Source organism: Mixophyes fleayi, chromosome 12, assembly GCF_038048845.1.
Source record: "Mixophyes fleayi isolate aMixFle1 chromosome 12, aMixFle1.hap1, whole genome shotgun sequence".
In the NCBI taxonomy this organism is placed as follows: Eukaryota; Metazoa; Chordata; class Amphibia; order Anura; family Limnodynastidae; genus Mixophyes; species Mixophyes fleayi.
Window position 1 is genome coordinate 80707389 of NC_134413.1, and position 70031 is coordinate 80777419.

Below are 70031 nucleotides of genomic sequence, written 5' to 3' on the forward strand. Positions count from 1 at the left end.
TTGTTGTGGAAAGATGTCTTTAGGGTGCGTGATTACAGGCCCGAGCTCAGATGAACAACAAAATGCAGCGTGTGGTTGTAGCAGAGAGCTGCAGCGAGAGGGAAAGCGTTAACCCCTGCACAGACGCAGTCACACTGCAGAGCCCCGTGGCAGTGATTGCGCTGTGCTAGAAAGGGTTAACGGAAGCAAATTATTATCCAGTATTTATAAAGCACCAGACGTATTACACAATATGGGTGAAATTACAAGCAGTGAGTTAGCAAACGCTGTTACTAGAGGTAGAGAAGTCCCTGCACAGAGAAGATGACAACTTACTTGCGGACTTTCTGCACCAGAGAAGGGGTCCAAGTGGCAAAAGCGGTGGGCTTGGTGCCGTGATTGGCGTTATAACTGCCCCAACCCCTACTGCACATTGCCACCATTCGTGTCGCGGCTCAGGGGAGGGAGAGGCCGTTATAACGCGTTTCACAGCGACTTGTGCAGTCACGTGACCCATCCCACTTCTACCGTCTCTGTCCTCGTTATAGAGGCTTAGCACGGGGGAAGCTTTCACCAGAAAGACACCTTGGCAAAACCAAGTCGCTCTTTAGGGGGGAGCAAAGATAAAATCTGCGGAAGATTTAGAGACTGGAGGTGGGCGCCACATAGCCAACTTTAAATTCCAGTGCAAGGATAATGCTGTGTACTACATGCACAAACGCAGACAGGGGTTGCAAATGCAATTTGTTTTTGCATGCAGGGAAGCATGCAAAAACAAATTGCATTTGCAACCCCTGCAAAATATTTCGTCCAGGTGCAAATTTCAGCTGGTCTTGCCTCTACCTCTAAATGGGGCCCCTATGTATGTAATCATTTGCTCAGGGGCCGACAAAATTTATAAGTCAGCTGCACGTGTGGTTCATCAATCAGATACGTCAGACCGGATAAAGTTTTGTGCAGACCCAAACATTGCGTAAGCTTGTATATGTCTCGTGGGAGTTATGCGTTGTGATGGCCGGGAATGTTCAGCTCTGGGGTACCGTGAAAGACGATCATTCCCACCAATAGCATCAGCCCCAATGTTCCTGGTTTCCTATATGGCAAATGCAGACGGGAACCAGTATGGCAGGAACGCAGGTTATTCAGAGAACAACATGTATATTTGTGATTATATATAGATACGATGTTGAAATCATCCCTAAATCATCGTAAAGAATATTTTTGATTGTGACACGGAAACCAGTCCAGACTGGGAACTGTGTAGAGATCCTTTTTTTTTTCCCAGAAAAACATCTTTAAAGTTTTCCTGTTATGTCAATCCCCAAAAGCCATACAAAAGTGGGCCAACGGGGGTAAAACCGTGCCATTTTATCGCAGTCCCAACGGAAAACTCACACATTTCACTTTAGTCTGGCTCATGTTGAAATGGCCAGAAGTGTATAGATAGTGCTTTGTGTACACAGTTCTAACAATGGTTTGTCCTCACAAGTGATTGGCTGTCATCTGGGCAGGTCATAACGTGGGCAGCGACTCTCGCTCTGTGGAACAGAACTAGTAATCCCCATCGGCCCTCGCTGATTACCCTGCACACCGGAGGGAACAAGGGAACGCAGGGATTTAACAGAGGGTGCATCAGTCCGTAGGATCTGTAAGTGCCCACTCACAGCAGTAGATGCAGGGGTGCTCAGTCAGTATTAAAATACGGAATAGTCGTGGTTGTGGGGGAGAGCGTCTGTCTTTCAGTCTGAGAGAGTCTGTCCTCCAGTCTTAGAGAGTCTGTCTGTCCTCCAGTCTGAGGGAGTCTGTCTGTCCTCCAGTCTAAAAGAGTCTGTCTGTCCTCCAGTCTGAGAGAGTCTGTCTGTCCTCCAGTCTTAGAGAGTCTGTCTGTCCTCCAGTCTTAGAGAGTCTGTCTGTCCTCCAGTCTGAGAGAGTCTGTCCCCAGTCTGAGGGAGTCTGTCTGTCTTCCGGTCTGAGAGAGTCTGTCTGTCCTCCAGTCTTAGAGAGTCTGTCTGTCCTCCAGTCTGAGAGAGTCTGTCCCCAGCCTGAGGGAGTCTGTCTGTCCTTCAGTCTTAGAGAGTCTGTCTGTCCTCCAGTCTGAGAGAGTCTGTCTGTACTCCAGTCTTAGAGAGTCTGTCTGTCCTCCAGTCTGAGAGAGTCTGTCTGTACTCCAGTCTGAGAGAGTCTGAGAGAGTCTGTCCCCAGTCTGAGAGAGTCTGAGAGAGTCTGTCTGTCCTCCAGTCTGAGAGAGTCTGTCTGTCCCCCAGTCTAAGAGAGTCTGTCTGTCCTCCAGTCTGATAGAGTCTGTCTGTCCTCCAGTCTTAGAGAGTCTGTCTGTCCTCCAGTCTGAGTGAGTCTGTCTGTCCTCCAGTCTGATAGAGTCTGTCTGTCCTCCAGTCTAAGAGAGTCTGTCTGTCCTCCAGTCTGAGAGAGTCTGTCTGTACTCCAGTCTGAGAGAGTCTGAGAGAGTCTGTCTGTCCCCCAGTCTGAGAGAGTCTGTCCCCAGTCTGAGAGAGTCTGAGAGAGTCTGTCTGTCCTCCAGTCTAAGAGAGTCTGTCTGTCCTCCAGTCTGATAGAGTCTGTCTGTCCTCCAGTCTGATAGAGTCTGTCTGTCCTCCAGTCTGAGAGAGTCTGTCTGTCCTCCAGTCTGATAGAGTCTGTCTGTCCTCCAGTCTAAGAGAGTCTGTCTGTCCTCCAGTCTAAGAGAGTCTGTCTGTCCTCCAGACTGAGAGAGTTTGTCTTTCCTCCAGTCTAAGAGAGTCTGTCTGTCCTCCAGTCTAAGAGAGTCTGTCTGTCCTCCAGTCTGAGAGAGTCTATCTGTCCTCCAGTCTGAGAGAGTCTGTCTGTCCTCTAGTCTAAGACAGTCTGTCTTTCCTCCAGTCTGAGAGAGTCTGTCTGTCCTCCAGTCTGAGAGAGTCTGTCTGTCCTCCAGTCTTAGAGAGTCTGTCTGTCCTCCAGTCTGAGAGAGTCTGTTCCCAGTCTGAGGGAGTCTGTCTGTCCCCCAGTCTGAGAGAGTCTGTCTGTCCTCCAGTTTGAGAGAGTCTGTCTGTCCTCCAGTCTAAGAGAGTCTGTCTGTCCCCCAGTCTGAGAGAGTCTGTCTGTCCTCCAGTCTGAGAGAGTCTGTCTGTCCTCCAGTCTGAGAGAGTCTGTCTGTCCTCCAGTCTGAGAGAGTCTGTCTGTCCTCCAGTCTGAGAGAGTCTGTCCTCCAGTCTGAGAGAGTCTGTCCCCAGTCTGAGGGAGTCTGTCTGTCCCCCAGTCTGAGAGAGTCTGTCTGTCCCCCAATCCGAGAGAGTCTGTCTGTCCCCCAGTCTGAGAGAGTCTGTCTGTCCCCCAGTCTGAGAGAGTCTGTCTGTCCCCCAATCCGAGAGAGTCTGTCGAGGCCTCAATTTTCATTATTTATTTTTTTTACTTAACATGTATGTATCATACTTTCATACCCAAATGGGTTGGAGGGGATCATAATAAAATATTTCACGGGGCAGCCAAACAATGCGGCCGCTGTTATCAGTGCAGGCTGCTTCCTATTGGTTAAAATATCCGCCGCACTCTGCGCTTCCTGCTCAGTCTGCGGTGGGTGCTTTCTAGGCTGCGAGGAAACCGCACGCTGGGGGATAGGGGAACATAAACACTGCAGACCACCTTTACCTGTTTACAGTCAAATTCTTACCAGACCCCAAATCTCTGTCTTAAAAAGAGACCAAATCCAATAGGTGACAACGTTGCACAAGAGGCAAAAATATCAACGACAGCAGCAATAGAAGAAGTGAAGAGTTCAAAGGAAAATGTCCTAAGATCTCTATCAGGATCTGGAAATATTTACATATTAGTTCCTGCAGGCTACTGGGGGATCGTTTAAACAAGAACAAATTAAATTTCAGAAATTGTTATCATTTGCAGACATCAGGAAACTGTGAGCGTTGAGATGAAACCTTTTCAAACCACTTCCTCCAGGGACTCTGAGTATTAGGAAATACAGATGTTTGCTGAGGTGCTAAATGTTCTCCAGGAATTGAGAGAAGACTGTTTGGATAACTTCTAATCAAATAAATATCTGGGGTTTTCTTCATATCTATTCACAATAGCTGCTGAGTACATGTTTATATGTAAATATATATATATATACTGAGTTTCCAGAATTTGACATTGCAACTTGGGTACTGCAAGCTCAAACCAAGGGAAAGATAATTGTGGAGACTTAGCGCCTCCCAGAGGTAATTGTTGGTATTTATAGTGACTTTATACATTGCAAAATTTCTTAATACCCCTGACAGCACAGTATATATAGACCCTGCATATATTAAAGTCACATGATGCATTTGGTCATTGTGCACTATGTATAGTGAACCAGTGATAGATTTCGATAGGATCATTATTGTCCATGATGGAAGTTTTGCAGCGAAACGCGTGGCCATATTCGGACAATCACCTGATATTACCATGCATGTGACCAGGAGTGTGGACCCCATGACCACATTTTTTAAAGGCTCCCATGTACTGTCCAAGCATGCAAGAAGCACATTTAAAGACAGGGCTTTTACAGACCCCCTCTAGCTGTGGGTCCAAAGAACAGCTGTCCCCCTTTACTAGGGACGGAGAATGTTTCACGCACTGTTTGTACAACAATTAGAGAAAAGGAATTGGCTTTAGCACTAGCAGTCTCTGAATGTCATTTTCCTGACCGCTAGTTGTGAATCCCAACTAATTTATTAAAATGTAACTTTAATAACAATAATAAAAATAAAAATTTGAACGTTAGAAACAGCGAACTAGTAGAGTGATAATGTGTGAAAGTGATATTAAAATCTGCCGAGCGTAGTTTATAATCCCTTTATTTTTGCTGTTCCCAATAAATTGTTTTTTAAATAATCTTATCTATTGTCTCACTTTTATTATTTGAAACTGACATTTTGACTATATTTCCCAACATTTCGCAATATTATAACACTTTTGATACAGTTCTCAGTGTTGCAATAATGTGTGATAAGTATTATTCAGAGGTTGGTACAATTCTGGTGAGACTTAGGGCTAGATTTACTAAACTGCGGGTTTGAAAATTGCCTATAGCAACCAATCAGATTCTAGCTGTCATTTATTTAGTACATTCTGCAAAATGACAGCTAGAATCTGATTGGTTGCTATAGGCAACATCTCCACTTTTTTAAACCCGCAGTTTAGTAAATATACCCCTTAGTGTATAAGTTATATTCAAATTGAGACACTACTAGGGTTTGAATTGATGTCATTATATTCATATATCTTATTCTCCAGGACTAGATCAAGGAATGGCCCTGCTAATATAATTCCTAGTGAGCTGTTTTTATATTTTTATTCTTCTAATTATATGGTTAATTACGTCAAGTTTTTCCTTAACTGCTATGCAGATTTTATTTTCCACACTTCTCGTCCTTATTGCAATACTAAATATTGTCTAAGGATAGATATGATCCTTTGCCTGTGATATTGGATCAGACTTGATACGCTAATACTTTGTAAATTGTAGCACGTAGAGTGAATTGCTCACTACCTATCATTGCTCCACTAGTACTGGGGGCTAATTGGAACTGGTTCATCTATTGGTTACGTTCAATAGATGATCAGTTTCTTATTAATCTAGTTAATTTGTTAAATAAATTGACGCGTTGTATCATCCCGTATCATTGTGATAAAGGATGATACTTAACGAGAAGGGGGGGGGGATGCTGCCATTGGTAAATAGGCCCCGTAGATCCGATATTCAACAAGAGACGTTTCTCCAGATCCGCTCCTATTTGAATACGGACGTGCGTATGCTCTAATTACTTGCATTTTTTTTCTTTAAAAATGCCATTTGCGTTCGTTTGGTGTGCATTAATAAATCAGCCCATGCATGTATACCATATTGGTAGAGTGACACAAATAAAGGGATGTGGCGAAGCAAAACAGGTCTCCAGTTTGCAGAGTTGCACGCCATAACGTGTCCCCCTTTTCTTTATCTCTGGAAATATGGCAACCTTACATGAGCAACCGACAAGATGTAAATAAAGCTGGGATATTTTGCTACTACTCTTCCCAACATAATCTGTACGTTACCTGGTCTAGCTAAATAAATATTTAGTTATGTCCATTTCACGTAGTAGAATAGGATTAAGTGTGGATTACAAGGACTGTGCGGGTGGCTGCTACTTAAAACCATTAGACATTATGGACAAATCTTGTGTCTGTAATTAGAATTTAGGCCCTATTTCCAGCTATTGTTGGGGGCTCCTGACCTATTTTGAATTGAAAAGCTGATAAAGGGAGAGGTGCAGAAGGAAATTATATCTATACAAATGTGCAAACTTGTGACTGTTATAAAAAATAAAATAAATCTGTGGTATGTGAATTATGAATTTATAGCATTTCATCCCTTAAAAGAGAAACACAAAATCCCACCCCCCAAAAATATTTCACATTATCTTATCTAAGCACCTTGACCAAAACAAAGATGTCTGCCGTGGCTTCAGGCTGACAGAGCCGGGCGGAAGTACGTCACGGCGCCCGCTCAGCCCCCCTCACTGGGAGTCCCCCGGCTCGTTACTCTCTGCGACGTTGAAGCCGATGCCAGAGACCGGAAGTTCCCGGCAGGCAGTTGGTTTGGAAAGATGGCGGCGCTCAGAGTGCTGGGCAGGCTGCGGGCACCTTCAGAGGCTCTGGCCGGCGGGTGGCTGAGGGCGGCCCAGCCAGTCAGGTATTACAGGACCTGTGTGTGGGGAGAGAGGGGCTGGGGGCTCCCTGAGACTGGGAGGGGGGTGTAGGGGGTATAGAGGAGGAGGAGGGGGCTGTGCTGGGGGGGCACCTCAATAACAAGAGTACTGACAGATGTCACATCTCACCCTGCAGGTCTTATGTCACATATATATGTATCTATATCTAACCCCTCTCACTATATGTATATATATATTTTATACACACACCCCAAACAGGTCTTATGGCACAGCCTGGCACATATTTATACATCTATATCTAACCCCTCTCACAATATATATATCATACTTGCCAACTCTCCCGGAATGTCCGGGAGACTCCCGCATTTCGCGAGAGTCTCCCGGACTCCCGGGAGAGTATGGCAATCTCCCTGATCTGCCCACTTCCTAGTGAAGTGGGCAGAATTCGGTTCAAACGCCGCGATTCACCGGGAATCGCGGCGTTTGGCCCTGCCCCCGCTGTAAAATGACGCGATTTGCGTCATCACGTCACGGGGGCGGGGCTAAAATGACGCGAATTTCGAAGCCGCGCCCCCTACACGCCCACCTCCCCCTTGCATCTCCCGGACGTAAATTATAAAATGTCGGCAAGTATGATATATATATATATATATATATATATATATATATATATATATATATATATATATAGAAAACAGGGATACTCTGCACTCTCCAAACACATAATTAATGCTGTACCAAGTACTGTTCTATATGAAAAACAGGGAATGTTCCACATATTGCAATATATGTGTGTATATATATATATATATATATATATATATATATATCTGTATTATTATACATGATACCCTACTGGTCTTATGTCACAGCCTTGCACATATATCATATATATGTACATATATCTATTCTCTATATATGTCTGTATGTGTATATATTTATGTGTCCCAAGTGTTTTACAAGATACCGGTCACAGTCCCCATCCCATACACCTGACTGCTATCTGTATGTCCTGTACATAGCTGTCATTATACCACAGTCCATCACATTTTCCAGCCCGTACACTTGATTGTTTTCTGTATAGGATAAACTCAGAATTATCCTATCCTGGCTGCCTCTTGAATTTTGTACATCTAGATTAGGGGCTGCTTTGTCCCTCGGGCCCAGGTAACACTTCATCTCCAAGATGAAATCCCGTTTCTTAAGCTGGCAGAGCTTCTGCAGTCTCCTCCCATGACTGCATCACTTATAAAGATGTCCCCGATTTAAACTGCTGCGTTTATATTCCAGAAGTGCAGCACTTGTCACCTTGCCTCTTTACATCTCCTGTCACCAGTTAAGATTGTAAGCTCTTCAGGACAGGTTCTCCCCTATACTAACGCTTTCGTTTTTTTTTCCTGTTGCAGTTATTGCCATTATGGTTTTTATGTTGTAAGCTTCTGTCATGATAATAAAAACATTGTATACAGTCCGCTCTCCGCTTCTCCAGTCCATGTAAATGTTGTGTGTACTTCCCACGTGTTACTGTAGGAAGACAGGATGCTGATTATATGATAGGTCTGCCGTATTCTGTAATCTACCCTGCCTAAATGTGTATAGTGGGTAAACCCGCATAGTTGTAATTTTATAGAAATTGCTGGGGTCTTCTTAGTAACCTCAGACATTTTCTCCCCTTTCTCAACTCAGGGAAAAGCAATGGCAGCCCGACGTGGAGTTCATGGAGCAGTACAAAGGGGCCGTGATGTATCCCAACGCCACCACTGCCAAGTGGGTGCCCGCTCCCTGGCACGGTCAGTAACAGCTGGTTATTGGCATCTATTTATACTAGTATTTGTTTTTTCCGAAGATGTATCCTGCACTTTACACATCTACCCATAGAGGGAGCTGCTTGTCGGACCTCTATCATTTAGAATGTCAGGACGGATTAGTCTGCCGGACGTGGGAACATCCCATGTGCTGGCAACGCGCATGCTCACTCTGCTCCTGAAAATCTTTGTGACATCATCAAAATGCAGAAAGCCTTCCAGCTTCCTCCCATACGTCACTGGGTCTTCAGCCCATGGGACTGCCCAGACCCATGGCTAACTTACTGTGTAATATAAATAATAATAGTGTGATAGTTGCCGATTTAGTCTTATAGGGGGGGTAGGTGACTTTTTTTCCAAGATGAACAGACTGTTCTTAACCCTTCCATTCCTTTTATTAATGAGGCTACTCCCACCCTGCTTCATATCTGCTTAGTATAGTTATAAACATGACCTAGGAACTTTACCTTACATTTAGCTACATAACATTTCTTCTGTGTATTTCACCCACAACATAAGTCAGGATTATAAATCTATATTTTACTGGTTCCAGATTTGTTTCCTCCAATTCTGACATTGACCGCATTAGGAGAAAGTCCAAAACTATAAGAAATAGTGATGTATTAATTACTGAACTTAGTTTCCCTAGCACACATGGGTGGGTGCAATGTGGACCAGGTGCCTAATCTATCTTGGTGTTGTTTATGAGTAACGCCACCTCCCCTGTGTTAGGCAAGTAACATTTAATCGTTGCATCGTCTGTTGCTATACACACAATCACCTGTTTACTTCTCCGTACCCTAAACAGACAAGGACCCGCCTGCTCACAGGGATGTATCCAACCTGACCATTAATTTCGGGCCCCAGCACCCAGCAGCTCACGGCGTCCTGCGTTTGGTCATGGAGCTCAGCGGAGAGTCTGTGAAAAAGTGCGATCCCCACATTGGACTCCTTCACCGCGGCACGGAGAAGCTGATCGAGTACAAGACCTACCTGCAGGTAACCAGCTATCCCGTGTGAGAGGACGTTAACGATCTTACCACGTTGGAAAGGAAATAACTTGCACGTTAATAAAATAAGAAGTACGGATTGTAATTGGATAAAGAGAAGGGAAGCAATAAGAGTGATTCTATATATTAAATATCTAATAGCGTGAAAGATTGAATACAATGAGTATAATGACTTCAGTGGGTTAAACTCTTACAGTAATATAAGATGAATAAATAGACACCGAAAATCCCAACGATGACCTATAAATAGACGTGCAAAGTCTTGCAGTGGTAGCTTCCTCTTTTATTTTTATTTTTTTTCCACCAACGCATTTCGCCATCACTGTGGCTTCCTCAGTGGGTTCTATCCATCGGTAGGAGGAAGCGACCACGGCATGATCTCCTATTTATTTGTTCAATCTGTTTTCTTTTATCGTTATTTAATTATTGACTATACATACGCTGATTTGTGGCCAAATCGGCCTTGGCTAATCCGCTGTACAGACGGAGGTCTTGGGGAGAAGGGAAACAATGGGAACTGTATCGAATGCTGAGCTCTTGCAACAGGAATCTGTGTCTGCGTTTATACCTTTTAATATTAACATTACACAAACACAAGGGTAGCATTTAAAAAAAAAAAAAATGTAATTAAGAAACAAATGCAACAAAATATAAAGTTCATCATTAAAAAAAAATATATATAAAAAAAAATTGCCAAATGCCCCAATTTCCCTGTGAAACAATCACAATTCCACATGTACCCCCCAAATTTACTCCCGTTATTGAGATGCCATCTGTATGGAATGTGCTTGAGGTCTGAGGCCATTTTAGGGGTGGGGAAATGAGATTAAAAAAACATTTTGCAGAATGGTGAATGTTCACCGATAGAAATCTCCGAGGTTTGTGCCTGAAAACGTCCCGTTATTTCCCCAGCTAGCGGCAGCTGCAGAAGTTTGCAGTTTCCATGACGCGTTTGTCTTCTCTTCCAGGCCTTGCCCTACTTTGACCGCCTAGACTACGTCTCCATGATGTGCAACGAGCAGGCCTATTCTCTGGCTGTAGAAAAGCTGCTGAACATCCGACCCCCACTTAGAGCTCAGTGGATCAGAGGTAAGGGGTCAGCGGTCAGTTTTACGGGGTACGCGGACCACCAGCTCCCATCAAATAGGAGTTTCTAACGTCTTTCCCGAGTCGTATACTGAACCCAGAGGACACGGGGGGAACCCTGCTGTGATATATTCTGATATATATGTCATCGCTCTTCCTGCTGATGGTAGAATTCCGGAATCCCACGTTCCCTGACTGTTCTAGAACCACAGCGTCTCCTTTTAAGGTTCCAACACACAAATATTTTTCCGATCCTTCTTTTTTTTATGTTCTATTTTTGAAGCTCCGAAGACATCACAAAGATGTGGCAATATGCAACCACAGCATTTTATTTTAATTTCTCTTCCCCTTTTTTCAGTATCTGCCAGTAATCCAAAAAATAGCTTGGCACAGACGCAATGTATAGAAGCACCCGAACCAATAAGCATGTCCTTGCTGTGTTACAGTGCTGTTTGGAGAAATTACGCGTCTCCTGAACCACATCATGGCGGTGGCCTGCCACGCGCTCGATATCGGAGCCATGACGCCCTTCTTCTGGCTGTTTGAGGAGCGAGAGAAGGTATGGTGTGCACACAACACGTTACACAGAGAGTACATCGCTAAACCTATATGTTACAGCTGTACAGTGTTACATGTCTGTATGACGTCTGGGGGTGCTATGAATATTCACGAGTGTTAATGAGAGAGGGACCTTCCCATGTACTGGCAGGAGCATGCTCAGTGTGTGTCTGAGGACCAGCCTGTGACATCATCAAGCCGCCAGCTTCCAGTCCACTGTGTGCATCGTTTAAAGGTCAACCCTGTGTACGTTGACTATAGGAAATCTTGTCACGATGATGTCATCAGGGGGTTTCCATAATAGAGGAAGCCCAGACTGAAAGTATAACCTGGATCTAACCTAGGCTGACATTTGATATAGTTCCAAGTTGCACTGAACCTATAAATGTTGACAAAAACATTGTCTTTGTTTTTATTTTATTTTTTTAAAAAGGGTAAACCAATATAAAATTAAATATAAGTCCATCGTACCTTACATCAGGGCTTGACAAAATGCTCTACAAGAGATGCCACGACAGCCGATTTACAGAATAAAATATTGTTAAATGCAGATGTTCGAGTTTTACGAGAGAGTATCCGGCGCCAGGATGCACGCGGCCTACGTCCGTCCAGGAGGGGTGCACCAGGTAACGCCGTTCACTCGATTTTCGAATTAGAATTCGGAATCATGAATTGGAATTCTCTTGATTCTCTGTTGTGTTGTTTCCCTTAGGACATGCCACTGGGCCTGATGGACGACATCTACGAGTTTATAAAGAACTTCTCCATCCGGATCGATGAGCTGGAGGAGGTGAGACTCGCTCTGGATAAAGTTGACGTTTGTGTGTGTGTGTTTTCTGCGATAGACTGTAAGCTCCGCTGTCCGGAGAGTGACGTGAATGAGACCCCTGGCATAAAAACAAACAAGTCTGTATACGTGAGTTGCGGTTTACAAATGGCGGGCAAGCCCTAATCCTCTGCTCTGGTTACACGTCCTACAGATGCTGACCAACAATCGGATCTGGAAGAACAGGACCGTGGGCATCGGGGTGGTATCAGCGGAGGATGCCTTGAACTACGGATTTAGGTAGAGTCTGCATTGCGTTGCATTGTAGATTGTGTGTAACAAGTAGGTCTGGCTTATGAAGAAAATGTAGATTTCTTTAAAAACCATGTTATAATAAACAAAGATCCTTTCTAAACACATTGTGGTAAGCGTATATCAGTGTCTCCACATGAACGGCCTCCGTACTCTTTGGGTCTACATATTGTCTTACAAAGATTCAATTTCAAATATTCTCCAAAAGCACGGTAGCACAATGGTCTGCATTGTTGCCTCACAGCGCTGGGGTCATGAGTTCGATTCCTGACCATGGCCTTATCTATGTGGAGTTTGTATGTTCTCTCCGTGTTTGCGTGGGTTTCCTCCGGGTGCTCCGGTTTCCTCCCACACTCCAAAAACATACTGGTAGGTTAATTGGCTGCTGAGAAAATCATCCCGTATGTGCGCAGAAGAGAAAGACTATCCTGGATTATTACTTTTTTTTTTATTCAACTGGTTTAAAATCTCCCTGTTTGTTTGTTCCTTTTTGTGATCTGTATTTGGAGAATATAAGGCATTGTTGCAACACTGTCCCATCACAAGACAACATTGGCACCCAGACCGCACGGCGACGGATCTTGTGCAGACACTGTTGGACGCATGATGTTTATCTTGGTATAATGTTATTTAGCGGAGCACCGTTGTGGATAAATAAATCAAAGATGTTCACATGTTCCACTGCACATTTGCTGGCAGATAAGTGGATATATATTGTATTCATTATTTATTGTCTCACGTTTGTGTCCGGTGAGTATGTGCGAGTCTGGTTTACATTCCTCTGATGTGTGTCCACAGCGGGGTGATGCTCCGAGGCTCCGGCATCCAGTGGGATCTAAGGAAGTCGCAGCCGTACGACGTGTACGACCAGGTGGAATTCGATGTACCCATCGGCTCGAACGGAGATTGCTACGACAGGTGAGTGGACGTGAGCCAAGCGGATGCGACGACGGAAGAGCGTATGCGTCGTGCCGATGTGACGTCTGTCTTCCTCTCCCGCCAGGTACCTGTGCCGGGTGGAGGAGATGCGTCAGTCCTTGCGGATCGTACTCCAGGCCCTCAACAAGATGCCGGAGGGGGAGATCAAGGTCGACGACGCCAAGGTGTCCCCACCCAAGAGGTCTGAGATGAAGGTATGTGTTTAACCTCTTGTCCCCACTGTAGATTAGAACTCCTGCCCCCAGCTATACCACGTTATGGGAAGAGGTGATTCCGTGTTTTTCTGGGTTACCAACTGACTTTTTCCCTGGAGATTTTGGCTGCTAGACTGTTTTATTGACCGTTTATTTTCAGACAGAATAATTTAGGTTCCTGTTTCCGTAGTTTAGACATAAATTATTTTACACTTTATGTATTTAAATATATTGTGGGTGCCTTAGTCTCAGGATTCCTCTATAAAACTTGCATCGTACAGCATGCAAGTCGGGATGTTAGCCCAATGTTAGTTTGCCCCAATCACATGTAGAATCCCTGACTTGTCTCACTTGTTGACTGGTACTGATCATCTCTCCACAGCACTCCATGGAGTCCCTCATCCATCACTTCAAACTGTACACAGAGGGCTACCAAGTGCCACCGGGAGCCACTTATACCGCCATTGAAGCCCCCAAGGTAAGAGGATAGAGGAAGTGTCCAGTTATTGTGGTTTAATCTACTTTCTTCTATTCACATGACTTTGTGATATCTGTGGCTGGAGGCCCTCATAGCGCTCTCTCTGTGTGTGTGGCTGGAGGCCCTCATAGCGCTCTCTCTGTGTGTTTGGCTGGAGGCCCTCATAGCGCTCTCTCTGTGTGTGTGGCTGGAGGCCCTCATAGCGCTCTCTCTCTCTCTGTGTGTGTGGCTGGAGGCCCTCATAGCGCTCTCTCTCTCTGTGTGTGTGGCTGGAGGCCCTCATAGCGCTCTTTCTCTCTCTCTCTGTGTGGCTGGAGGCCCTCATAGCGCTCTCTCTGTGTGTGTGGCTGGAGGCCCTCATAGCGCTCTCTCTCTCTCTGTGTGTGGCTGGAGGCCCTCATAGCGCTCTCTGTGTGTGTGTGTGGCTGGAGGCCCTCATAGCGCTCTCTGTGTGTGTGTGTGTGGCTGGAGGCCCTCATAGCGCTCTCTGTGTGTGTGTGTGGCTGGAGGCCCTCATAGCGCTCTCTCTGTGTGTTTGGCTGGAGGCCCTCATAGCGCTCTCTCTGTGTGTGTGGCTGGAGGCCCTCATAGCGCTCTCTCTGTGTGTGTGGCTGGAGGCCCTCATAGCGCTCTCTCTGTGTGTGTGGCTGGAGGCCCTCATAGCGCTCTCTCTGTGTGTGTGGCTGGAGGCCCTCATAGCGCTCTCTCTGTGTGTGTGGCTGGAGGCCCTCATAGCGCTCTCTCTGTGTGTGTGGCTGGAGGCCCTCATAGCACTCTCTCTGTGTGTGTGGCTGGAGGCCCTCATAGCGCTCTCTCTCTCTCTGTGTGTGTGGCTGGAGGCCCTCATAGCGCTCTCTCTGTGTGTGTGCCTGGAGGCCCTCATAGCGCTCTCTCTCTCTGTGTGTGTGCCTGGAGGCCCTCATAGCGCTCTCTCTCTCTGTGTGTGTGGCTGGAGGCCCTCATAGCGCTCTCTCTCTCTGTGTGTGTGGCTGGAGGCCCTCATAGCGCTCTCTCTGTGTGTGTGGCTGGAGGCCCTCATAGCGCTCTCTCTGTGTGTGTGGCTGGAGGCCCTCATAGCGCTCTCTCTGTGTGTGTGGCTGGAGGCCCTCATAGCGCTCTCTCTGTGTGTGTGTGGCTGGAGGCCCTCATAGCGCTCTCTCTGTGTGTGTGGCTGGAGGCCCTCATAGCGCTCTCTCTGTGTGTGTGGCTGGAGGCCCTCATAGCGCTCTCTCTGTGTGTGTGTGTGTGTGTGTGTGTGTGGCTGGAGGCCCTCATAGCGCTCTCTGTGTGTGTGTGTGGCTGGAGGCCCTCATAGCGCTCTCTCTGTGTGTGTGGCTGGAGGCCCTCATAGCGCTCTCTGTGTGTGTGTGTGTGGCTGGAGGCCCTCATAGCGCTCTCTGTGTGTGTGTGGCTGGAGGCCCTCATAGCGCTCTCTGTGTGTGTGTGTGTGTGGCTGGAGGCCCTCATAGCGCTCTCTGTGTGTGTGTGTGTGGCTGGAGGCCCTCATAGCGCTCTCTCTGTGTGTGTGTGTGGCTGGAGGCCCTCATAGCGCTCTCTGTGTGTGTGTGGCTGGAGGCCCTCATAGCGCTCTCTGTGTGTGTGTGTGTGTGTGTGTGTGTGTGTGTGTGTGGCTGGAGGCCCTCATAGCGCTCTCTGTGTGTGTGTGGCTGGAGGCCCTCATAGCGCTCTCTCTGTGTGTGTGGCTGGAGGCCCTCATAGCGCTCTCTCTGTGTGTGTGGCTGGAGGCCCTCATAGCGCTTTCTCTGTGTGTGTGTGTGTGGCTGGAGGCCCTCATAGCGCGCTCTGTGTGTGTGTGGCTGGAGGCCCTCATAGCGCTCTCTGTGTGTGTGTGTGTGGCTGGAGGCCCTCATAGCGCTCTCTGTGTGTGTGTGTGGCTGGAGGCCCTCATAGCGCTCTCTGTGTGTGTGTGTGGCTGGAGGCCCTCATAGCGCTCTCTGTGTGTGTGTGTGTGGCTGGAGGCCCTCATAGCGCTCTCTCTGTGTGTGTGTGGCTGGAGGCCCTCATAGCGCTCTCTCTCTGTGTGTGTGTGGCTGGAGGCCCTCATAGCGCTCTCTCTCTGTGTGTGTGTGGCTGGAGGCCCTCATAGCGCTCTCTCTGTGTGTGTGTGTGTGTGGCTGGAGGCCCTCATAGCGCTCTCTGTGTGTGTGTGGCTGGAGGCCCTCATAGCGCTCTCTCTGTGTGTGGCTGGAGGCCCTCATAGCGCTCTCTCTGTGTGTGGCTGGAGGCCCTCATAGCGCTCTCTGTGTGTGTGTGGCTGGAGGCCCTCATAGCGCTCTCTCTGTGTGTGTGGCTGGAGGCCCTCATAGCGCTCTCTCTGTGTGTGGCTGGAGGCCCTCATAGCGCTCTGTGTGTGTGTGTGTGTGTGTGTGTGTGTGTGTGTGTGTGTGTGTGGCTGGAGGCCCTCATAGCGCTCTCTGTGTGTGTGTGGCTGGAGGCCCTCATAGCGCTCTCTGTGTGTGTGTGGCTGGAGGCCCTCATAGTGCTCTCTCTGTGTGTGTGGCTGGAGGCCCTCATAGCGCTCTCTGTGTGTGGCTGGAGGCCCTCATAGCGCTCTCTCTGTGTGTGTGGCTGGAGGCCCTCATAGCGCTCTCTCTGTGTGTGTGTGGCTGGAGGCCCTCATAGCGCTCTCTGTGTGTGTGTGGCTGGAGGCCCTCATAGCGCTCTCTGTGTGTGTGTGGCTGGAGGCCCTCATAGCGCTCTCTGTGTGTGTGTGTGGCTGGAGGCCCTCATAGCGCTCTCTCTGTGTGTGTGGCTGGAGGCCCTCATAGCGCTCTCTGTGTGTGGCTGGAGGCCCTCATAGCGCTCTCTCTGTGTGTGTGGCTGGAGGCCCTCATAGCGCTCTCTCTGTGTGTGTGGCTGGAGGCCCTCATAGCGCTCTCTCTGTGTGTGTGTGTGGCTGGAGGCCCTCATAGCGCTCTCTGTGTGTGTGTGTGTGGCTGGAGGCCCTCATAGCGCTCTCTCTGTGTGTGTGTGTGGCTGGAGGCCCTCATAGCGCTCTCTGTGTGTGTGTGTGTGGCTGGAGGCCCTCATGGCTCTCTCTGTGTGTGTGTGGCTGGAGGCCCTCATAGCGCTCTCTGTGTGTGTGGCTGGAGGCCCTCATAGCGCTCTCTCTGTGTGTGTGGCTGGAGGCCCTCATAGCGCTCTCTGTGTGTGTGTGGCTGGAGGCCCTCATAGCGCTCTCTGTGTGTGTGTGGCTGGAGGCCCTCATAGCGCTCTCTGTGTGTGTGTGGCTGGAGGCCCTCATAGCGCTCTCTGTGTGTGTGTGGCTGGAGGCCCTCATAGCGCTCTCTGTGTGTGTGTGGCTGGAGGCCCTCATAGCGCTCTCTGTGTGTGTGTGGCTGGAGGCCCTCATAGCGCTCTCTGTGTGTGTGTGGCTGGAGGCCCTCATAGCGCTCTCTGTGTGTGTGTGTGGCTGGAGGCCCTCATAGCGCTCTCTGTGTGTGTGTGTGGCTGGAGGCCCTCATAGCGCTCTCTGTGTGTGTGTGTGTGGCTGGAGGCCCTCATAGCGCTCTCTCTGTGTGTGTGTGTGTGTGTGGCTGGAGGCCCTCATAGCGCTCTCTCTGTGTGTGTGTGTGTGTGTGTGTGTGTGTGTGTGTGTGTGGCTCTCTCTCTCGAGGCCGTCGCAGCTCTCTCTCTCTCTCTGTGTAGCACAGTGATCGGATCTGTTCCCTAGATCTCGTAACCTTTAGCATCTGCAATTGCAACATCACAGTGAAACCATTTTTCTCCCTGACAGGGCGAGTTTGGCGTCTATCTTGTGTCTGATGGAACGAGCCGTCCGTACCGCTGTAAGATAAAGGCCCCTGGCTTTGCTCACCTGGTAAGAAAACGTTTTAACCCTCACATGGTTTAGTGTCGGGTGTTGTAAGGGGTTTGGTTTCATGCTAGGGCGGGCAATTTGTGACATTACTCCCCCTCTTCTCAGGCTGGCTTGGATAAGATGTCTCAGGGTCACATGCTCGCAGACGTCGTTGCTATCATTGGTAAGTGCCCTGGTATCTGTAGCCGCCTGTGTCACTCGCCGGTGTCCTTGCCCTGAACTAACCTGACCGTTTCTCCTGCAGGAACTCAGGATATTGTTTTTGGAGAAGTGGATCGGTAATCGGCTGCTCTGGCCTCACTGAAAGAAATTCACGTTCGATGTGGCCCTTCCATCCAGAACTAAGAAGCAACACGTCTCTTATTTAAACTTTTGTGCTTGTAATCCTCATGCTGAAAATAAATACTCTGGTTTCTTAACGGACAAAAGCTGCGTTATTAGCCCGAGTGTCTTTTCTGCGGCGTTTAACGGGCTCAATAATACGTTGAGCCGTCCTTACAATGCTAGCGCCGCCTAGTGGGCTGTGACTGGTATTGCACACATAAATGTAAATCGATTTTTAGTTTAAAAACTGTCCCACGTTCTAAAATCCGGTGATGCCAAATGCAAATTATTTTTGGTTCGGCCACCGCCATGCAAAAAAAAAATTTAAATTGTTCAGCTGACTTTGTGTTGTGAAACTACAAGCCCCAGCATGCTTTGCAAGTAGAAAGCCAACCGATGACTGTTTAATGTCACTAATCTTTTCTAGTCTCCTTACTCTGTCATGAATACATCCATGGGAAGAGCAAATTTAGGTCAGGAACAGTTTCTGTTCACTAGAGATGATTATCACTGTAGTGTAATAGCTGTATTACGGTTCTCGAAGCCAAATAGGGAACTCCAGTTTCCTGAAGTTCTGCTCGTCTTACTGATAGAGGGTGTAAGTTGGTGTTTTTGGCCGGGGCGGGGGAGAGAGAGAGACGTTTCCTGTGTGGGTCTGGACACAAGGTCTCGCTGTCATACTTGCAGCCCTGCACAGCTTCGAAAGGACGTCAGAGCGGAGATACTACACAGACCCTCAACCAGTGACATCGGTCACCCCAAATCAATGTGGGTAACTAGAGATATATATATATATATATATATATATATATCTCCCATTTCTCTCTTTTGAGAGAGAGAGATTATAATCATTGTTACCATCTGTTTTTATCGTCTGTTTTACTGAACTAAAAGATTGTGACGTTGGATAAGATGTGATTATTTTTAGTCTACCTCCCATAGATAATGTTACGAAATGATCGTTTTTGCTGTGTGGAAATGATGTTTGGCAGGGATACAGTCCGTTCAGAGAATTAACCTAGGAGAAAATTAATTACCTGCCTATCTTTTTATTTTTTTTTATTTTTTTGGGACGGTAGATCCCCGTTAATCTCTGCATTCTTTACACCGCTATCAAACATAAATATATTACGAGTTGGTTTTTTTTCTCTGTTGGTGACGGACTGACGTTTGTGTATATACAGACGGAGATGTCCACCGGTCACTACTTAGAATTGGTTCAGGGCTGATTACAATACTGCGCTTTAATACGCCGTCATGTTTGTTCACGGTAAAATAGTCATTGATCTAAAATTAACTTGATCGATTTTTTTTAAAATGTTATTATTATTTTTTTTTTAATGGAAATAAGTTTACTTGCTGCCGATACAAATAGGCGCTTAAGAGGTGTCCTTAATTTTATAGATCTGATTGATAAAGAGAGATGAATATAATTGTGAAAAGAGATTTGGTTTCAGGACAATAGAAGGCAGATAGATTTCAACAGCGCTGAGGCTGTATATTGTTCTTCCAATTGAATATGATTCTCTTCTGGTAACCCATGTTGTCATAGACATAATACACCTGAACGGGGTTGGGCTGCCGGTGTATTCAGAGACCTATCTAAGTTTACGAGAAGGCCACATTTTCTCCACCATGCCTGATATAGAGATAGATATATATATATATATATATATATATAAATTTTTTTTGGGGGGGGGGATATATTTGTCGTTTTTTCATTATTCTAGTATAATCCCTTTTTGCATATTTTTTTATTTTTCACCTTTTTATTTTCTTGTGTTATGGGATCAGAATGGACTTCTTGGACTTCTTACCCCTGATCAATACAATACACACTAATGTGAAATACAAAAATTAAACTACCAAAGCTTTTTATTATTTACTAAGACAAACTAATAATATCTACATACAGTTTAAACCCCTTTGCTAAGATACACACAATTAAACCCGTTGCCATCCACTCTTTATAAGTGATGGATATCGGCGTACAAATAAAGTGTTTTAATTGGTTTAAAAATAAATTTACCAAAAAGGGAAGACATCCTTCTTTAATGATGGATGGACATTAAAATGTATTGCAGAAACAGTGTTTCCCCCATACCCCCCCAAAAAAAATTAGGTAAGGAAATTTGCTTAAGTTAATCCGTTGTGCCTTTAAAATTTAATATCGCACACAAAAAGTTATTTTTGTGGCTTGAATAGACTTTAATGTGACCATATGGATAACATTGCCTTGCTAGTGCAATGACGATTGGCTTTTTCAGATCCCAACAATGCTCTCTGGTGGCTTGCAATGAGCTTAAAGATGGGAGAGTTGGTGTGCACGGGAATAAAATATTCCCCCATGCGCGGCACAGAAGACGTCGTTGAATTTAGAAGCTATTTGCGCAAATCGAACATTGACACTATTGGTACAGAATATTTTTTAGAAATTATAAATGGATGTTATTTTCTGGTCAATCCTGATAGAGAAAAAAAAAATATGGTTTACTTTGAAATTTGCGCAGTTAATGCATGTCCATTCGTTTACCTAAATGGTTAAAAAAAAATATATATCTATATATTCTTAGGTTTACAGTTTTAAAACCGGTATAAATGCAGAACAATGAGTATAGGTGATTACATTGACCGTAGAGAGGTATGACTGACACTGGAAACTTATGCATTGAGGCCCCTAGTCTTTGGTGGTCTTCTGCCGTACTAACCCAAGCAGACGCGGTTAGAGAAAGTTAATCTTTCTTTTTAAAGTTGATTTGTGGGGAGAGATTGTTCATATTGTTGCTTTTTTGTAGATCTTTTATCGAATTATTATATTTTTTTTCCCATTTAAAAGATTAAGTGTAACCCGGATCTAATAGATCAATGTCAGATCCAGGTTACCTGGGTCTGATGGAACTGCCAGGTGGCTTTTTCAGTTTCTGCCTTCAGAGATCCTTTAAATAGGTCTAACATATAGAATAATAATATTTCTATTGACCAGCAGTCCCTGTTTTGGTCGGGACTCTGCTGGTTCCTCTTGTGAGAAGAATGGGGGGGGTGTCAAAGATGTAACGCTGGTGTCCACGGGTGATGGGGGTTATCATACCCAGTTTTTTACTTTTCTTAACCTCTGGGGAGGTATGGATCGCGTACAATTAAATCATTTATCCAAAGGGTTAATTTCGCTTGAGTTTGTGATTTCATTTTATTCTGTTTCCTGGTGAAGCTGCTTCTCCTTTATTATTTTGGCACGAAACTTGCAACATTAACTTCTCGTAATGAGGAGAATAATAAAAACAGGAATAGCTGCGTCTAGCTGGCGTGACCGGTGACGTCATGTGCCAACCACGGTGCGGACGGACCAGCCAGCCGGCATCATGACCGATAGAAAGCCGAGCCAAGGATATCGGAATCTTGGGGAACGGGAAACCTGACTGGTCAATGATCTAAATCCGTATATAGCGGCATTGGTTAATGGGGTATCGGTGTCCTTTGCAGGCTACAATCTGCGCAGTTGATTTTACTCATAATTGGCCCCAAATCCTAGCGTCTGTGGAACCCAAAAGACCACCTATGTATAGTGTGGTCTGATCGCGTTAATGGTGCCTTGTTGGATCCGGACCATAGTAGATCACTCTCCAATGATAGTATATTTGGCAGATCAGGGGTTAACACTCCTCCTGTAACAGGTCTGTGTAGTACTGACCAGTCCAGTGACTTCTCTCCAGCAATTGTCCTTTCAGATAACCAATTATTATTGGTGGTTATCTGGTTGACCTACTGCCCAATGTGTCTTCATGGCAACTGGGAACATTTCGGAAAACGCTGAACGCAGCTTTCTTTTCCTCCGGGAGACAGGGTGTGGGGTTGGTACCCAGTGGTCCCAATCCTACAAACAGTAGCATAACAACAGCCAAGTGGCTGCAGATTAGGTCTGATAAAGATCAAAAAGCTGAGACTGCAGTCGTTTAAGTGGCTGTGACATCGCCGAGCCCAGTACGTGTATATATGAAACACTAATCCGCACAGTATTTCTGCAAAGCAAGTTTGCCAAGCTGTCAGTCACTCTGTCTGCTCTGTTGGAGAAGCTCCTCCCACCTAACATGGCAGCCTGGAGAGTCGGAGCACGGGGGGACATATTTAGTTAGGACTAAACACTCCAGTTATTTCATGTACATTTCACAGACCCTGCCCATCAATCTACTCGGGCAGATCGTGTTCATATAGTGTCTTTGATTCAGAGACTAAAATCCATAATAAATCTTGTATAATCTTTATCTTGTTATGAATTATATTTCTCTTCTATTTTTCCATTTAACGTGAAAAAATCAGAAAGGAAAAAAAATCGGTGTCATCTGTACATATAAAAATTTCCTTTTATATATAGACTTTATATGTTGAACTTACATATGGATTTTGATGACTGAAAACACATTTTCCTTTTTTTTTTTTCTTTTTATTACATTAGGAAAATAGTATTAATCTATATCTAATAACATCTATTGCAAACCAAAGAGGGATCAACAATTTGTCTTCTTTTTATCAAAGATCAAACCTACACCATATCCCAAAAAATTACGGGGTGTATAATTATTTATTTATAATTATTTACCAGACGTACACCTGGAAATATGTGTATATATATTCTAGTGTTTTTCCAAAGATATTAAAAAATACTTATGTCAAAAATTAAACTTTAATTTATTTCTTTTACCAGACAGAGATCTGGATATTTCCACTTACAAATTAATAATTGGCAAATTTTTATTTAAAAAAAAAAACAAAAAAACTAAATTCTTTATAGGAGGATGACAGCTGGTAGAGTTTCTTTTCTCAGGACCCCAACGCGTTTCGATTTAAAAAAAATCTTTGTCCAGGCTAAGGGGTGGTTTTCGTAACTCCAGATTTAAAAGAACCCGAGCCAATCAAATACGGTTTCACGCAGACGTAATTAATCATTGTAACTTCTATACTCTCAGTATTATTGAGCTATTAGCTCAGTACGACCGCTTGTGGCTAGTTTCACAATATCGTACAACGTAAACATTTCCTTGTAATCTCCAATCCAATCTTACTGGAAAATAATCCATAATAAAACGACGGTCTGAAACTTTCATTAGATGGGAGTAGACCAGAAGAGTAACTAAGAATGATTACAATAGAGGATTCCACCAGTGTCAGGTTGGGACAGGTAAAGTCTCCGGGATTTTCTGCAGAGCTCCAAATTTACACTATATGTTGAGAAGAAAACTGTACCGAGTAGATCTTTGTTTTGTATTTTCAGCTTCAGGAATGCAAGAGCCGGAGATATGCTATATCCTCGATGGTATCCTTTTCCTCTATGGAATTGTCCTCACGGCTCTCTACTGCCACCTTAAGGTGAGTGTTGTTCTGCACCGTATGGGAATCAAACATCTGTAACAAAGGTTATTAACACGAATCCAAACCTGCCCGTAATACGGCTTGTGGGACACACTGGGGACAGCCGGAGAATCACAGGTTGGTTAAGCTTGCTGTAAACTGAGATGGTTTATGTAGGACCTTGCCCAATTTTAGGGGTGAGCTGGGGTTACCCTAAGTCTTGAGTCTTCTTGATGTACTCCAGAGCCATACCGTTCCTCCGTCAATATGTCTACATCCCTTTTTTTTTTACCTCCACAGGTGAAGGTAGCCAAGGCTCAGAAGAAAAACCCTGGATCGGCACTCTACGAGGTATTTTACTGCTGAAATATATACTATTCTAATCCCCCATGTTACATTGCGTCTAACACAGCCAACACAGCGCCCTTGTACACTCTCTAAACTCCCATTAACACGGATAATCCCACTTGCAACACCAAGGATGTCAAACTCAAATGGTCTAATCGTCTCTTACCAGCTGACATGTAACATCCTTACAAATCACCCCATGTACACATCTCAACCACCTTCCCCTCTCTATCTGGGGGCAACAACCAAGACACGTTTGCCGATTTTTAGAGATATGTTTGTCACAATTGTAATATCTCGTTTGCCCGCAGCCTCTCAACTGTCCAGAAAAACAGATCTACAGTGAGATAGGAAAGGGCGACGGAGCGGTAGAGATGAAGGTAAGGGCTCGACTATATGTAACTAAAGTGCGTGAATTTTAAAATTGCAATGTCAATTGTTGTGATATCATGGCGGGACTTGTGTGATTATTCCCGAAGCTTGTTCTCTTGTCTGCTGCTTTCTGGTACCTCCTCATTCCTGAGGGGATAAGTGATTGTTGAGAAGGTAGACTGGGGTTGCAGTGAGATGTTTGCTCTCCTTGATGCCATGCGTCAACCCTATACTTCTAAACTGTATTCAGGCACCAGTCCTTCGCCCAGAAGAGCTTACAATCTAATTCCCTTATTACAGAAAAACGCACACACACACACTAAGGTGCCTATTTAGTCAAAATGGCCTACAGGTCTATCTTTGGGCTGTGGGAAGAAAGAGGGATTACATCATACATTTTCCTTGTACTGTTGGCTGAGGTAGAGACCGTTGTACACACCCCCTAGACCAGCAGGTTTGTAGAGAACGAGGCTCTTGCTAAGGACAGTGGAGAATATTTATATAACTCGGTCTAGCGCATAAAGAGATTAAAATATTGTTTTGGATTCTTGTAGACCACAAAGGTTTCTTGCAGCAGATTGGACGCCAGTGCCGTAGATGTGCCCTTGTGGGGTACATAGAGGGGTGTGATAAGATTATATAAACTTAGAGCTTTGTGGCCACAAAAGTGATGATCGGAACTAACTGCTCTACAATAACTGTAATGGATGTTCTAAATAATCTCTTATGCATACATAAACACGGACATACATGGCAGACAAAATAAATGCAGACATGAAAACAAAGGGTATGGAGGACCCTGCTCATTACAGAGCTTACATTCTAAGTGGAGGAGGGCACAGCTGAAACAAGAGGAGCGAGAGTGGCTCAGAGTGGAGATTGGGATAGTTGTAAGGGTGTATTAGTGTGAATAGTGTTATCGAGGATAAGGTCACCTCTAATAAATAGATGGGTTTTTAGAAGAATGTCTAAAGATTTGAAGCCTGTGGAAAAGTCTGATTGAGCGTGGTAGGGAATTCCATAAGTGGGGAGCAGCACGGGAGAAGTCTTGCAGTCAGGAGTGAGAGGTGGTTACCAGAGACGAGACAAGGCGCTGGTCAGAGGTAGATCTAAGAGGGCGGGAGGGAGAGTATTTGGCTATGACATTTGAGATGTATGCAGGGTGGTGTTGTTGAGGACTTTGTAGGTAAGGGTGAGTAATTTGAATTTGATTCTGGAGGACACAAGGAGCCAGTGCAGGGATTTGCACAGCATATGTGGAGCAGTGAGAGGAAGATCAGTCTTGCAGCAGCATTTAGGATGGATTGAAGTGTGGATATATGGGTGTCAGGAATACCAGATAGCAGGAGGTTGCAATAGTCAAGATGGGAGATGATGAGAGAATGGATAAGAGTTTTAATAGCATGTTGGGTAAGAAAAGAGCGTATTGTGGCAATATTGTCAAGGTGACAGGACTGTGAGAGAGACAGGATGTGTGATGAGTAAGGCAATGGGCTTGGGGATTAGGGGGCAGAAAATGATACAAAATCATTTGTTAAAAATATTGTTTTATTCCTGCCTTTGTCTCAAATAGGCATTTCCCGCCGTAGATTGAATATTAAATACAAGGGGGACCAAAAGACCCACCGATAGCCGAGAGAGACTAATTCAGTCCCTCAAACTCTCGGCTATGGCTGAGCTGGTATAGTGGTTAAGGGCTCCGGAATGGAATCTGTGACTATTGATCTGAAGCCAGGGAGCTTACACTCTGCCCTCCCCGTCTTAACGGTCCATCAGTGTCCTGCGTTGGTTCTCACGCACCTCTCTAGTATGTAATCATTTTAAAATAAGTCTGTTCCTCTAACGATAAATGGACTTTCTTGGCTGCCTCAGAGCTTCCCCACAGAGACTTATAAGGTCAGAGCAGCTTCGTTGTGAAAGGAGAACAGAAGATATTTTGGTGTCCAGCCCTCGCTGACCACTTCCTCCTAGGCTGTGTTCTCGTGCTCGCTATACCCACCCCATCTCAAAACTCTGCTTCGTGGAAACGAAACTGCTGCTCAAAATGACGCATAGATCGCAAGCTCTTCAGGCCAGAGGCTGATTTTTTATTTATTTTTTTGCTTTTGGCTTTCTGTTCTGCATTTGTATTATCTATTTCCATGACTAGGGGTATTATCCACTAATTGTTGGATAACGTCCAATGAAATAACACTCTGTGGAGTTTGGAAGTCTCTCGACTGGTCACTGTTTTCCTCATCTATATACCTTTATATATTTTTTGTTGTAACGTGACCCTTGCTGGGACAGAAGTCCGATTTCCTTCTTACCGGTGTTTTCGTAGCGGTTTTATAGTACACTAATTATATTAATATATGTATCCGCTCCGGTAAATAATAGCTATATTATCGGTGAGTTGTGATGTCAGCGTTCTTTAGGAAGACGAGTGACCTCAGATTTCTGTCACCTCTATAAAGGTACCCGGGTTCCAGCCTTGTGCTTTTATATGGTGACAGAACGCTTCTCTAATTTACAGCAGGGAGTGCAATATCCCAAATATAATTTACAAATGTTGTGTTTTTTTGTTTTTTTTTAATGATTTTATTCTGTGTTTTGTTCCAGGGATCAGAAGGTGTATACACAGTAAGTATTACCAGAGATTGTCCAAATATTATTATTATTATTACAATCTTTATATGTAATGAAAGCACACAAACTTATTAAGGAGAAAGCCGCAAATTAAGTGTAAATTCATCTTGCACTAAAATAGCCCTCGGCTCACTCTACTCTGTAATACTCAGGGGGAATGGTTTGGCACCCTCTGCTGTCCACTAGTAGTACTGCGGTAGCTCCGTTTTAAACAATTATCATTTGACTATTGCAAAGGAAAAATGTAAAAAAAAAAATAATGTAAATGACGGTGGAAAGCTATAAATATAATGTTGGTGTTTTTACTTTTCACTGGTTTGTTTGTTCAGCCTGCTATTGATGATTTATGATTGAACCACCATGGCAACCACAGTCACCTGATCTAGTGAGCAGAGGCGCTTTGGAACACCCCTCTGATCTCTGTCTGCACTGTGACCTCCTCCTCCTTCTCCCCCCACCTTTGCCATCACACGCTGAGAGCTTTTAGCCTGAGTCTGTGCATCAGACTGATTGTAACTGTGTGAGTGGCAGCCAAGCCAGAGAGATTTTGAAAAGGACATAGTCACGTTTCATACCTCGGTTTCTAAAAATTATGTTCGAAACACTAAAACATGGCAGCAATGGCCCCACAAACTCACTTATATGATCAAAACATATTGTGGCATGAAACACAATTAATTTTGGACACTTTTTTTTTTTTTTTTTTTATAGTTGGTCCACAAAATACATTTTGTAACACACAACCAATTTTGTATTTAAATTTTGTCACGCAAACATACAAACATGTAAAAATAATCAGTTTTTTCAAACTTTAATGTTGGGGAAAAAAAGTAATTTTGTAATATAAAATAATTTATACCCACGGCAAACAAATCAATTTTATTGACCAGCTTCTGCCATGAATCATCACATAAACATTTTCTAGTACAAATTATTAGGGATGTTAGGATCAGCTAGAATATTGCATGAACACAGATTTTGTGCAAAGGGTCTAAGCAGCCAATCAAAATCTGTGTTCAGTTTGGGGTCATTTAGCGTAAAGTATTTTTGTACCTCCCCTAATTTTCTATTGGTTACTGTGTCTGTCAATCATCTACTTCATCCTTCTCCATAGAAAGTCAGGGGTCTAAATTCCGTTGTCTCCTGTGCAAGAAATAAAAAGGTTCTATCGAGGATCTTAGAGACAATAACATTAAATAAAAATATTTTCATATGACTTTATGGTAGACATTGCGTCTCAATAGGTCCCTGCTATAATTTAGTAGGTTTAAAAATTGATCTGTAGGGGGAGGTATATTGCAAAATGTCCTGTTTCAGAACAAAACAGCAAAAGTGTAACCTGATCTCCGAGTCAGAGCCAGTCAGTCACAAACCCACTCCATGACCATGTGATGGCATTCTAAAGCATCTCTGGTCACTACATGGTGTCGCGTGACTGTGGTCGCCATGGCAGTGGCATGACACTGAGCCAGTAACGACCCGAAACATAACTCAAATAAAAAAATAACGAAACGTTTCTCTTCTTACGAGTAACCAGAGTGACTTGTGTTAAAGAAACTCTCCTCCTGTGTAGAGGGGATTGTATCTTTACGTAAGCTGACAAAATGGCTGATTAACGGTTCCTCATACTCATCAAGCAGTTTGGTCCATGTATGTTTTACACTGAACGTTTACAGGAAAATTAATTGAAATAAAAACAAGTCGTCTCCCTTCCTTGCAGGGTCTCGGCCCGACAGAAAAAGGGACGTACGAGACACTGAATAAGGGCGAAAAACTGAACTGATCCCCCGTACGACGTCCACTCTATCTGCATCTATATATATTATTTTTTTTCATGTATATGTCGTATTTAAGGCTCTTACGTGTCCTGGTTTGTTTTTTTTTAACGAAATCTTTTACCTCACAATGTTTATTTTCACGTTATTAAGGCTTTGGAATTGTTCAAAGATCTACCGTTCAAAAGCCATCAATGGAAATCAAAGTACTGTGTAAAATTCACAAACCCAGGTCTGTCTTTCCTTTTGGGTCTGATCTGTATTGGTACAATTCTATTATAAATAGGAATCTTAAAGAAGCCGTGATATTATAGTGTATAACTCCTTCCCCGAACCATCGGGGCAATTCTCCTGCCGTAGGAGACAAAAGGCTTAAAAATTCAAGCTCTCTGACAACTCTTGCTTTGAGCACTCTGATTGGACAGCCGCCCGGCCGTCCAATTGTCCACCCTGACACAAAGCACTGAGAGGTTGGTGCACTTGAATTTATAGCTACGTTAGGTTCAAGCAGTGAAGTGGGCGACGTCTGTACAAACGTGTTATCATTGGAACGTTGCATCCTTAGACATATAAGTGTATTTGCATTCTGCTATTAAACTTGCCTGAACTAAGCCTCGGATCGATGTGTGCATTTGTCAGTTATTTATTTGACTGTCCCCACTTTTCTAGCAGCCTCGCAGGCTATTTTCAGGCCCTTTAATGTGCACATTCATGTCCAGGAAACTGTCCTTCCTGCCTGAGGTTTTGTAGCTGTCTAGGCGTTAAATAATACATTTACAAGTGTTTGCAAAATATGTATGCGTTATACTGAGTTGAATAATATTAACTAGACTGTTTGTACTTGATTATATATGTTCACCATGTTGTCGTGCTAAGAGGAGATTCTTCACTTGGCAGACAGAGAGTGACAGACAGATTGCCAAACTTGCTTTGCAGAAATGCACAGTGTAATTTGTGAATCGAGGGGAGGGGGGGGGGGTTCCAGTGATGTCACAGCGGCTCAAATGGTCTCGGCTTTTTGACCTGTGTTATTTCTAAAGATACGAATATTTCCTACCTCTAGCCTGGCTGTAACCGAGCCCTGCCGCTCAAATCATACAACGCCTACCATCAGCCAATCCTGATCACACAATCGAATCTGCCACGGATCACTCAATCGAACCTGTCTTCTATTGTTCGTTCAAGTGCAAATCCCATTCCTGACCATATTTTGCACACGTTTAAATGTTTTTTCATTGTTTTTCAAGGCAAAACTGGAACGTGGTCAGGAATTAGCGAGTAACCACGTGTTAAAAACCCACTCACCTTACTTCTAACCTCAAACTCCGTCTCACGAGATCCTTTACTCTCTATTCAATTATTTTTTTATATATATATTTTTTTTTTTGTCCTCATTGTTACGTAATGGTGACGGTGTTACCCGTGAACTAAAATCAAACTCCAGCTTTAGTTGGGGGGGTAGGAAAAAAATAAGGGAAGAGAGCTGACAGGACTAGTTGTAGAGAAATAGAGAGAGCTGACAGGACTAGTTGTAGAGAAATAGAGAGAGCTGACAGGAGTCTGAGAGAGAATTTAAGAGAACAACGACAGAGACATGACAGGAAATTGGTATCACCTGCAATCACCACCCACAGTCTTATGAGGTGCTTGACCCCATTTAAAAAAAATAAAATGGAGAGGGGTAAAGATTAAAAATGTGTAATTATAACAATATTGATAAATACATAAATAACTGGGTATTTTATTTAGTCATGATCACACTGTAACACTGGCTTCATCATAATACATTATATATAATATATTTATATAACCTATTTCCCCCTCTCACCCATAATGCATCGGGACTCTTACTATTGAGGAACATAAGTTTATAGTTAATTCCCAGCCTTTAAATTGTATATAATGGAAGAAGCTTATTCTACGTTGCTAAACGCTTACTGTTCACATATATGAGACATAAGACGTGTCCCTCTATACTGTGTCTTCACTGGTTTTGTAGAACTGTTCCACTTTCACATTTACTAGCAGGAAGTGGCCGTGTAACAAACATTCAGTGAGACGTCCGTGTGGTCAGCGATGGCCGCTCTGCAGGAGCCGGAGATGGGTATTGGTTTAATGCAGAGGTCTCCCCACAGCGTGACAGGACCCTCATAGTACCAGAACCCGGCCGCATATCTTTACCTACATACGAATCATGAGGAGATAATGACAAGATTACTGCCCCGGAGGTCCTATTCTGCAGAGTATTACATTACTGACCCCTCTAGAGATCTGCAGAACATTGCTCTGTCCCATCTACCCTTTGACAGATACATAGTGATATATTCTGCAGATTATTACATTACTGACCCCTCTAGAGATCTGCAGAACATTGCTCTGTCCCATCTACCCCCTGACAGATACATAGTGATATATTCTGCAGATTATTACATTACTGACCCCTCTAGAGATCTGCAGAACATTGCTCTGTCCCATCTACCCCCTGACAGGAACACACTGATATATTCTGCAGATTATTACATTACTGACCTCTCTAGAGATCTGCAGAACATTGCTCTGTCCCATCTACCCCCTGACAGATACATAGTGATATATTCTGCAGATTATTACATTACTGACCTCTTTAGAGATCTGCAGAACATTGCTCTGTCCCATCTACCCCCTGACAGATACATAGTGATATATTCTGCAGATTATTACATTACTGACCTCTCTAGAGATCTGCAGAACATTGCTCTGTCCCATCTACCTCCTGACAGATACATAGTGATATATTCTGCAGATTATTACATTACTGACCTCTCTAGAGATCTGCAGAACATTGCTCTGTCCCATCTACCTCCTGACAGATACATAGTGATATATTCTGCAGATTATTACATTACTGACCTCTCTAGAGATCTGCAGAACATTGCTCTGTCCCATCTACCCCCTGACAGATACATAGTGATATATTCTGCAGATTATTACATTACTGACCTCTTTAGAGATCTGCAGAACATTGCTCTGTCCCATCTACCCCCTGACAGATACATAGTGATATATTCTGCAGATTATTACATTACTGACCTCTCTAGAGATCTGCAGAACATTGCTCTGTCCCATCTACCTCCTGACAGATACATAGTGATATATTCTGCAGATTATTACATTACTGACCTCTCTAGAGATCTGCAGAACATTGCTCTGTCCCATCTACCTCCTGACAGATACATAGTGATATATTCTGCAGATTATTACATTACTGACCTCTCTAGAGATCTGCAGAACATTGCTCTGTCCCATCTACCCCCTGACAGATACATAGTGATATATTCTGCAGATTATTACATTACTGACCTCTCTAGAGATCTGCAGAACATTGCTCTGTCCCATCTACCTCCTGACAGATACATAGTGATATATTCTGCAGATTATTACATTACTGACCTCTCTAGAGATCTGCAGAACATTACTCTGTCCCATCTACCCCCTGACACATACATAGTGATATATTTTGCAGATTATTACATTACTGACCTCTCTAGAGATCTGCAGAACATTGCTCTGTCCCATCTACTCCCTGACAGATACATAGTGATATATTCTGCAGATTATTACATTACTGACCTCTCTAGAGATCTGCAGAACATTGCTCTGTCCCATCTACCTCCTGACAGATACATAGTGATATATTCTGCAGATTATTACATTACTGACCTCTCTAGAGATCTGCAGAACATTACTCTGTCCCATCTACCCCCTGACACATACATAGTGATATATTCTGCAGAGTATTACATTACTGACCTCTCTAGAGATCTGCAGAACATTGCTCTGTCCCATCTACCCCCTGACAGATACATAGTGATATATTCTGCAGATTATTACATTACTGACCTCTCTAGAGATCTGCAGAACATTGCTCTGTCCCATCTACCTCCTGACAGATACATAGTGATATATTCTGCAGATTATTACATTACTGACCTCTCTAGAGATCTGCAGAACATTGCTCTGTCCCACCTACCCCCTGATAGATACATAGTGATATATTCTGCAGATTATTACATTACTGACCTCTCTAGAGATCTGCAGAACATTGCTCTGTCCCATCTACCCCCTGACAGATACATAGTGATATATTCTGCAGATTATTACATTACTGACCTCTCTAGAGATCTGCAGAACATTGCTCTGTCCCATCTACCTCCTGACAGATACACAGTGATATATTCTGTAGATTATTACATTACTGACCTCTCTGGAGATCTGCAGAACATCGCTCTGTCCCATCTACCCCCTGACAGATACATAGTGATATATTCTGCAGATTATTACATTACTGACATCTCTAGAGATCTGCAGAACATCGCTCTGTCCCATCTACCCCCTGACAGATACATAGTGATATATTATATCATAATGTCAGTATAATGTATTGGTTTTCCATCCGCGCCCCTGGACAGACTTCCCAACGCACACAGAGGTAACACGTTCTTCCCAGTGGTAATGATGTGTGTGTGAAACGTTTTATTACATTGCTGTGAGAACACGCTGGGAATGTAACATGGAGGCGCAATCCGGGTCCCATTTAAGGACGAAACCTGCAGATTGCTGACTGAGCCGTGAAGCTGACGTCCTGCTGTGGGGTGGAAATGCCTCTAAAATGCGCTGCCTCCACCTCGTCACATAATATCACTCCACAATATCACGTTTCACCCCGTAAAACGAGGTGTGTCTGTGGAATTGCCTCCGCTCCGCCGATCTCCCCCGGCTCCAGTGATCTGGAGCTGACGGGATTAATAGTTGAACTTATTCGGTAGTGACGAAACCACCGAACGTTTCCTGATACTGGGATCGTTTCCTGGAGATGAGAACGCTACAATTCAGAAACCTGTCTCTCGGTGCTGCACAACTACACATCGTGTGTGTACCGACCCCCTCCGGACGGCCGTTCCTCCGTCAGCAATCACACAGGGATCCAAACGCAACCGCTAGCTGACATTTCACAATCGTTGCAAAATAGGCCATGCCCCCCAGTGATACTACAAGTCCCAGCATTCGCTTCCAGCCACGCTTGGTAGGACATGCTGGTACTTGTAGTTCACAAAGTACTGGGCAGACACAAGTTATTTACGTTTGATTAAATGGATATTCGGTGTCTGTCAGCTTGACGTGTCTCTGGTGACGCCTTGTGGTCATTCTAAGTAATGACATTTACACTACACTCCACATTCTGTTTGACCAGTTTAAGGACAAGAGGAGATGCACTAAAGGGCAGTTTGCATAAATCAATCCGCTACCCAATCAACAGATCCCTTCTCTTCGCCCCTCGCCAGTTCTGTCAGTGTCCAATCAATAGTTTTGCAACTGAAGGATCCAGTATGGCCAATTCTACCCCTTTCACGATTGATGTCGTCAGGAATCGTCATTCCAATCGAGTGTTGTCAACCCACCAACCAAATTCTACTGTATAGCATTGACCCCTGACCCGAATGCTGATTTGGCAAGGCTGCAACGGCCATAGCGTGTCTGTGAGGTCATCAAATTCTCAACCAATGTCTACAAGAATGGAGACCGCGCGTTCAAGATGTAATCGCCTCTGTAGAGGTATTGAGTGGCCCTGGTTATAAGGATCTTCTTTAAGGAGGGCAAAAGTCTTTGCCACCTTCAGGGGATCCATGGGGTAAGTTTGAGACTTGAGATGACGGAAACATCTCATTAACTTCAGACTGCCACAAATTACACAGAAGGATGTTCCTGTCAAGACCAATCTTAGCGCCAGTACAGATAGGGGATCCAACCATGATATAAACTCTCTATAATCTACCTTGTCTCTACTCGTTGATGTTTTCCTTGACGTGCGTAAGACCTTTGGTCTTTAAATTTACCTTCCAACATTCAAGATGGCAAAAGTAGCTACTGGTAAGGACTGAATGATGAGTTATGCCTAGTGAGGTCTAGTTTCAGACAAACATAAAATCAAATAATCACTTCTGGAAAGTTTAAGAAGATGGGATACTAGTTCTCAGCGTCAGAAATCCAAAAATGTGGTGTCTCTATGTCCGGATTCTTGTAAACCTGTTCCTTGTATCTTGGCTCTGATAGTCTTTCTATTCTTTTGACAAATGGAATATTAATTCCTTCCTCTATCTCCAGAAAGTGGGAGAGAATGTTTATAATCTTCTGCTAAAATGTCCATTATATTTGCAAAGTTAGAATCAAACGGGTTTCTCTGGTTCAAAAGGGTTACTGGATAAATTTATTTTCGAACCTACACCAAAGCTTCGTAGCCCAAATTGAATGTCTTGTGGTTGGCGGCATAGGAATCCAGCAGCCATTTAATTCAGGAGTTATATATGAAGGAACGTCATGTACTTTTGGCTACAAGGAAATCAATTTTAGTTGACCAATATCAACCTTTTTGGTTCAAATCATGTAGACCAATTTTAATCTTTTCCCGACATAATTTTTTGGCAGAATTCTTCTCTTAATTTTCCGTGATGGATTTTAACACAGAATGTGATGGAAAGACTTTTTCTTGGGAAAGAAGAATTCTCTCGATGTTCTGCCAAGTCTTCCTCCTTGGGAGTTCCCGTCATTCCTGTAACTGTGCTAATGAGCGTTCTCTCACGATAGAACAGAAATTGGTCTTCTGCATCTCCGTCTCTATGTCATCTTTAGACATAGCTTCTAAAGCACAAGACAGTGGGATAGACACGCAGGGTCCTATTCAAGTCCGAATGCAACTTGTATTTCTAAAGGAAAAAATTGTACAGAAAGTTAGTCTTTTTTGAGAGGAACCCGGCAGGACGGAGGTTACCGATACACGGGTGAGAGGAGCCTGGCAGGACGGAGGTTACCGATACCAGGGTGAGAGGAACCTGGCAGGATGGAGGTTACCGATACCCGGGTGAGAGGAACCTGGCAGGACGGAGATTACCGATACCCGGGTGAGAGGAGCCTGGCAGGACGGAGATTACCGATACCCGGGTGAGAGGAGCCTGGCAGGACGGAGGTTACCGATACCAGGGTGAGAGGAACCTGGCAGGATGGAGATTACCGATACCCGGGTGAGAGGAACCTGGCAGGACGGAGATTACCGATACCCGGGTGAGAGGAACCTGGCAGGATGGAGATTACCGATACCCGGGTGAGAGGAACCTGGCAGGATGGAGATTACCGATACCCGGGTGAGAGGAACCTGGCAGGATGGAGATTACCGATACCCGGGTGAGAGGAGCCTGGCAGGATGGAGATTACCGATACCCGGGTGAGAGGAACCTGGCAGGACGGAGATTACCGATACCCGGGTGAGAGGAGCCTGGCAGGACGGAGGTTACCGATACCCGGGTGAGAGGAGCCTGGCAGGACGGAGATTACCGATACCCGGGTGAGAGGAGCCTGGCAGGACGGAGGTTACCGATACCCGGGTGAGAGGAACCTGGCAGGACGGAGATTACCGATACCCGGGTGAGAGGAACCTGGCAGGATGGAGATTACCGATACCCGGGTGAGAGGAGCCTGGCAGGACGGAGGTTACCGATACCAGGGTGAGAGGAACCTGGCAGGATGGAGGTTACCGATACCCGGGTGAGAGGAGCCTGGCAGGACGGAGATTACCGATACCCGGGTGAGAGGAGCCTGGCAGGACGGAGGTTACCGATACCAGGGTGAGAGGAACCTGGCAGGATGGAGATTACCGATACCCGGGTGAGAGGAACCTGGCAGGACGGAGATTACCGATACCCGGGTGAGAGGAACCTGGCAGGATGGAGATTACCGATACCAGGGTGAGAGGAACCTGGCAGGACGGAGATTACCGATACCCGGGTGAGAGGAGCCTGGCAGGATGGAGATTACCGATACCCGGGTGAGAGGAACCTGGCAGGACGGAGATTACCGATACCCGGGTGAGAGGAGCCTGGCAGGATGGAGATTACCGATACCCGGGTGAGAGGAACCTGGCAGGACGGAGGTTACCGATACCCGGGTGAGAGGAACCTGGCAGGACGGAGATTACCGATACCCGGGTGAGAGGAACCTGGCAGGACGGAGATTACCGATACCCGGGTGAGAGGAGCCTGGCAGGACGGAGATTACCGATACCCGGGTGAGAGGAACCTGGCAGGACGGAGGTTACCGATACCCGGGTGAGAGGAGCCTGGCAGGACGGAGGTTACCGATACCCGGGTGAGAGGAACCTGGCAGGACGGAGATTACCGATACCCGGGTGAGAGGAACCTGGCAGGACGGAGATTACCGATACCCGGGTGAGAGGAACCTGGCAGGACGGAGATTACCGATACCCGGGTGAGAGGAACCTGGCAGGACGGAGATTACCGATACCCGGGTGAGAGGAACCTGGCAGGATGGAGATTACCGATACCCGGGTGAGAGGAACCTGGCAGGATGGAGATTACCGATACCCGGGTGAGAGGAACCTGGCAGGATGGAGATTACCGATACCCGGGTGAGAGGAGCCTGGCAGGACGGAGATTACCGATACCCGGGTGAGAGGAACCTGGCAGGACGGAGATTACCGATACCCGGGTGAGAGGAACCTGGCAGGATGGAGATTACCGATACCCGGGTGAGAGGAACCTGGCAGGATGGAGATTACTGATACCCGGGTGAGAGGAACCTGGCAGGACGGAGATTACCGATACCCGGGTGAGAAGAAGGGAAGATTACAGTAGTCTGTGCGGGACAGAATTAGGGCATTGCATTTGTATTTCAGGGCTTAAGTGACAAAGAATATGGCGCATGGTAGCAATGTTTCAGAGGATTGTTTAAATTTGGCAAGTGAGAGTGACGATCAAAGTATGATACCAATACAACGAGCCTGGGAAAAGTTTGACCAATATTTTATCCAAGTTAAGTTTTGGGAGTTGGAAAGACACCTATCTGCAAATCCCCAATAAGCTCTGGATAAATAATGACATTTTCGATACCGCCAATAAGAGATATGTCATCAGCATAGAGGCGTTAGCTATATCCTAAAGATGTCCACTGCCTGAGATGCGGAAACACCCAGGAGAATTAGTATGGATCACTTCACGTGGGGCTTATCACACAGTACAGTATTCATATTTCATCTATAAAACAAGAAGCCCCGGATCACTCACAGCGCTGTACCCACACATAGCAGGGTCTGACGGCCGAGCCTGGAATTCTGCTGAAATCTCACATAACACCCTGGTGTCTAAGAGCAGCGGTTTTCTTTGTAACAAAGGAGAGAGACCCGAGCAGCGAGCGCACCCCCTGTACAGCCTATGTATTTGTGCAGCTGTTTGAATTAATGTGCAAATCCCGTATGAAAAGCGTTTCCTGATGCCAGCTGTATTCTGGGACCCAACAAAGGATCTGGCCAGCGATAAGATGTAGTGATCTAATAGGGCTATCTGGACAAGACTCATAGTCTCCCAATATACAGTGTTTTACCAGTTCACGTTCCCTTGTCTCTCTAAGTGACAGAACAGAGGTGTCCTAATTTCTGGGGTTCCCACCGGCCCCTTGAATACTGGTTTTAAGATCGATTAAACATCTCTGGGGTCAACGGAACTTCGATTAGATAGAGACGGAACCTGCGGACGCCAATTGGCTGGGGCGTCTTTCTGTCTAATCAGAAACTGTTGTCTACCTGATAGAGAGAAGAAGAACCTGCATTAGGAAACCCCAAAAAATTAGTTGGACTAAGTCACATGTAAAGATTATTCCACCGAAATCTTAAAACGGGTGGAATTTCGCAAGTAAAGCTTGATTCCATAAGATGACCTACATGGGATGTGACGGGATCCACTAGATTCCCACGACTTTATCTAGGGCATAGTGGAGTTGCATTGCCACCCACCCAGCTCCGCATCAAATCTCTTGTTAATTCTGTATTCGCCTCCGTTGCGTAAACTGTACATAGATGAAATTTAAAGGGCAACTGTTTTAAAAATGTCAATGTAAATTTTCACCCTTAAGGACAGAGAAGTATATTGTGTCTTATATATGGCCCTGGTGCCCACCACCTCATCTCCTCCTATCCTGGGCAGTTCTACCACCTAATGGAAGTTGGCGGAGCCCAGATCGCATTTCTGAGACCCTATCTCCATATGTGATCAGATTGGTCAGATATCTAGAGTTCATCAATCACATTGTCCATCAAACCCAACCAGATTGATTATTCTGGATGATACCTCATGAGCTACAATGGTGGATCGTATTTGATCACCAAAACGCTGTGTTAGTGGAGTAAGGGGCTCTGGGCTGAGTGACCCTGCAATTTTATCCACAAACCGTGGGATGTCCATAGAGGTATCACCAAACAGTTCAACATGCAAAATCAAGACAGAAATAAGCCCCTCTTATGGCACACCCAAACCACGCCCAGATCTGTACCCGGTTAATCGTGGTGCCCTTCTGCCACGCCGACCAGATTTAGGGGGACAGTCCCAGGGTGAGGATCCTGCAACGTCAGATTAGTACGTGCAGTCACAATAATTTGCTAAAATGCCGTATTTTATTACTAACAAATCAGCTTACCCTAATATATATATATATATAATGTCCAGGGACACCTCCCGCCTAAGCCTGTGTCTCCAAGCGCATGGTAGCACGGTGGTTAGCATTGCAGCCCCACAGCGCTGGGGTCACTACTTTGATTACGAGCAGGGCCTTATCTGTGTGGCAATTGTATGTCGTTCCCGTGTTTGCATGCGCTTTCTCTGAGTTCATACTGGTCGGTTAATTGCCTGGTGGCAAAAATGGACTGTAGTGTGTGGTAGGGAATTTAAATTGTGAGCTCCAATGGGGCAGGGACCGATGTGAATAATTACAAATCCTCTGTACAGCGCTGTGTAACATGATTCTAATGTGTTTCATTGAATTTTACATATTCCTACAATATAAATATGAAATTATAAATATAATTATTTTATTATTAATAATAATAATAATCAAAAATAAATGGTAAGAATCCTATAAAACATGCAGAAAATTAGACATTTTATGGGAAAAAAAATAGGGTCATTTTTAGGGACAAAAATAAATAAATCCCAAGAACAAACCTTTAAACCTATGACAGGATCTGGACATTAGAGACAGATGTCACCTATGCTTATATGAATCACTGCCCTTATTTACCCCCCCCCCCCCCGCTATTCTCAGGTGCCAGGTTACCCACTTCCAATATGGCCGCCGCTCCCATGATAACGGATGGCGGTGAAGCCGCGCACACGCCCCTTAGAGCGGGACGGGACGTCGCCCGCAGTAAAGATGGCCGCCCAGCCATTGTTTCCAATGAGGGTGAAGCCGAGCTACGGCGAGCGGGGAGGACCAATCAGCGCACGGGCTCCGCCTCCTTCTCCAACGGGTCTGCCCCTCCACCCCGGCAGCGGTGCCCGGATGTTCCCGTCTCCCTGAGCTGCTGATAGAGAAGCTGACGGATCCGTAATGGCTGCTCCGTCCTGAGAGCACAGAGAGGGGGAGACGGTCAGTGTGACAGCAGCTGCGGCCGGCTGGGGGTAAGAGGCAGCCATGTCTGGGCCTAGTGCCCCCTCCCAGGGGCTGTGTGTGCCCCTCTCTGGGCCTGGTCCTAGTATACCCCTCCTGGTGGCTGTTACCCCATCATACCCCCTGTGTGCCCTGCCCCCCCATCCCCCTGCCCCACTGCCACCCCCTGCCCTCCTGACCCCCACCCAGATACCCCTCCTGGTGGCTGTTACCCCATCATACCCCTGTGTGCCCTGCCCCCCATCCCCCTGCCCTCCTGACCCCCACCCAGATACCCCTCCTGGTGGCTGTTACCCCATCATACCCCCTGTGTACCCTGCCCCCCCATCACCCTGCCCTCCTGACCCCCACCCAGATACCCCTCCTGGTGGCTGTTACCCCATCATACCCCTGTGTACCCTGCCCCCCATCCCCCTGCCCTCCTGACCCCCACCCAGATACCCCTCCTGGTGGCTGTTACCCCATCATACCCCCTGTGTACCCTGCCCCCCCATCACCCTGCCCTCCTGACCCCCACCCAGATACCCCTCCTGGTGGCTGTTACCCCATCATACCCCCTGTGTACCCTGCCCCCCATCCCCCTGCCCTCCTGACCCCCACCCAGATACCCCTCCTGGTGGCTGTTACCCCATCATACCCCCTGTGTACCCTGCCCCCCCATCACCCTGCCCTCCTGACCCCCACCCAGATACCCCTCCTGGTGGCTGTTACCCCATCATACCCCCTGTGTACCCTGCCCCCCCATCACCCTGCCCTCCTGACCCCCACCCAGATACCCCTCCTGGTGGCTGTTACCCCATCATACCCCCTGTGTGCCCTGCCCCCCCATCACCCTGCCCTCCTGACCCCCACCCAGATACCCCTCCTGGTGGCTGTTACCCCATCATACCCCCTGTGTACCCTGCCCCCCCATCACCCTGCCCTCCTGACCCCCACCCAGATACCCCTCCTGGTGGCTGTTACCCCATCATACCCCCTGTGTGCCCTGCCCCCCCCACCCAGATACCCCATCATACCCCCTGTGTGCCCTGCCCCCCATCACCCCATCATACCCCCTGTGTACCCTGCCTTACTGCCCCACCCCCCCCTGCCCCCCCCCCCCCACCCAATACCCCTCCTGGTGGCTGTTACCCCATCATACCCTCTGTGTACCCTGCCCCACTGCCCATCATTATCCCACCACTGCCCCCCCCCATCCCCCTGCCCTCCTGACCCCCTCCTAGCTGCACCCAAATACCCCACCTGGTGTCAGTTACCCCATCATACCCTCTGTGTGCCCTGCTCTACTGCCCCTGATTATACCCCCTGCCCTCCTAACCCCCACCCAGATACCCCTCCTGGTGCCAGTTACCCCATCATACCCCCTGTGTGCCCTGCTCTACTGCCCCTGATTATACCCCCCACCCCCTGCCCTCCTGACCCCCACCTAGCTGCTCCCAGATTCCCCTCCTGGTGCCAGTTACCCCATCATACCCTCTGTGTACACTGCCCCTGATTATCCCACCCCTGCCCTCCTGACCCCCTCCTGGCAGCACCCAAATACCCCTCCTGGTGCCAGTTACCCCATTATACCCTCTGTGTACACTGCCCCTGATTATCCCACCCCTGCCCTCCTGACCCCCTCCTGGCAGCACCCAAATACCCCTCCTGGTGCCAGTTACCCCATCATACCCTCTGTGTACACTGCCCCTGATTATCCCACCCCTGCCCTCCTGACCCCCTCCTGGCAGCACCCAAATACCCCTCCTGGTGCCAGTTACCCCATTATACCCTCTGTGTACACTGCCCCTGATTATCCCACCCCTGCCCTCCTGACCCCCACCTAGCTGCTCCCAGATTCCCCTCCTGGTGCCAGTTACCCCATCATACCCTCCTATTTACCCTGATTATCCCCAACACTGTCCTAATTGGGCCTGCTACCCCCCCCCCCCCCATCCTTACTCCCCTCCTGCTGCCCCTTCTCAAATTCTCCCCCCACACCCTTAACTGCTCCCAAGCACCCCCTAATCACACCCCTCCTGACCGCACTCCATATTACCCCCCCTGCTGTTCCCTTCATCCAGACACACCCCCCCTAAATGCCCCCATTTACCTCCACCTTCCTCATCCAAGACACCACCTCCGATTTCTATCCTATTCATTATATTTGCCCCCAAGTACTGCTACCTGCCCTCTGCGCCAGCCTTATCCCCTCCTGGTTCATATAACCCCACTTTCCGTTTTATATATATATATATTTGTAGCCTGCCCCTATCTCAGTGGTAATGTTTCTATATCTCTTCTTTTACTGCCTTTACTATCTGCCCCACTCTATGTCCCCAGAGGTGAGGGCTATAACCTGTATTAAATACGTAGATATATCTATATTAATCTTACCATTGCAGTACAGTACTGGAGTCTGGTTATACGTACGATAGTCCTTATATTGGCCAAATACCCCACCACGATTTGCAAGTTTAGCCCCTAAAGAACAAAACTCCACCAACGTTTTAGACTGTATTGAAATGAGGACAACAAGATGTCCCTGTTGTGTTGGCCGTTGGCTGGTGCTTGTGTATCACAGTGGTCGGTGTCCGGCATCCTCTGGAGCAGTGTAAAGAGTTTGAGTACTTGGCTTGCAGTCTCCTAGGTAACACATGCTTTGTCCAGACTCCAGGATGTTGGATTTCTGCAGGAGATTTGCCTGTGATATTACAACAGAATGCTAACTGACATGCCATGTTTTATTGCAGCTTTTTGACCATTGTTACATCCCGTTGAGGTCTGTTTTATAGTTTGTATTGGGGGGTGTGAAGTGACATCTATATATCAGTTTATTGATAATATAACTGATAATTTTAGTCTCCGAGGCCATTTATAACCAATTTTCATGTGGCACGAGTGGTGCTTCATTCTTATGGATATTGGCTCCGCCCACAAAATGTCTGCTTCCACTGCATCAAGTCCAAGGGATAAAGGATGCTTTGTGCAAGTGTTGTTTAGGTGTTTCACTAGGGTCTGAACGTATTTTGAATTATTTTTTTGTCCGATGAATAATAAAGCCTGCAGCCAGTCGTTGTTTAAATGTTCACAGCAGCACAGATTATTTCAGGATATGTGTGTACTGATATTGTGGGAGGCGGTGACCTGTCCACTAATGTGATAATATTACTGAGGACAGGGGCAGTGACATGATGTGAGGAGGGGAATGGAGGCAGCAGGAAGCCACAGACTGAGAGTTATATAGTGGAAGGAGCAGGGTCCCCAGCAGCACAGAGTATATCAGGAGATGAGTGATGTGTTAGTGAGGACAGAGCTGCATGTGACAGGGGCAGTGACATGATGTGGAGAGGAGAATGGAGGCAGCAGGAAGCCACAGAATGAGTTATATAGTGGAAGGAGCAGGATCCCCCAGCAGCACAGAGTATATCAGGAGATTAGTGATGTGTTAGTGAGGACAGAGCTGCATGTGACAGGGGCAGTGACATGATGTGAGGAGGGGAATGGAGGCAGCAGGAAGCCACAGACTGAGAGTTATATAGTGGAAGGAGCAGGGTCTCACAGCAGCACAGAGTATATCAGGAGATGAGTGATGTGTTAGTGAGGACAGAGCTGCATGTGACAGGGGCAGTGACATGATGTGAGGAGGGGAATGGAGGCAGCAGGAAGCCACAGACTGAGAGTTATATAGTGGAAGGAGCAGGGTCTCACAGCAGCACAGAGTATATCAGGAGATGAGTGATGTGTTAGTGAGGACAGAGCTGCATGTGACAGGGGCAGTGACATGATGCGAGGAGGGGAATGGAGGCAGCAGGAAGCCACAGACTGAGAGTTATATAGTGGAAGGAGCAGGGTCCCCCAGCAGCACAGAGTATATCAGGAGATGAGTGATGTGTTAGTGAGGACAGAGCTGCATGTGACAGGGGCAGTGATATGATGTGAGGAGGGGAATGGAGGCACTTTGTGGTTAATTGAATTACCCCCATGTGGAGACTATGGGGTCAAATGCACATTTATACGAATTAAATCTCACACATTCAACTTGTCCTTATCATTGAAGTCTGTGGCTGATTTTAATTAAGCATAATGTCCACACACACTGTCACCCAATGTGTATATTCAAAGAAACAGGGCGCAGATTAAATAATGTTTCCCCTCAATTGTTCCATTATTGTAGGTGAATGTGTATTTACCAAATATGACTTTGCATAGCTGGTAATGTGACTTTTAGATGAAATAATGGTCAGCAATACCTGTAGCTGTATATAGGATTAGTAGGATGTATCTGACGGAGAAATTGGGCCACCTAAACAATAATGAATTGGGTTGAGAGAGTTCGTTTAAAGTTTTCTAGATTTTTCTCTATATAGCTCTATATGTATATGTGTGTGTATGTGTGTGTGTATATATATATATATATATATATATATATATATATATATATATATATATATATATATATATATATATAATTTATTTATTTTTGGGCTTCCTGTATGTTCAGACTTTGAAGCGTGACCCGATTGATAGAATAAATACATCATAAAGGATATCTGTCCTGTCTGGGTATCTGAACGTTCATATAGATCAGTGTTGGCTAACCTGTGACACTCCAGGTGTTGTGAAACTACAAGTCCCAGCATGCTTTGCCAATATATAACAGCTTATTGCTGGAACGGTATGCTGGGACTTGTAGTTTCACAAACACCTGAAGTGTCACAGGTTAGCCAACCACTGATATAGATAGTCCCATAAGCTCTCAGTGTTACTGCACGGATGGTGGTGTGCCCCCTGCTGGATATGGTAGTTTTGACAGCTGAATGCTGAATAAAACGTATTGAGAAGCTCAGTTTGGAGGAGCTGGTGGCTGCATTGACCATCGTATGAGGGCAGTTTGAGTAGAGCAGATAGGGAACATCTTGAGTCTTGTTTGCAGTTGGCTTTTAGTAGATATTTGCACGCTCCCCATAGGCTTGATATAGTGGCAGCTATTCACTAGTGTTTTGCCAATACTGAGTGTTTCTCAGCCATATAATGGACATCTTGTGTGTGTCTGGGATCTTGTCTTATGAGACAATGAAAAGGGTCCGCTCCTGACCACAAGTCCGTTGCATTCTGTCATTATTCAAGGTGTTCAATGCCAGACCGTTACCCCCAGATAAATTCTTGTCTTTGCTTTACCGTTGATGATCTGTTGGGTGTTGGCGACACCATCCTCTAATTATTCTCCTCTCCCCCCCCCCTCTAGAGACGAGTCGGTATTTCCTTGTGTCGGAGGCGGGTGGAACGAAGGAGGACTGCACCCCTCCCTTGGCGCCCCGGAGATGGCCCACCTGAAGCGGAGCCGGGAGCAGGCCTGGCCGGAGGAGATGTGGGACAAAGAGCACGGCCTGTACAGCTTGCACCGAATGTTTGACATCGTGGGGACGCACCTGACCCACCGGGACGTGCGCGTCCTGTCCTTTCTGTTTGTGGACGTTATAGACGACTACGAGAGGGGGATGATCCGCAGCGGCCGGGACTTCCTGCTGGCCCTGGAGAGGCAGGGCCGCTGTGACGAGTCCAACTTTCGCCAAGTTCTGCAGTTGTTGCGGATCATTACCCGGCACGACCTGCTTCCTTACGTAACGCTGAAACGGAGGAGGGCCGGTGAGTTCATGCTGCGAGACGGATGGTGGATACCTGTCTGTGAATCCCCTCTCTTCATTTTTACTGCTCACTTGAGCACTGGAATAGGGATTGCGATTTATACAGGCAGCACAGTGGTTAGCATTGCTTCCTCACAGCGCTGGGTTCACTGTTCAGTTCCCACCAGGTGCGGAGATGGTATGTCCTCTCCGTATCGGCGTGGGTTACCTCCCTGTGCTTCGGTTTAATCCCCACGGTCCAAAAACAAGGACCACAGTGCGTGTGGCGGGGGAATTTAGATTGTAAGCTCTAAATGAGTCGCATATACAGTTTATTGAGGTACACAAGTGACTGTCTCAATTTAATATCTGTACCACAAGTACACACACACAGACCCAAAGTCTCGGAACAGAAATATTCTATAGCCAATAGTTCGGGACAGTTAATTTTTGTTTGTTTTTTCATTGCTTAATAATGGCTGGGCTTCAACCATATACATTAGATAATGTTTCTACAAGCCTTCCCCACCATTGTCTGTTCCCAGACATCCACAGAGACCACTCGAATCACATTACTCTCCTCTGTTTGCAGTGTGCCCGGATCTTGTAGACAAATACCTCGAAGAGACCTCCATCCACTACGTAACGCCGCGGACACACATCGCGGCGGAGTCCGGCGTAGAGCACCCGCACACGGCTGGTAAGAGGCGCGATCGTATCTGGTGTTGTGTAGTTCGGTTGGTTGTACACGCGGGTCATTACATTTTCTCTTTTTACCCCCCCCCCCCCCATGTCCGCTGCTAGCTTCACCCCACCATCCCGTGGTCTGCACTTCCCCCCCTGGAGCCCAGATCTGCACGAAAAGGCCCGGCCGGGGGCGACCACCCCTCAGCAGTCAGAGGAAGAGGAGGAAATCCATCACGCCGGACCCCAAGGAAAAGCAGACATGTGGTGAGTTGTTGGTGTGAGAGGAACCAAAGCGGTTTAATTCTCGGTAGACCCAGATGGTTTGTTACAAGCACGCAGTCAGTCCTGGGCTATATTTTAACAAGTGGTGTATATCGAGGTCTGGTTCAAGGACCATGGTGATAGTTTCTATATTCATTCCTTACCCTGAACCCTACAGCTCGGAGAGGTCTGAATGAACCCAGATGTTTATCAGATATAAATACCCCTAAGTCGGTAAAGTTTACTTGCATAAAATACACAAACTCCCAACCACAATCCAGCGTACACTGGGCTTTCTAATCCCAAGCAGAACGGAAAACAAACGGGGACAAGTCAGCATTGTATAGATCAGTTAGACAGCAAGCTGCTCCCCTCCTCTAGTCGAACAAAGTCTGTGCATGCTTGGACTTGTGGTTCCCCAAAAGCTGGAGAGCATCTGGTTACCTAACTGTTCTGTACGCGGCTGATAACAGAAGTCAGTAGTTTGCAGTCGGTTCTAGAACGCGATGTCGAACACTGTTTTGCTTTTGGAGCTTTATACCTCCTCCCATGCTCTCATCCAAGACTTCTCCCGCGCTGCCCCCCTCCACTGGAACCAGCTCCCCCGCTCCATCAGTAAATCCCCCAACTTGTCCAGCTTCAAACGGGCCTTAAAAACCCACCTTTTCCTTAAAGCCTTCCAGCCCCCCACCTAACTGACCTCCTTCCAGTCTCCCACCTACCTACCTCCCTCCTCGTCATTCTCCTCTCCCCCCTCTCCATCTCTGCCTCCGTTCTCCCCCTTTCCTCCTCCTACCTTTGCGTCTCTGTCCGTCCTACCCTCCCCTTAGATTGTACGCTCCTTCGAGCAGGACCTCATCTCCTCCTGTTCTCCACCACCTTAACTCTGCTCTCCAGCTCCTTGTCTCTTCCGTGATGTCCTTCTCCCCTTCTACCCCTCTATCTAACCCGCTAGGGGCGGCTCTCACCTGCTGTCTAGCTGTACTTTGAGCTTCCGAGTTACTGTGCTTTTTTGTTAACTGTACCGCGCTGTCTCGCCCTGTATCGTGTTTGTCTGTCCCTGTACGGCGCTACGGATACCTAGTGGCGCCCTATAAATAAAAATGAATAATAATAAAAATAATATATGTATATTTATGAACGTGAGCAACAAGTTTATCGGACGTGGTCACCCAGATTCACAAACATGTTCCGAGACTGAGGGGTTAATGCAGGATAGTTTCAGGACTTTGCCGGTAACGTCCCGATGATGCCACGGCACCTTGTGATTGGTTGGTGGGGGGTTGCACACAGCGATTAAGAGAGCGAGGAAAGATATTTGCATCCATGTCACTCCGTCCTCTTTGTCTCCCTCAGATATCCGCCTGCGGGTACGAGCAGAGTACTGCCAGCACGAGACGGCCCTTCAAGGAAACGTCTTCTCCAACAAGCAGGACCCTTTAGAGAGACAGTTTGAACGTTTCAACCAGGCCAACACCATCTTAAAATCCAGGGACCTTGGCTCCATAATCTGCGACATCAAGTTCTCCGAGCTCACTTATCTCGACGCCTTTTGGCGCGACTACATCAACGGCTCCTTGCTGGAAGCCCTCAAAGGCGTTTTCATCACAGACTCTCTAAAGCAGGCGGTGGGCCACGAGGCCATCAAGCTACTGGTCAACGTGGACGAGGAAGACTATGAAATCGGGCGTCAGAAACTGCTTCGAAACTTAATGTTGCAAACTGCGCTGTGACCCTTCTCGCCCATCCCCCCCCTCCCAACAGAAACCCTTTCGGTTGCGTTCGCTAAGCTCTCCGTCGTGTAAGACTTGGTGCAGTTTAGCAAACGTGACCCGTGGACTCTCCCTGCGCCCGATTACGTTTTCAGTACATTTTTTTTTTTTGATTTTTTTTTTTTTTTTTGATATATAATTCAAGTATGGGGGGGAAAAAAGAAATATATAGATCTATATATATATATATATGGTAAGCACTGTGTTGCTTTTTTGAGCCTGTTTGTCGAGGAGTAGACCGGCCATGCAAGCTGTTAATATGCGCCTGTATCCTAACAAGTATATATATGTACATATATAGATATATATTATGTATATATGTATATATGTTTGTGTGTGTGTGTATATATATATAAAAATGACGCAATCTCTCCCGACCGTTTTCCGTAACGGACTAAGTGTGTAGGACTTCCAGCATCTGAGTAATGATTGACACAATTATTTTTTTTTGTTTGTTTTTACGTTTTTCCTGGTACTTAAATATTTCTTAAAATCTCCCCCTCTCCTTACAGGTCACATGACGTGGCCCCAAACAGCATTTAGTTCTCTGTGTAGCGTTTTGTATCCCCTCCCCCCCACACGGTTTTTGTGTTTTAAAAGCAGCACTTGGATGTCCCAACTTTTTTTTTTTTTTTTTTTTTTTTTATAAAAAAAAAAAAAATCTCGGCCTGTGGGACTTGCGAGAGGAAAGATCATGTGTGGCTGCCGGATATTCCCGATATTTTTAAAGGGTTGAGGTTTTTTGTTTTTGTTTGTTTTTCCAGTGTCATAAGTGGCAAAAGCAGCCTTGCCTTAATCTGTGACCATAATCGTATTTAATTCTGCTGTGACAAGTAACGTCCGTTACCTCTCCTTGGACCTGTGTCGACAATACTATTTTATATGTTTAAAATCTCTCGTCTCCTGTAGGTGTTTCAGTGACTGCAATATGGCCACACATGACCACTTTTCCCTCGTTGAATTACAGGCTGTAGATCGCTTTTCAGTGCTAAAAATAAATAAAATAAATGTTTTTCTTTTTGTTTTTATGAGAAAAACAAGTTTACATGATCAGTGTCTGCCTCTGGCTTTAAGTCGTGACTTTAAATGTTCTACAAAGTGTTTACCTGACTCGAAACGGGGGGGGGGGGGGGGGGTAAATAATCACGTACCGTCCCCTTTCCCAGCATCCTTTGCAACTTTGGGCACTTATAAATGTCAATTTGGCAATCGTTATGATGACTGCGCGGCGTCTCTAGGACCCGCCTATTAATAATTTAAAGCAGGAAGCGGAGAAGATCTGATTGTACGTTATGTTTAATAAACGTTGACCTATCGATGGCGCATTTTACAGAGAGGACTTTATTTTGGACAGAATGTTCCTGTATGTGATGTTGTCTGACCTCAGTCGTACGTCTTTTGTCAGTGTTAATTCTCTTATCATCATTTTCATTTGCCCTCTTGGCTGCTTCGGAAAAGTAAAAAAAGATTTTGTTCTTAAAGCTTGCAGTCGTTTTTCTTTTATCTTCTCCCTGATTTAAAGAACCGATATTGGCTCGATCACAAAGCCGGGTGTCGCAATTTATTCAGGTACCTGTGTTCCTCTCTAACTTTTCTTGGGGGGAAGTTGCAGTTAATTGCTCTAAGCAAGTGGTAAGTTTGACTCCAAATAAACGGTCACGAAATGTGGATCTCCGACCAGTGGATCCTGTGTTCTTCCGAAAATATCCTAGAGGTATCTGCAAAGGGCCTCGATTGTTTTTTTAAAGATTTAATTTTTTGCAAAGGTCCATAGTACATATCAATGACGCAGTGTGCAACAAACAGTATATGAATATACCGGTAATAAAACAAATAGCGTCCTTTAGAAAAGATAAAAGGTGCAGATATTGACACAATTGTATAAAGAGATAAAGGAGGAAGTACAAAGAAAGAAGTCATAGAAAAGAGTGGAAAGGAATTTGGAAGTGAGAGAGATCCACGGTGCCCACACTTTAGTAAATGATTTATAGGTGTTGCGGATGATACACGTCATATATTCCTTTTTATACGTGCACCATATTCTGTCGATATTTGTCTGCAGTGTTGGCGTGAGGGGCTGTGTCCAATCGGTGGCTATTTAGCACAGGACAGCAGAAACCATGTGACGGAACATCTGCATTTGATGTTTGGTGGCGGATGGAATCTCTAGGGAGAAGGGAAAACCTTGGAGAGTAGAGGTTGTCTATTTGCAGTAGTTGTGATGCAAAGTTCCGCAGTTCCATCCAGAATGGGGCAAGTTTGGGACATTGCCACCAAATATGGAGGAAGGATCCTTCCGTCCTGCATATGCTGGACGAGTCCGGGAAGATTTTTTTTCAGTTTGGTTGGGACCAAGTACCATCGATAAAGAACTTTATATGCGTTGGCTTTCAGTTTTGCACAGATTGAGCTAGAGGCTGTGTTAGCTCTTATTTCTTCCCAGTCCTCGTTATCTAGGGGTCTTCCTCCCAGGCCCAATCATGAGAGTCTCGCCCGTCCATGTCAGGGACCCCGAGTTCCCAGTACAGTAGAGATATGAGACCTTTTGTGTTTGTTTTAATTGAAGATTATAATGTAAAAATATATCCACTGGAGAAAATAAAAAGGCTAATATCAATTTTAGCTGAGATACCATGGAAGTAGTTCCAAGAGTCTGCATAAGGGGTAAGTTGGAGAAGATCTGTTGTGTATGTACCATAGACATCAGATTTGTTGTTGGCTTTTTATTTGCCAGAATGTGGGTATTTTTATGACAGGTCCCCCATACTCTAATGCTCCAGCATTGTGAGGAAGGGAAATGGGACTTTTCTTGCCTAGTCTGGACAATGTACCACCAACGAGAGGCCTGGTGGTTTCAGTTCTTGAGTGAGTTAACAAAACGTTTTACTTGGAGATATTAATAGGGACTCCCCTTCTGGAAGTCAAACCTTTGTTGCAGGACATCAAGAAGCAGAAGTGGCGTGTTGAGGGCTGTCCAAGGGGGGTATCTAAGTTCCTTAACGGGGTAAGAGGTGATGAAAGTGAGGTGGTTTTAAAGTGAGGACTACAAGATTCCAGGTCGGACATGAATAATTGATTACAGCATGTAAGGGCTCCTGGTCGGACCTCCGACAACTGGAGTGAAGAGTAGTTTAGAGGTAGTTGACTTTCCTCGGGTAGGCTCCGCTCCCCCGCCTCCAATTGTAAATTGTGCTTCTCAGATTTTCGATTCTGGTCTTCCACGTGAACTGGATCAAACACTAATGCCCTGAGACAGTGTAGATCTGGGCATCTGGACTGGCAAGGTTTTGGAATAGGTAGAGCAGTGTTGGCAGCAGGTTTTCAGTACCCCGATTCGACCCAACTAGAATAGGATCCATCTTGCCCACCTGAATCAGTCCGATTTGGTGGACTTGATGATGTAGTGGAAATTCTCTTTGTAGAGAGTGTCCTATCTGTGTGTAAACTATACCCCTAGGTATTTTATCTTGATGAATTATAATTGGCCCCTTGGATGTCCTAGGGTGGAGGGGAATGGGCTCTGGTTTAGAGAAATTAATTCTATGGCCTGAAATGGATCTGCCTGAAGAGAGAAATGTGTACAAGTATGAGGGAAAGTTAGTGTAAAGAGGACAATGATATCTTGTAACCCTCCAAACCGATTGGAACTCCGGTGATGTCCGAGGAGACTGGTTTCTTGCTGCCAATAGTGTGACAACAAGTGCCCTGTTTGGTGTCATTCGTACAAGTGATTTTTAATCTCTTTGTCAGTGCCTCACATGAGGTTCGGGTGAATAAGGGTTTATGGGAACGAGCGGGAGATACTCATTACAACAGAGATCACAGGAAGGTTTTAGATCATTTTTTTATTTCCCTTTAGGCGATTAATCTCCTGAGAATAACCACATGAACTCGTATAGTATCTCACTATTGTCTTTACAGATTAAGTTTCATAAGATTACCCTCAGCAATAGCTTTCATGGAACAAAATGTATCAACATATCTCACAAACCCAATAATGAGGTATTTAATCATTATTTAGGGACCTGTGGGTGGAGACGTGCACACAATTCCTTATACATCCCTGTAGTCTCTGCATCCAGAATCGCTGCGTTTGTTAGCAAATACGAATTCACAGCAGTGATGATAAAATAGCTGACTGTATTTTAGGAGGAACGAGGTCTAGCCATAGGATAAAAAGCTATTGTCCAGTTTTATCTATAAAACACAGCTAAAAGGATATTGACCAGTTCCCCAACGGATCCAGCTCTATATCACTATAATCCCGTTTAATGGCCTTGAGTGTTGGTGACTACGAGCACGGACCTGAGCCTTGCCAGTTCAGGTGCCCATGAGAGGTGGGACGCTCATACTGCCGCCTAGCGTCCCATCAGTTAAATAAGGTTCCGAAATCATTCAACAGTGGACCCGGAAAATTCTTTATCATGCACTTTGATGCTCCGTCCTCCTCTGGGGTCTGATAATAATTGCAACTTATCACGCTGTGGACCCACCAGAATGGCTTTTCCCCTCTAACATTTTGGCTACTCTGCACATTAACCCCTCGTGTACGGTCACAATCCCCACCTCCATGCATGGCTTTTGAGTGTTGGATCAGAGAAGTGAGCTTACCCGAACCTTCGCTTCCTCCAGTGGCCCCCCATTTTCTTCTAGCTCTGACATTATATTGGAGGGGGGGAGTCTGTCACCTCGGGATTCTCAAGGTCTGTCAGTCCGAGCTCTTTGCTGTCAAATCTGCGTTCTACAACATTCGCCCCTGGAATTGGCTCTGTATAAATGACGAGCATCTTGCACAATCCAACAAGATATTATCTCTCAACAGGTATGGATCTAGCTGGGCAATATGGCTGGTCTAACAGCTTGTGGCCTTGGGGTTGGCTGAAGCTAGTGCTAATCTTTCTGAAGACTATAGCCTACAACAAACTTCCTCCGCGTACCTTGCGCAAGATCATTTCCCACGTCTGATGGCGCATGACTGCCACGTTCCTGACTCCCCTAGCCAAGGGAACTTCCCTCTCGTCTCTTTGACACAGAGTATTTTGCTGTGCAATCCTGCGATACATCAGCAAGGATTGCACAATAATTGAGGACTTGGGGTATTTCAGTTTTTTACCCACAGAGGTCTCATTTGGACCAGCAGGTGATGTCTCCATATGCTCTGTGGCAGTCTCTTTCCTACACAAGTCACCCTCTCCCATGGGTATTTCTTGCCGTAATCTATTGGGCTGCCAGGAGTGTGCTATGCTCCCAGACTGGCATTGGCCATCATCTGGTGTTTTCGGGACAGTGCACCCTCAGGTTCATCATAGCCCAGTAAGCCTCCACCGTACATGCCTGAATTCCACCCAGTCCCTCTTCGCAGGTCATCTAAACATCCATAGGTGACCGTTACTTTCCCTAACACTGTCTTGGAAAATTGGCAAACTGTAGGTAGCCCAGCGGTGCTACATCGGTTGGTACCTGCTCACTGGGTCCTGCAGGTCAGGGCACCAGGTCGTTGCTCCTTGTCTGTGTAACATCAGCACCAGCTCCTAATACCACCAACTGTTTTCTTAGGTGTTAACAGAGCCAGAGGTTCTACTTCTGGCATGGGGGAAGACCTGTTGCAAGGAAGCGATAAGCCCCGGAAAGGTCCTTGCATATCCAAAACTCTGCTGTAGGGAGAGGCCCAACTCCTTTCTCCTGGCGCTGATCCCAGACCCTGGTCTTGGATATCCTACTGTCTGTGGACGTCCTGTGCGTTCCTCTATGCTGCAGTTCCTCCTCTCTTGAGTAACTCTGCTCCCCCAAAGCTGTGGTCTTCAGACAGCCTCATGGGTTTATTCCACCACTGCCGGCCCGATTAAACCTTTTTGAGGTTTCACTGGTTTTCAGCAACTAGTCATCATTAGCTACTTCTATTGGCACCAGTTGGCCAAGCCAGTCACTATCAGACTACTAGTATCAAATGCACCCTGGTGAGGAGTCCACATAGGACAACTACTGCCACCACCAGGCTCCATCACCAACACCTGGAACTGACCCCTCTTAGTATGTCCACGACGGTTAGCCAGGGCATTCTGGCCTGCCCCTGTACATGTGCATCCAGGGCACTCAGACCCCCACATCTTTGGTGCCACTTAGTCTGGGCTGGGAGGTCTAATTTCTAGATATCCCACCAAGCTTACTTCCAAAGCTTTGTCACCAGGGCCTAGAAGCCACCAACAAGCTGAATTTGGCTACGCCAGATCACGGAGACGCAGCTTGTTAGCCGGAGCACAGGACGCCACAGCTGAGACAACTGGGCAGGAGTAATCGTTCTGATCAAAAAGAAGAGCGCTAAGGGGGTGTGCCCGGGCGTTAGAACTTAACCCTTACTTTTTGTTTATTGTGTTGACCACGAGCTTGTAATTTGTCATTCCCTATATACATATATCTGCACGCACACATTGTCGATGCAAATTCTCCATACAGAAAACTAGTCCCATACAGAACAGACAAAATAGACACATAAATAAGCAGAAACTCTATTTATTTTCTAATGAATTTATAGTTGTACGGTAATAATCTCATGCTGGTTACATATAACTTCTTATTTTACATTCCTCTGCACCATAATTGACCTGGTTTACTAGCCGGTCTCTGCAAAATGATTGATATATTGATCGTAACGTGCCCATGGACAGAATCAATTCACTGTCTTCCCTAAGGCCGTTATGTGTCTGTTGCCGACATCTTTTCATGCGTGTCATCCTGGTGTCTTTCTGGTGACCGTGCCATACAGATCGCCCCTCCGGTGACGCTGAACTGGCATCTCCTGCCGCACGCGGTGTAGATAGGGCAGGTTGATCTCGGCATAGCACAGGCCCACCCCATCCTGGCACTGCGCTACGACCACGCCCCAGGGGTCTACCACCATGGCGTGGCCGTACGACGACCTCCGCTGGTTGTGGATGCCGGTCTGCGCCGCCGCTACCACGTAGCATTGGTTCTCTATGGCGCGGGATCTAAGGAGCACCTGGAAGACAGAGAGGCCACTTTCAGTGTCGGGAGTGCGATCCATTTTATAGACCCCATATCTAGTTTCTCTCTAGACTGACCTCCCAGTGGGCCAGGCCAGTGGTGACGGTAAAAGCCGAGGGGTAGGTGAGAATTTCTGCTCCTTCCCGGGATAAAGCCAACGACATTTCTGGAAAACGAAGGTCGTAGCAAACCGCGAGGCCGACCTACGACACAGAAGAGGAGTAACAGGTAGTGTAGAGCTGGCTAGTCTGACCGAGCCCAGTACAAGCCGACACTAGCCACAAGCTACCCAGACTGTCTTAGTTTCTAAAAAAAAGCTAGAACCTTTCCATACCTTCCCCCCCGGGGTGCTGACAGGTGGTACGATCTCGGCTCCAGGGATGGTAAAACCGCTCTCCTTCAGGGACACGCCACTCTGTAGGTCCACATCAAATAGGTGGGTTTTACGATAGACAGATACGATACGTCCTGCACCACATAAAATAAACAAACCAGAAAAACAAAAGAATCAGAAGCCATAACCGTTCTCCAGCAGAAAACTGATATTTCGTTTATCATCCCAGCTTCCTTCTGTGTTCCTCAGCCGTGTTGTTATATAATCAGGCAGAGATGCTTATATTTGTGAAGGAGTGAATAGCTGCAATGTGGGATTTATGGGTCTAGACATGAAATTGATCAGCTTGTGCTTGTATTCTGCAGACTGATAACAATCTGTAGGGGATATTAAGGTTAAACGATAGGTACTGCCGTTTCTGTATCTCCGGGTCTACCTGTATGGTCTAGAATCACGTGGGAGTTCGATATTCTCCGATCCTGGTCCCAGTTGGCTCCCTTCTCGTGAAAGCCCCCCAAAGACAGCCAAACCCCACATTCCCTGAGACGAGAGAAGAAATTCAAGTTTTAAAAAAACCAAATCAGATTCTTCTTCCAGATTCCTAATAAAAAATAGATTTTTCAGGCTACAAAAAGTATTTTTTTTTCAAATACGCAGTATTGGAAAGTGAGATAAATATACCACTAATGATGTACCGGGCGAGGCCACTGTAACGTTGTATAAGGTCCCCTTCTATGGTCTCTGCCAGGCTGAGCGTCTCCTCTGTGCTGCCCCCGATGTAATCGAAGGCCTCCGGCAGGAAGACCATGCAGGCGCTTCGAGAGGCGGCTTCCCGGATAAGCCGCGAGCACGTGGACACATTCTTCTCCTTATCGGACGTAGACGTCATCTGACAGACCGCGATCAGAGGCTTGGGGGGATCCGGGAGGGCGGACATGTTCCTAATCCTTAAAACGTACAAGAAGGTTGACATGTCCCATCAGTTACACATAAAGAACTACTGTGTGCCACATCTGTATAATTCCTTCTATATTCATATTATTACATGTCTTACATGGAGTCCGCCATCTTGTGGGCAGCATATTCATGAGTATTAATAGCGACCAGCCCACGTACTGGCAGGAGCATGCTCAGTGTGCGCCTGAGAAACATTCTGTGACATCATCATACTGTAAGAAGACTGCCAGCTCTCATCTTATTGGCTCTGAATGATCACATGACATTAGTGTCACATGACTTAAGAGCAAACTCTTAATTTCAGTCTTTTTCTTGCCCGACCACACCCCTGATGATGTCATACCCTGCACTCAATGATGTCACACACACCTCCTGCCACTGGACCATGCCCCCAAGCTATTGTATTGTGGCTATTCAATAAGACTAACAGGAGAACAAGGGGTTATGGGGAAGAGAAGAGACACAATGGCAACTGCACTAAATGGTGAACGCCACAAGCATGATAGAACTAGATGAACTCCTGTAACAAGAAATGTATTTATATATATATATATATATATATATATATATATATAGCCCTTAATATTTACATTAGACAAATATAATATACATTGCAAGTAGGCATGTTACTGTAATCGATACCAGGGTACGAGGTTGCAGTATGTATACCCCAAACTGTCTACTAAGCACCGTCTGCCATTGCAATCTGGCTACAGCAATATGTGCACTTATCCCCATGTATCACACTCCTATAGTCTGCAAGCTTGTGAGCAGGGCTCTCTTACACAGTCTTGTTTTATTACTGTGTTTTGTTCCTAAACATGAAGATATATATTAGCGGGTGCATGTCCAATAAGGAAGCAGCAGTGAATCACCCTCCTCTGGGACACACGGGGGTATATTTACTAAACTGCGGGTTTGAAAAGGTGGAGATGTTGCCTATAGCAACCAATCAGATTCTAGCTGTCATTTTGTAGAATGCAATAAATAAATGACAGCTAGAATCTGATTGGTTGCTATAGGCAACATCTCCACCTTTTCAAACCCGCAGTATAGTAAATCTACCCCAGAGAGTTTTTACCATCCCCATGGGCTGGAAGTATCGGCTCCTTGCTGAATAACCCTAACTGTGGGGATGAGGGCAGGAGAACCCCAAATATAATGGTGTATAGAAAGGGTCATTAAAAGTGGAACCTCCCCCCCCCCCCCATGCATTACTGGACTGAAACTTAACTCGCATGAGGTGTGTTTGCACAATATAATCTACAGACATGTAACACCAGTGGAACTGGCGGTCATGCAACCTATGTATTTTGCATGTGTCATGGAATTGATGTGCCAATCACGTTATATATCTTATTTTAACATGTCACACTAATTGCACAAGGCCTATTGCGGTGACGTACAATGGAAGTCACCCCCTCACCCCACCCCCAGACCCTTTACAGACACAGTCCCCAGAACTAGGAGCAGACAGCAGCTATATAAGGTGCTCTGCTAGTCAGGGGCAGTAATGACACATATATATATATATATATTAGTGATAGCCCCCATATCACCCCACATGGACAGCAGCTCCCCCTACAGGCCAGGGACAGGTACTGCACCCACCACTAGACTTCCCTCATCCTATGTCAGAGGCAGACTGGGTCTCTCCAGCAGCTGGTGGACTACAGGTCCCAGCAAGCACCACCAGCCCACACTGGGACTTGTAGTTCCACAGTAATATAGACACTCCCAGGCCCCTCCCCTCTCAGGGTCACACAGCCCCCCCATCCAGTGACGTCACTCACCCGTGCCCAGTGACGGCGCAGACCGCGCTCCCCAACCGCCGCCAGACGCCCGACATCCGGGGCCCTGCCCTCACTCAAGATGGCGGCGGGAGCGCAGGCGGAAGTCAGGAGGCGGCTTCCGGTGCTGGAGGGAGGCTGAGTAACAAGATGGCGTCCCAGGTGGAGAAGCAGATAGCGGCGGAGCAGGTCCGTGTCCTGTTGTTATAGATTATTATATGTACTGTGTAACCTTATATACATCCTAATATATATCTATCTATCTATATCTCCTGTGTACCCTTATGTTCTATTATTATACATTATATTATAACCTATTATATCCATCTCCTGTGTACCCTTATATACTATATCATCCTATTTCTATACCATCCTAATATCTATCTATCTACTGTGTAACCTTATATACATCCTAATATATATCTATCTATCTATCTATCTCCTGTGTACCCTTATGTTCTATTATTATACATTATATTATAACCTATTATATCCATCTCCTGTGTACCCTTATATACTATATCATCCTATTTCTATACCATTCTAATATCTATCTATCTATCTACTGTGTATCCTTATATACTATTATATATTATATCATCCTATTATATATTATATTATATATCCCATTCTCCCTTATATCATCCTAATATTACATCATGTGTCTCTGTAGAGCCTATTATTATGTCTCTTTATATATTCTATCGTGTGGGCAACTCCTGTAAGTAATATCCATATAAACACCATCATCACCATTTATTTATATAGCGCCACTAATGCCGCAGCGCTGTACAGAGATCTCACTCACATCAGTCCCTGCCCCATTGGGGCTTAGTCTAAATTCCCTAATATACACACAGACTGACTAGGGTCAATTTAATAGCAGACAATTAACTTACCAGTATGTTTTTGGAGTGTGGGAGGAAACTGGAGCACCGGGAGGAAATCCACACTAACACTGGGAGAACATACAATTAACCACTGAGCAATGTGGTGATGTCAGAGCTTATATCGAGCCCACCGTGATGTCAGAGGTAGAGGTGTGTATTATAAGTGATCCTCTACTAGAAATGATTACGGTTATAAGAAGTCACCTGTTTAGGGACCGCTCTATGGTGACTGCCCATATACATTATATTGTACAGCACTGGATACATTATCTGATATTATTATAGCCCCTGTATCCTATATCCCCACGTCACAGGGAAACAGAGGGTCACTGAGGATTTCTGTTAGAGTTGGGGTTTTGCTGCTTCCATAGACACCCTGTAAATCTAGATTTATTTACCCATCTAATTGTCTACAATGTAGAACACGATCCCCCGTGTCCCACATGTCACTGCCTTGGAATAAAGCGAATGACAGCCCCAATTTTCAGTGCAAGATCTTTAAATTGTGGGAAGATGAGTATTGCTGGTTAGACGCTCCTAAATGAACGGGACCTATTCAGGACCTAAAGGGAAGTGTAGGGGGGATTTTATGAGTAAATGTTCAGTAGAATGGGTGTCCTGGTTTTTCATTTAAAAGTTTGATAACCCAGTAATAGCGCCACCCAGTGGTCATGTATTCATGGAAAATGTAAATGTGCAAACCACTTATCCAGATAGGTGTCTTATATTTCTAAATAGCTGCTGAAACAGGATTTAGTGATAAAATTATTGAGTTAAGCCCATACATTCTGGATGTTAAGCCCAGATAGCTCGCCGGACGAGAAGCAGTGCATGCTGGGATTGTGAGACCTCACTATACATCCACCTGTTCTTACCCCCTGCAGGTGGTGGCTGGGTTTAATCGCCTCAGACAGGAACAGAGGAGTCTGGCCTCCAAGGAAGCGGAGCTTGAGATGGAGCTAAACGAACACACGTGAGTATAATGAATATACATGCAACACGTGTGTAATGTCTGTCTATAGTGTTATAGGTTCATTTACAGCGTCCCGGCAATCTGAGTTAACATTTTCTCATTAGATCCTATATAAAATTGATTTATATATCGCTACAGTAACCAGGATGTTTCCCGTGATGTATAAGGGTTGGAGGGTTAAGTGTAAAAGTGGTATGAGGGCGGCAGTGTAATATGTGGGCTTAGTGATGGCGGTCTCCTCCCCTCCGCAGGTTGGTCATCGAGACTCTGAAAGACGTGGATCCCAGCCGCAAGTGTTACCGCATGGTGGGGGGGATCCTGGTGGAGCGGACCGTGAAGGAAGTGCTTCCGGCTCTAGAGAACAACAAGGAACAGGTGACTCCAGTGTTACACGCTTAACCAACACACGTGACACACTGATTTAAATGCTTATAACGTCCAGTAGCACTGTACAGCTTATGTAGAGTTAGGCAACCGGTGCAACTCCAGCTGCAGGGGAACCAGAAGTCTCAGCAGGCCAGATAACTGTTAGTAGGGTATGCTTAGACTTGTAGTTCCCTGCGGCTAGCCAGCTGTATATAAGGTCCACCAGGCGACTATAACGATGTGTCCTCTCGCTGCAGATTAATAAGATCATCCAGTCGTTGGGGACGCAGCTGCGAGACAAAGGGCGGGAGCTGAACGACTTCCGGGAGAAACACAACATCCGCCTGATGGGGGAGGACGAGCAGAAGAACGCTCCCAAGGAGAGCGGAGATGGCTCCAAGACGGGCTCTGCGGGGGTCCTGGTGTCCTGATCAGCCCGGACGTCCGTCGCACACGCTCTAACACGGGGGGACTCCGAAGCCGGGTCACTGCTGGTCACAACGGGCGGTCTTCGACACCACACATGACGTAGATGGGCGGGGGAGGGTCACCGTGAATGTGGGGTTTGGGTTACTTGTGTCGTTGGTTTTTTTTTCCTGTTAAATAAAGTTATGTTTGTTGTACTGGTCACAGTCGTAATTCACGAGGTTAATTCACAATCCACCACGACCAGCGCACGGTGTAATCTTAGCAACTAATCAGCCCTTTATTTCACTGTCTATTCTATAGATTTCAGAAGAGTTCTGTGTACACAGGAAGTTGCTCAGGGAACACTGCCATATATCTGTGAAATTATCCTGCATATCACAAGTTATAAACCTGTAATTGGCCCAGTGAGTAATAATAGATGATAAAGACAGCTCTTTAGTACCTCTTATCTGTTTATTTAACACTAAACTTCAATTAAAACATTTTAATTGGCATTGTCTCATATATGGCACATTCAGGTTACAGATGACCTCACGGCCGCCCCCAGTCATTGAAAGCCAAGATTGTAGTAGTATTGTATAAATAAGTGATTGACACATGAACTGTAGGCATGCAAATATATAATATATATATAATCAGATCTGGGTGAGATTGTGGGGATAGCGGATGGGACCTATCTACAGAACGTCCAGCACACAGATATCGGGCCGCGGTGTCTTTCCGTCGGCACCAAATCCTCCCACCAAGTAGAGGCGGTCGTTCAGCAGACAGGTCCGGTGGGCGAATCTCTTCTGCAGAGGGTCCGAACCAGGGAACTGGAACCAGCATATTGGGGAGGAACCTGTAACACAGGGAAGGTCTCATTACTGGAGGACAACCCTTAGAAGCGGGATTGATAAACGAATTGGCAGAAAGTATAATATATATCTTCTAATGTCAGATCATGTCCCTTTTACAGAGGGCCTTGGGGAGCAAACATGGACCCCTGCTCGCTGCCGCGCGCTTCGAAAGAGCCAGGGCCTAGCAGGAAGCCGCCGCGAGCGAGCAGGAGTCCATCTTTGCAGCCTATATTCAGCATTTCTATACGGAGAGCAGAGGGAGGTACTATGTATAGTGGACTGGAAGTGACTGGTCCTCTAAGGTAATTTAAAGCGATTTTTTTTATTATTATTTAAGTTGGCCATTAAACGTACGTCTAATAACACCAACTGCTGGTTAAGGAAGCACTGAGTCGTACAAGGGCTACATATGTAAATAAGTCCAACTGCAATGCAAATATAACTTGTGATGATATCTATACAGGGTGTTAAACTACTCGTTACCTATACTCAATGGAGGCAGCCATTTTTTGCTTAGAAGACATGTGGCAAACAAAACTGCACTGGCCAATCTGTGGCTCTCCTGGCGTTGTGAAACTACAAGTCCCAGCTTGTTGCCCCTGCCAGTTATCGTTTGGTTATCTGCTTGCAAAGCATGCTGAGGATTTTAGTTTCACAACACCAGGAGAGCCGCAGGTCGGCCCGTCCTTGTCAAGATGATATAAAGACTTTGGTGAAAAACACAGAAGCCAGAAAAATAAAGCAATGTAAAGTACAAGTTACATCTACCACCCAAAGCATTAGTTGTCTGAAAACCCGATAACAGTATATTCTGCTGAGACATGGGAACACTGACGTGTATCGCAGACGTAGAGGTCCTTGCAGACAGAGTCTCGGCTCTTGCAGAGATCCTGCCCCCCGAACACCACCAGGAACGGACCCACCGTGGAACAGGAATGGGATTTCAGACTCTTAGGTGCGGCGCGCGTGGCGTTCTCCGTGGCCACAAGCCGGGACAGCTGATCCGTGAGCCGGGGGCTGGGGTCTGTGTTCTCCTGAGATACAAAAACACAGCATCACGATTCAGGCAGCACATAGCATTCCCCAACCTAACAGTAACAGTACTCCCATTGGGAAACGTGCACGTAGTATTATTGTGGAATGTTAGTGACTAAACCAGGCCTGGCCAACCTGCTGCTCTCCAGGTGTTGTGAAACTACAAGTCCCAGCATGCCCTGCCAACTGTCGGCTGGCTATTTACCGGCAAAGCATGCTGGGGCTTGTAGTTTCACCGCAAGTGGAGAGCCGCAGCTCCCCCCCCCCCCCCCCCCTCTGTGTAAGTGTGTTACTAAGATCAGCTGCCCACCTGGATTTTGTCTTTGGTCCACTGCCCGACCCAGTCCGCCGTATCCGACCCTCGTCCTCCGAAGACGTAGAGGCTGTAGCCGGCTTGCTGACCGCGTCTAGCGTCGCTCTGCAGGAGGACAGCCGAGTGCCCCGAGCGAGAGGCCGTGCGGGATTCCTCCTCCTTGTACCTGGAGACAGAGCCTTCAGTTAGTATAATACAGTGTTATTTATGGCAGGGGTTTAACGAGGGGTGGGCAGCAGAGGCAGGTGCCCAGGGCACAGACTAGCTGGGGAATCCTTTCAGTGTTATATTGGAGAGGGGCAGCGATATAACCTTTGGGTTTGGTAAGTAGAGTGGCCATTGTGTGACTTCATACCTAGTAATGATCCCGCCGATTTTGCAGCGTGTGATCAGAAAGGCGATAAATATATATAATAACTATACAATAATATACAGATATAACTGCAGGATAGTTAGTAGGCGTCAGTGGTACTTGCCAGTAGGTCTTGGAGCCGGCGTTGACCCGCAGGGTGTAGACGCTGGCGTATCGCCTCTGCGTGCGCAGTCCCCCTTCCCGGCCCACCACGCACAGCTCCCGGTCAGATAACCTGGTGCACGTGTGACTGCTGAGCCCCGCCGGGGCGTTACTGGGCCGACCCTCCGCCCACGGCGCCCACTCTCCCGTCTCCGCGTCCCAGCCGAGGACCGACGACACCCTCCGCGAGCCGTCCCAGCCCCCCACCGCGCACAGCCACCGCTCCCCCAGCAGGGCGGCGTCGTGGTGACTCCTGCCGAAGGCACCGTGCCGAGCGCCGCACGCCGCCGTCGTCTTCTGCTCGGGGTCGAAGGTCACCACCTCGCCCAGCGGAGGCGCTCTGGGGTCCGCCGATCTAACGCCACCGTACAGGCAGAGCTTCCCCCGCACCGCTGTACACGTGTGATACCCACGGGCGAAGCGCTGGTCCTGGGCCACGGGAGACCACGTCCAGAGGGTGGGGGAGGACGCCATGAGCGCTGCGGGGGGGACAGAGACAGCAAACGTTACATATATTTATTATTATTGTATTAACCTTGGTTGATATAGAGACAACATATTACGCAGCACTTCACAGAGAGTGTTTAGTCACAAGAGCTTACAATCTACAGGTGACCCAGCCCAAGGTAGCCCACCAGAGGGCGCCCAGCCTGCCCCTGTGAGGCAGCAATGCTAACCACTGTGCCACCCAGTACTAATAGTATTACTGTATCTGGTTACTGTTATTATCTGATTAGTGCACAGTGATGGTTACTGTGTGCGCTCTATGTACTAAGACACGCCCTAAACTATAGCCACGCCCACCCTGGAATCCTATAGAGATCAGGGCACACAGCTGTACGGGGAGACACGCCCCCTCCCCTGTGAGACACGCCCCCTCCCTATAGAGCCCACTCTGCAGTCCCCAGAGACACGCCCCCTCAGCCGTACCTGCGGGGACACGCCCACCCGACTATGCCTATGCAGATCCGGCCACTCAGCTGTATCGGCGGAGACACGCCCCCTCCGCTCTCCCCCGGACACGCCCCCTCCGCTCTCCCTCGGACACGCCCCCTCCGCTCTACCCCGGACACGGTGTAGCCCCCGGGATGGTTCGGGATCTGCCCGCACGGACTAGATGAGATCCTGCACTGAGCATGCGCACCGCGTCCCTGGTAACCTCCCGTCACCATAGCAACAGCGACTCCTGCTGCAGATATCCCCGCCCACCTGTGTGAGTACCCGGATGTCACTGCTGTATGTCCCTATATATATATATATATATATATATATATATATATACTGTATTTATATCTCCCCTATATATATATATACTGACTGTGTCTTATCCCCTATACATACTGTATGTCCCTATATATATATACTGTATTTATATCTCCCCTATATATATATATATATATATATATATATATATATACTGACTGTGTCTTATCCCCTATACATACTGTATGTCCCTATATATATATATATACTGTATTTATATCTCCCCTATATATATATATATATATATATATATATACTGACTGTATCTTATCCCCTATACATACTGTATGTCCCTATATATATATATATATATATATATATATACACCGTATTTATATCTCCCATATATATATATATATACTGACTGTGTCTTATCCCCTATACATACTGTATGTCCCCATATATATATATATATATATATATATATATATATATATATATATATATACTGTATTTATATCTCCTATATATATATATATATATATATATATATATATATATATATACTGACTGTGTCTTATCCCCTATACATACTGTATGTCCCTATATATATATATATATATATATATATATATATATATATATACACATACACTGACTGTATCTTATCCCCCTATACATACTGTATGTCCCTATATATATATATATATATATATATATATAGGGACATACAGTATGTATAGGGGATAAGATACAGTCAGTATATATATATATATATATATATATATATATATATATATATATAGGGACATACAGTATGTATAGGGGATAAGACACAGTACATATATATATATATGTGTGTGTGGGGTGACACAGTCAGTATATATATATATATATATATATATATAGGGACATAGACATACAGTATGTATAGGGGATAAGACACAGTCAGTATATACCTCACTTATAGTCGTTAATGTGGATCGATAAAAAGCAGAGCATGTAACAAATGTTTTATGTTTTATGTTTACAGTCTTTGCATGTTAATATATTAAATACCAAATACCGGGGCACACTTAGGGGGGAGGGGAGGATTCCTGTTGCCCAGAGGAAATTTCCCAGTTGGTGGCTACATTAAATAAACTATAACAATTTGTCTAAGACTCATTTTTATGGGAATCTGACTGTGCTTTAATGAACTTTGGCTTCAACAAAACGGCCGTCATTATTTTGTGGCTCTAGTGTTTTTCTGTGACTTTAGGGAAAATGAAAATGCAGTAAAAGTAATTTACCTGGGCTCCTCCGCAGTTTCTTGGCTAATGGGAGTAAAGTGAAGCACTGGGTGAGTAACTGTAAAACTAATTGTATTTTTATTTTTTAATTGGATGTGAGGCGAGATTAGTATTGATTTTGAGTTGTATTATATTAATTTGATAAGGTCAATGTAAAGGAGGTTAATGTTGATGTGGGTTTTATACATTATTGTACAACTTACTTTATACAAAACAAAAAGACAGTTGTTCTCAGAGCTTATCCTTTACACTGCATATCTGTGTGTATCTAGCGAGATGAAAACATGAGGTATTGGTTCATATTGTGATCAAAACATTTAAACCTGCATCTCAGCGTCAAGACAAGTCGGTGAATCGGCATGTTAACCCCGCTATGGGCCAGCATTGAGAAGGCAGCAGAGTATCGCTCAGTTACCTCTGCGAGATTTTATTGATAGGGAACGAGAGAGATTCCAAGAGTTGAGCGAGAGAGGTGTAGGAGAGATGTCAGGTGTTGTGGTAGAACATGTGTTGACTTTGAGACGAGGAGAGCATAGAGTTCCCTTGAACCTGATCTGTGAGAGTCGGAATCCGAGAGCGTTTGAACTTGTTGTGAGAGACGTATGTAAGTTCTTGGACAGAGAGGCCAATGGGATCATCCGGTCCATTGAAAGGATGTGCATCACATGGGATACCAGAATGGCACAGGCCCTCACAGGGCAATAGGATACTTTCTCCATCATCACACTGGTGGGATCATAATCATATTATACTGAGTGGGCGATGAGTGATAAATGTGTTCCAGTCATAGACATATATCCAGAGACTGTAGATACTTATTAATATATATGCATCGTAATTTATTAATCATTGAAGGTGGTCTGGTGCCTACCTTCACCAACTGCGTTGGTTCCTCACCTTCTCACACTTGTTTATCGATATCACATCTACATGTATTGGAGACACTTACACGTCACTCTAAATCAAGCCCAGAGAGTTCTAATGGATGGTTTAACTTGCCGATGAGAGTGCAGAGACTGGTTACCTGACGAGAGCCCAGGTATCTACGGACTGTGTTGCCCAATCGAAACCAAGACAGAACCAGTCATGGAGAGAGACGGTTTTGTGGTTGAGAGACAGGAACAATCCCCGAGTCTAGCGAGTGTCAGCTCTGATTAAATCTTATGGGCCATTGTCTACATCATTGAGGGGCAACGTCAAATAGCCGGAGAGGCCACACAGAGATAGGAGGGAGAGCACAGTCCGGGTATGTCACGTGACCTCCTTGTACTGTGCAGAGGAGGTCACGTGACAAGGATGGGGGCTTATAAGATCGGGAGCAGTCGGCTGAGGGCTCCACAGGCGAAGCCTCGGCGGGCCATTGGCACCCCGCTAGCTTTTTGTTGCCCACCACTGGTCTATTTTATTGCCAGAAGTCCTGGAACAGCAAATACAAAAGAGTGATTCCATCAATGGACGGTTTGGTGGCCATTCTTCCGACATCAGTCTTTGTACTGCGCCACTACACCTGTGTCATCACCACTACTGATCTGGTTATTAAACTTTTATCCCACAGAGCCTAAGAGAGGCGAAAAGAGGGCTGAACTAGCAAGAATGACCCAAGCAAGAAGATATGTCAGAGGCACCTATATAACCCCACCAGTAAAAAAAACGGTCTATCTACTTAAAGTGTAGCTTCCGCCTCTTGACATTACCGCCATACAATTATCAATACTTTGTTGTACTGCTTTACACACCACTGGGGAATGTGGGTCATTTATCAGGTGGTTAGTGCTGGCCTAGTCCTCTAATAAAGATATATAATTACATTTATATATAAATACATTTAATTTATGGAAATTATGTCATTTGTAATTCTAAATTGTGTCAACAAATTAAAACCGTAAGATTACTGATTATTTATTCAACAGCGCTGTTATGATAAATTATACGGCAGCTACAGGCTGTTCACCTGCAGTGCAGAAGGAGACTTATATACTCTGATCATCTCATTTCTGGTCACTAGATGGCAGCATAGAGCACTACAGGTAAAACATGAACCATCTTGCAGAGTTACCAGTAATAATTGTAGGACCTGATTCATTGATGAACGTAAATGCCAGTATGTGGCGCATTTTGCGTAAAATCGATCTGGCAATGAATGCAGCAATGCCCAATTCGTCTTCAACTGCAAAAGGACCCTTACTGCTACCTACAATTTGAAGAACGGAACAGGGAAAAGACTGGGCGTATGCACGTAGTCAATGTACAGTAAGGGCGTGCCAAGCTGGAGTGCACACAGAAGCGTCTGATTCAAGCTTGTCTATAGCAACCAATCAGCTTCTAGCTATCATTTATCTCATACATTCTAGAACATGATAGCTAGAATCTGATTGGTTGCTATGGGCAACACCCCCACTTTTACTATTTTGAAGGTTTAGTATTTACCCCTTAGTGTCTCCTGCTCACCTAAAATAGAGGTTGACAAAAAATTCGATTGAACTCATTTTGTTCTATAAGTGATTTTTATAATGGTCTGTTTTGAGGGGTTTTATGGTATTTTCAAATAAAATCTTGTGTGTGTTGTACAATTCTTTAATATAATATCTATGTACTGGGTGAAGCCGAAATATAACAAATTGTTTACTCAAGAAACTTGTCTCCAGAATGTCTTGTAGGGTACATATAATGTGACACGTTACCATCTACCAAAACGACCCCATTTACCCCCGTTCATCCTCTTTCCGTAATACTTGACCCTTCCTTGAGGCCATGTGCTGTATCTGCCAAGAATACCTCCTCCGGTATCACATTCCCTGCTCTGACTGCAGAGAATCCTTCCATGGAACTAGAGATGACATTTCCCGTTTGCTCTCTAGTCGTGTGTTCCTGTGAGGGATTTAAAGTGTTGTTTTCCAGATCCCAGCGCTGCCCCTGTTAACGATAAAAGTATTTTGTATGTAAGTCGGACACAAAATGTATGGGTTTTAATTATATTTAATCCTGGATAGGCGATAGACATGCAACCACACTAATAGGCTCTCTGTATTCTGAGATCTGAAACCAGTAGGTCATACTCCGAGTCATATTCAACTGGGCTAGAAAAAAAACGTTTGATTAAAATATCTTTCTATTCCATCATAATTCATTATTTGTAAAATTGTAATGCCTTAATGTATGTAATCACATAGAAGAATGTGGTGTTATTATGTGGTAAGTCACACTGCCACTTCTCCTACTGCCATCATTGTAAAACCGTCAAATTCTATTCACTTACATTTTCCATACCGCAACTTCTAAGTTTCCATTGTGACCACTGATCGGGAGAGAATACAGAAGTGCTATAAAATTGTTCAGGAAAGATACCCAGGGAAAAAAAAACTTTCTTCAGGAACAAAAATGGCCATTTATATCCTGATTAAAGGACCTTTAATAGGATGCAGTGAAAATCATATTGTCATTCTACCAAAGCTATGTTTAAGATGCATCCAATTTTATATTACAATATCCCCCATGTAAGTAGACTTTCAAAACCTGTTCTCTTATACTAAACTATACTACACTGATTCATTTATTAATGTTGCTTATAGGTCCACAAAATTTATTATAAACACTTATTGTGAAGGTAACGTTGCCTATTTGTGTTATAGCTTCTGCTACTCGTACTGTAAACTTTATATATCAGATAATCTAAGATGGGTCTAGTTCTGTGTTATCTGCTATTGGAAAAATACCATCTCTAATGTCATCTTTTAAGCCTTAGGGGTATATTTACTAAACTGCGGGTTTGAAAAGTGGAGATGTTGCCCATAGCAACCAATCAGATTCTAGTTATTTATTTAGTACATTCTACAAAATGACAGCTAG

The 70031-nt window shown here is 45.6% G+C and overlaps 6 protein-coding genes across 8 annotated transcripts; 4 read left to right on the forward strand and 2 right to left on the reverse strand.

The window, feature by feature from the left end:
• The first annotated feature begins 6556 nt into the window (after positions 1-6556).
• On the forward strand, positions 6557-18076 carry NDUFS2 (NADH:ubiquinone oxidoreductase core subunit S2). Its single transcript, XM_075192614.1, has 14 exons — positions 6557-6682; positions 8346-8449; positions 9273-9463; positions 10443-10563; positions 11007-11119; positions 11670-11744; positions 11831-11908; positions 12099-12184; positions 12995-13114; positions 13200-13329; positions 13712-13807; positions 17565-17648; positions 17754-17811; positions 17893-18076. The coding sequence occupies exons 1-14, from the start codon at positions 6597-6599 to the stop codon at positions 17928-17930; spliced, it is 1380 nt and encodes a 459-aa protein (XP_075048715.1). The 5' UTR covers positions 6557-6596; the 3' UTR covers positions 17931-18076.
• A 582-nt stretch (positions 18077-18658) lies between these two features.
• Positions 18659-29057, forward strand: FCER1G (Fc epsilon receptor Ig). Its single transcript, XM_075192615.1, has 6 exons — positions 18659-18740; positions 23239-23333; positions 23616-23666; positions 23975-24043; positions 26637-26657; positions 28384-29057. The coding sequence occupies exons 2-6, from the start codon at positions 23247-23249 to the stop codon at positions 28444-28446; spliced, it is 291 nt and encodes a 96-aa protein (XP_075048716.1). The 5' UTR covers positions 18659-18740; positions 23239-23246; the 3' UTR covers positions 28447-29057.
• Positions 29058-39763: 10706 nt separating this feature from the next.
• Positions 39764-49729, forward strand: DEDD (death effector domain containing). The gene is made up of 5 exons (XM_075193624.1): positions 39764-39933; positions 45150-45550; positions 46121-46228; positions 46333-46479; positions 47833-49729. Exons 2-5 carry the CDS (start codon positions 45226-45228, stop codon positions 48207-48209), a joined length of 957 nt encoding a protein of 318 aa, XP_075049725.1. The 5' UTR covers positions 39764-39933; positions 45150-45225; the 3' UTR covers positions 48210-49729.
• Positions 49730-54742: 5013 nt separating this feature from the next.
• Positions 54743-58520, reverse strand: NIT1 (nitrilase 1). Of its 2 annotated transcripts, none has more exons than XM_075193240.1 (6): positions 58335-58520; positions 56280-56531; positions 56021-56124; positions 55585-55718; positions 55328-55453; positions 54743-55245 (listed from the first exon to the last, which is right to left on the reverse strand). In XM_075193240.1, the coding sequence occupies exons 1-6, from the start codon at positions 58388-58390 to the stop codon at positions 54976-54978; spliced, it is 942 nt and encodes a 313-aa protein (XP_075049341.1). In that variant the 5' UTR covers positions 58391-58520; the 3' UTR covers positions 54743-54975. The 2 variants fall into 2 exon arrangements, with proteins under 2 accessions (XP_075049341.1, XP_075049342.1); XM_075193241.1 differs by lacking the exon at positions 58335-58520 and adding an exon at positions 58153-58259.
• On the forward strand, positions 58414-61183 carry PFDN2 (prefoldin subunit 2). Its single transcript, XM_075193242.1, has 4 exons — positions 58414-58520; positions 60106-60194; positions 60446-60569; positions 60818-61183. Exons 1-4 carry the CDS (start codon positions 58482-58484, stop codon positions 60989-60991), a joined length of 426 nt encoding a protein of 141 aa, XP_075049343.1. The 5' UTR covers positions 58414-58481; the 3' UTR covers positions 60992-61183.
• A 240-nt stretch (positions 61184-61423) lies between these two features.
• Positions 61424-64703, reverse strand: KLHDC9 (kelch domain containing 9). Of its 2 annotated transcripts, XM_075193239.1 has the most exons (5): positions 64621-64703; positions 63653-64169; positions 63174-63342; positions 62664-62862; positions 61424-61830 (listed from the first exon to the last, which is right to left on the reverse strand). In XM_075193239.1, the coding sequence occupies exons 2-5, from the start codon at positions 64162-64164 to the stop codon at positions 61667-61669; spliced, it is 1044 nt and encodes a 347-aa protein (XP_075049340.1). In that variant the 5' UTR covers positions 64165-64169; positions 64621-64703; the 3' UTR covers positions 61424-61666. The 2 variants fall into 2 exon arrangements, with proteins under 2 accessions (XP_075049340.1, XP_075049339.1); XM_075193238.1 differs by lacking the exon at positions 64621-64703 and having other exon boundaries at positions 63653-64541.
• Positions 64704-70031: the final 5328 nt, after the last annotated feature.

What these genes read in the sequence shown, in the direction of transcription:
- NDUFS2 (XM_075192614.1), top strand. Translation starts at nt 6,597, where the DNA reads ATGGCGGCGCTCAGAGTGCTGGGCAGGCTGCGGGCACCTTCAGAGGCT. An exon ending in TGTTTGAGGAGCGAGAGAAG is followed by an intron (nt 11,120 to 11,669) that starts GTATGGTGTGCA and finishes TGTTAAATGCAG; the next exon opens with ATGTTCGAGTTTTACGAGAG. An exon ending in CCAAGAGGTCTGAGATGAAG is followed by an intron (nt 13,330 to 13,711) that starts GTATGTGTTTAA and finishes ATCTCTCCACAG; the next exon opens with CACTCCATGGAGTCCCTCAT.
- PFDN2 (XM_075193242.1), top strand. Translation starts at nt 58,482, where the DNA reads ATGGCGTCCCAGGTGGAGAAGCAGATAGCGGCGGAGCAG. An exon ending in AGCAGATAGCGGCGGAGCAG is followed by an intron (nt 58,521 to 60,105) that starts GTCCGTGTCCTG and finishes TACCCCCTGCAG; the next exon opens with GTGGTGGCTGGGTTTAATCG. An exon ending in TAGAGAACAACAAGGAACAG is followed by an intron (nt 60,570 to 60,817) that starts GTGACTCCAGTG and finishes CTCTCGCTGCAG; the next exon opens with ATTAATAAGATCATCCAGTC.
- FCER1G (XM_075192615.1), top strand. Translation starts at nt 23,247, where the DNA reads ATGCAAGAGCCGGAGATATGCTATATCCTCGATGGTATCCTTTTCCTC. An exon ending in CTGGATCGGCACTCTACGAG is followed by an intron (nt 23,667 to 23,974) that starts GTATTTTACTGC and finishes GTTTGCCCGCAG; the next exon opens with CCTCTCAACTGTCCAGAAAA. An exon ending in GATCAGAAGGTGTATACACA is followed by an intron (nt 26,658 to 28,383) that starts GTAAGTATTACC and finishes CCTTCCTTGCAG; the next exon opens with GGTCTCGGCCCGACAGAAAA.
- DEDD (XM_075193624.1), top strand. Translation starts at nt 45,226, where the DNA reads ATGGCCCACCTGAAGCGGAGCCGGGAGCAGGCCTGGCCGGAGGAGATG. An exon ending in GCTGAAACGGAGGAGGGCCG is followed by an intron (nt 45,551 to 46,120) that starts GTGAGTTCATGC and finishes CTCTGTTTGCAG; the next exon opens with TGTGCCCGGATCTTGTAGAC. An exon ending in AGAGCACCCGCACACGGCTG is followed by an intron (nt 46,229 to 46,332) that starts GTAAGAGGCGCG and finishes GTCCGCTGCTAG; the next exon opens with CTTCACCCCACCATCCCGTG.
- KLHDC9 (XM_075193239.1), bottom strand. Translation starts at nt 64,164, where the DNA reads ATGGCGTCCTCCCCCACCCTCTGGACGTGGTCTCCCGTGGCCCAGGAC. An exon ending in GCCGGCTCCAAGACCTACTG is followed by an intron (nt 63,343 to 63,652) that starts GCAAGTACCACT and finishes CTCTGTCTCCAG; the next exon opens with GTACAAGGAGGAGGAATCCC. An exon ending in CCTCTACGTCTGCGATACAC is followed by an intron (nt 61,831 to 62,663) that starts GTCAGTGTTCCC and finishes CCTGTGTTACAG; the next exon opens with GTTCCTCCCCAATATGCTGG.
- NIT1 (XM_075193240.1), bottom strand. Translation starts at nt 58,390, where the DNA reads ATGTCGGGCGTCTGGCGGCGGTTGGGGAGCGCGGTCTGCGCCGTCACT. An exon ending in CGTTACAGTGGCCTCGCCCG is followed by an intron (nt 56,125 to 56,279) that starts GTACATCATTAG and finishes CTCTCGTCTCAG; the next exon opens with GGAATGTGGGGTTTGGCTGT. An exon ending in CTGGCCTGGCCCACTGGGAG is followed by an intron (nt 55,246 to 55,327) that starts GTCAGTCTAGAG and finishes TCTGTCTTCCAG; the next exon opens with GTGCTCCTTAGATCCCGCGC.